The following is a 70,151-nucleotide window of genomic DNA, read 5'->3' as shown; positions in this document are numbered from 1 at the left end:
GTTCGGGACCAGGCCTAGAAGGTAAAGGCGGAGGGACCCAAACTGGAAGGACACGACTTCGTAGCCAGGTCTGGAAGGCAAAGGATGGTGGTCCAAACTGGAACAAAAAGGGTTCGGGGCAGGTCTGAAAGGCAATGGTGAAGGGGCCCACCCTGGAATGAGAAGTGTTCAGGGCCAGGCTTGGAACAAGAAGGGTTGGGTGCCAGGCCTACCAGACAAAAGAGGAGGACCCAAACTGGAAAGTGAAGGGTTCGGGGCCAGGTCTGGAAAGGGAAGTGTTGGGGGTCAGGCCTGCAAGGCAAGGGCTGGGAGCCTGAAACCTGAACGAGAAGGATTCGAGGCCAAGCCTGCAAGGCAAAGGCAGTCGGGGGTTAGGGGGACGGGCAAACAGGAATGATAAAGATTGGGGGGCCAGGCCTGCAAGGTGAAGTCTAGGGGGACAAAATTGGAAAGAAAAGCTTTGAGGGCCAGGCCTGCAAGGCAAAGACATGGGGGACACAAATTAAAATAAGTGTTTAGGGCCAGGCCTGGAACGAGAAGTGTTTGGGCCCAGGCCAGCAAGACAAAGCCTGTGGTTCCCAAACTGGAACGCGATGGGTTCGGGGTCTGCTCTGCAAGGCAAAGGGGCGGGGGGGGGCGCGCGAAACTGGAAGGGGAATTGTTTGGGGCCAGGCTTGCAAGCCATAGCCTAGGGGGACAAAACTGGAACAAGAGGATTCGGGGCCAGTCCTGGAATGAGAAATGTTGGGGGTCAGGCCTGCAAGGCAAAGGCCAGGTGGCCCAAACTAGAACGAGAAGTGTTCAGGCCCAGGGCTACAATGCAAAGGCGGAGCGGCCCAAACTGGAACGAGAAGAGTTGGAGGCCAGGCCTGCAAGGCAAAGGCCGGGGGGGCCCAAACTGGAACGAGATGTGTTCGGGTCCAGGCCTGGAAGACAAGGGCAGGGGGCCCAAGCTGGTACACAAAGAGTACAGGGCCAGGCCTGGAAGGCAAGATGGGGCACCCAACCTGAACGAGAAGGGTTCAGGGTCAGATCTGGAAGGCAAATGCGGGGGGGGGGTGTCCCAAAACGGAACAAGATGGGTTGTGACCAAGTTTGGAAGGCAATGGCAGGGGGCCCAAACTGGAATGAAAAGTGTTGGAAGCCAGGTCTTGAAAGCAGATGGGGGAGCCCAAACTGGAACGAGAAGAGTTCAGGGCCAGGCATGGAACGAGAAGTGTTGGAGGCCTAGCCTGCAAGTCTAAGGCATGGGGCCCCAAAGTTGAACAAGATGGGTTCGGGGCCAGGCCTGGAAGGTAAAGGCCGGGGGGCCCAAACTGGAACGAGTAGGGTTTGACTCGGGAGCTCTCCTCCCTTGCAGGGGATCTTTGGACTGCCCAGCCCCCATTCCCGGCTAGCTCTTTAGCAGCTTTTTGGCCGCCGACCGCCGACTCATCCACGCCAGGACCACCTCTCCCGGGAGCTGAGCCTTGTCACCGCCTGGACCCTTGGAACCATTACCACGTGGGGTCGGAATCTCTGCTCTCCTGAGGCACAGCCTTGGACCGCCCGGCCCCTATTTCCAACAAGCCCTTCCCCTGCTTATCGCCGACTCAACCGCGCCACCACCGCTTCCCCCGGGGAGCTGCTCCTTGGACCACCCGGACCCGCGCCGCCTCATCCTTTCGCAACCTGGACCTCCGCACCCCTGCTCAAGGACTCCAACACTAAGGATCTTCCCTCCCGCCCTCCGCCCCCACAAACCCCCAGCCACCAGCTCCCATTCTGTCCCTCTGCTTGGCCCTGGGGACATTGTGCTCTCCTGCTCGGGGCCGGGGACATTGTGCTCCCCTGCTCGACCCTGGGGACATTGTGTCCCCTGGGGACATTGTGTCCCCCTGCTCGGGCCCGGGGACATTGTGCTCCCCAACCGTTGCCCCCCACTCCGCCTGAAGCGGCTATTTTGGGAAGCCTTCACCCCCTCTTCCCCTGTGAGGTGATTCATCTCCTCCGCCCATGCCCCGGGCGACGATGTCTTTCTTCTCACTGTGCTATCTTACCTTAGCCGCCGCCTACGCCCGCAACCCACCCCTGACAACCTCAGGGCCCCCGCCGCCGCCTCAGAGACATTTGATCATGAGGTCCGGGACTCTCCTTGCCGCTAGCCCCTTGACTTTGAGTTTGATCAGGTCGACCCTTAGTCAGGTCGACCCCCGACGCTGGTCATCGCCCGTTTATTAACACTATTGTATTGTATTGTACTCTATCACGTTGCTATATTACCGATTTCGCTTGTTACTGTTTATTGTTGTCAGTGCTGCCACCTATCTCTCTGGCCTCACCATGTCCCTCCACCCCCCCTCCTCCCTCCTGCCCCTTCCTATCCTCCCCTTCGCCTCTCTCGCCCAGCTCTTTCCTGCTCTCTCCTCTGCCTCCTCCCCCCCTTCTCTCCCCCGCCCTAGAAGCCCGCTTTACCAGCGCCACCCCTCTTCCCCCTCCCTCTACTCTCCCCCCTACCAAACCCCCTCCTCACACCCTCCCCCCTTCCCTCTTCCCCACCCACGCCCCATCCCAGTCTTATCCCACCGCCACCCCCCCTCCCCGTCCAGGGCCCCGCCACCTCCTTCCCATCCAAACCCTGCCCTCCCCCTCGTTCTCCCCCCTCTTCCCCCTTGCACCCACAGCTACTTTCAAGTTTGGCCTCTGAAACCCCCTCTCCATTACAGGTAAACTACCTTTCATCTATGACCTTTTCCTTTCCCGCGCTCTCCTTCTTCTCGCCCTTTCGGAAACGTGGCTCACTCCCGAAGACACGGTCTCTGCCGCCGCTCTCTCCAGCGGTAACCTCTCCTTCCCCCACTCCCCCATACTCACCGGAAAGGGAGGAGGCATCGACTTCCTCCTCTCGTCCCGTTGCCGCTCTCGCACTATCCCTCTTCCCCCTTCCCTCTCCTTCCCCTCCTTCGAAGCCCATATCATTCGCCTCTACCACCCTCTCCAGATACTTGTTGCTCTCATCTACCGCCCTCCTGGTCCCACCTCCGACTTCTTCAACCACCTAGACCCCTTCTCACCTTCCTTCTCTCCTTCTCTCTGCCCACTCTGGTCCTTGGAGACTTCAGCATCCACATGGATGTACCCGATGACTCTGCCGCCCGCCTGCTATCCCTCCTCTACTCAGTCGATCTCCTCCTCCACCATACCGCGCCCACTCACCGACTCGGGCACACCCTCGATTTCGTCATCTCCTACCGCTGCACTATCTCCTCCCTCACCAACTCTGAAATCCCTCTCTCTGACCATAACCTTCTCACCTGCCTTATCTCTCACACTCCCTCCCCCTGCAAATCTTCGCTACTGCCCCACAGAGACCTCCGCTCTCTCGATCCCATCCGTCTTTCCAAAAGCTTCTCTCCCCACCTTGCCCCCCGTCCCCACTTCCCACTCTCGATGATCAGGTCACCGTCTCAACTCCACCCTCTCTACTCATCTCAACTCTCTCGTCCCCCTTTCCCTCCGCCGCTCTTGCTCCACTAACCCACAGCCCTGCATCACCTCCTCTGTCCGCCTCCTACGCTCCTATGTTCGAGCTGCCGAGCGCTGCTGGCGAAGGTCCAAGCACCAAGCCGACCTCATACATGTCAACTTTATCCTTTCCTGCTCTAACTCTGCCCTCTCCTCCGCCAGGCAAAACGTCTTCTCCTCCCTCATCGACACCCATGCCCGTCACCCCCGCCAATTGTTTCGGACCTTTAACTTTCTCCTTAGGCCCCCTGTCCTTCCCCTCCCTCTCCCCCATCTCTCACCCCCAATGATCTGGCCAACTACTTCATCACGAAAATCAATACGATCAGGTCTGAGCTCCCCAAAGTCACCCCACCCCTCTTGCCTCCCCCCCAACCCTGTCCCCTACTTTCCCATCCTTCCCTGCAGTATCCTCAGAGGAGATCTCCTCCCTCCTCGCAAGTGCCACCCCCTCCACCTATGCCTCGGATCCCATTCCCGCTCATCTTATAAAAACCATCGCCCCTGCCCTCCTCCCCTCCTTAACTTCTATTTTTAACCACTCACTCTCCAATGGCTTCTTCCCCTCTGCCTTCAAACATGCCCATGTTTCCCCCATCCTAAAAAACCGCTCTCTCAACCCCACTTCCCCTTCCAGTTATGGCCCTGTCTCCCTACTACCCTTCCTTTCCAAAATCCTAGAACGAGTCATCTACAATCGCTGCTTAGAATTCCTTAACTCCCATTCTCTCCTGGACCCCCTCCAGTCTGGCTTCCGTCCCCTCCACTCTACCGAGACTGCTCTCTCTAAGGTCACCCATGACCTCCTTCTTGCCAAATCCAATGGCTCCTACTCCATTCTAATCCTCCTTGATCTCTCAGCTGCCTTTGACACTGTCGACCATCCCTTTCTCCTCCACACCTTATCTCACCTTGGCTTCACGGACTCCATCCTCTCCTGGTTCTCCTCTTCTCTCTCTGGGCGGTCATTCTCGGTCTCCTTCGCGGGCTCCTCCTCCCCCTCCCATCCTCTAACTGTTGGAGTTCCTCAAGGGTCAGTTCTTGGCCCTCTTCTGTTCTCCATTTACACTCACTCCCTTGGTGAACTCATTCGCTCTCACGGCTTCAACTACCATCTCTATGCAGATGACACACAGATCTACATCTCTGCCCCTGCCCTCTCCCCCTCCCTTCAGGTTCGCCTCTCCTCCTGCCTCCAGGACGTCTCCACCTGGATGTCTGCCCACCACCTAAAACTCAACATGACCAAAACTGAGCTCTTCATCTTCCCTCTCAAGCCCAGTCCTCTCCCAGACTTCCCTTTCACCGTGGATGGTACGACCATCCTTCCTGTCTCTCAGGCCCGCAACCTCGGTGTCATCTTTGACTCGTCTCTCTCATTCACCCCACACATCCGATCCGTTACCAAGACCTGCCGATCTCACCTTTATAACATCGCCAAGATCCGCCCTTTCCTCTCCACACAAATGGCTACCTTACTCCTACAGGCTCTCGTAATATCCCGGCTAGACTACTATGTCAGCCTTCTCTCTGATCTCCCTTCCTCCTCTCTCGCCCTGCTCCAGTCTATTCTTCACTCCGCTGCCCGACTCATGTTCCTGAAGAAACGATCTGGGCATGTCACTCCCTTTCTTAAAAACCTCCAGTGGTTGCCTATCAACTTCTGCACAAAACAAAAACTTCTCACTCTAGGCTTCAAAGACTCTCCATCACCTTGCCCCTTCCTACCTCTCCTCCCTTCTCTCCTTCTACTCCCCATCCCTCACGCTCCGCTCCTCTGCCGCCCACCTCCTCACCGTCCCTCGGTCTCGCCTATCCCGCCGTCGACCCCTGGGCCACGTCCTCTTGCAGTCCTGGAATGCCCTCCCTCCTCACCTCCCACAATCTAATTATTTTCCTCTCTTCAAATCCCTACTTAAAGCTCACCTCCTCCAAGAGGCCTTCCCAGACTGAGCTTCCCCTTTTCCCTCTGCTCCCTCTTCCCCCCCTTCACCTCTTCGCAGCTAAACCCTCTTCTCCCCCCTTTCCCTCTGCTCCTCCCCCTCTCCCATCCCATCTCCTCAGCATTGTACTCGTCCGCTCAACTGTATATATCCTCATCACCCTATTTATTTTGTTTAATGAGATGTACGTCACCCTGATTCTATTTATTTGCCATTGTTTTAATGAGATGTTCTTCCCCTTGACTCTATTTATTGCCATTGTTCTTGTCTGCCTGTCTCCCCCGATTAGACTGTAAGCCCATCAAAGGGCAGGGACTGTATCTGTTGCCGATTTGTACATTCCAAGCGCTTAGTACAGTGCTCTGCACATAGTAAGTGCTCAATAAATACTATTTAATGAATGAATGAGGCAAAAGCGGGGGGCTCAAACTGGAACGATTTAGGTTCAGGTCCAGGTCTGCAAGGTAGAGGGGGAAGGGCCCCAACTGGAAAAAGACGAGTTCAGAGGCTGATCTGGAAGGCAAAGGCGGGGGGACCCAAACTGGAATGAGAACAGTTCGGGCCAGACCTGCAAGGCAAAGTTGGCGGAATCCACACTGGAAGAAGAAGAGTTCAGGGCCAGGCTTGGAACGAGAAGGGTTGAGGCCCAGGGCTGCAAGGAAAAGGCTGGGGGACCTAAACTGGAACAAGAAAGGTACAGACATGGAACGAGAAGGGTTTGGGACCAGGTCTGAAAGGCAAAGATGGGGCAGGGGTGGGTTCAAACTGGAAGGAGAAGAGTTTGGGGCCAGGCCTGGAATGAAAAGGTTTGGGGGCCAGGCCTGCAAGGCAAAGACGGGGGGCCCAAATTGAAATGAGAAGGGTTCAGGGCCAAGTCTGTAAGGCAAGGCTGGGGGCCCAAACTGTAAGGAGAAGGGTTCAGGGTCAGGCCTGAAAGGCAAAGGTCAGGGACCCAAACTGGAACTTCAAGGATTCAGGGCCAGGTCTGAAAATTTATGGTGGGGGGCCCAAACAGTAGGGATGTTTGGGAAGGGTTTGGGGCCAGGCTTGGAAGGCAAAGATGGGGGTTCCCAAACTTGAACAAGAAAGGTAAGGCCAGTCCTGATCTAGAAGAGTTGGGGGCCTGGCCTGCAAACCTAAGGCGGGAACCCCAAAGTTGATCAAGAAGGGTTCAGGGCCAGGTCTGGAAGGCAAAGGTTAGGTTCCCAAACTGGAACGAGAAGGGTTCGAGGTCAGGTCTGGAATGAGAAGAGTTGGGGTCCAGGACTGGAAGGTAAAGACTGGGTGGCCCAAACTGGAACAAGAAGTCCTGGGGTCCAGGCCTGCAAGGCAAAGACAAGGGGGCCCAAACTGGAAGGAGAAGAGTTGATTTCCAGGCCTGGAAAGCTAAGGTCGGGGGGCCCAAATTTGAACCAGGAGGGATGGGAGCCAGGCCTGCAAGGCAAAGTCGGGGATGCCCAAACTGGAACGAAAAGTGTTCAGGGCTTTGCATGGAAGGCAAAGGCGGGGGGCCCAAACTGGAACAAGAAGAGTAGGGGACCAGTTCTGGAAGGCAAAGGTGGGGGGCCCAAAGTTGAACAAGAAGGGTTCAGGACCAGGTCTGGAAGGCAAAGGGGGGGCCCAAACTGGAATGAGAAGGATTCCCAGCCAGGATTGGAACGAGAAGTGTTGGGGGTCAGGCCTGCAAGCCAAAGGCGGGGGGCCCAAACTGGAACGAGAAGGGTTCAGTGCCAGGCCTGGAATGAAAAGGGTTGGGGTTCATACCTGGAAGGCAAAGGTGGGGGAGAACAAACTGGAACAAAAAGTGTTCGGGTCAAGCCCGAAACAAGAATGTTTGGGACCCTGGCCTGCATGGAAAAATGCAACAAGAATCTTTCGGGGCCAGGTCTGGAAGACAAACGCGGGGGGACCCAACCTGGAACTAGAAGGATCTGGGTCCAGATGTGGAAGGCTCAGGCGGGGGGCCCCAAACTGCAATGAGATGGGTTTGGGGTCAGGTCTGGAAGGCAAAGGTGGGAGGCCCAAAACTGGAACGAGAAGAATTCGGGCCCTGGACTGCAAGGTAAAAGCAGGGGGGACCCAAACTGGAACGAGAATGGTTTGAGACCAGGCCTCTAAGGTAAAGGCGGGGGCCCAAACTGGAATGACAAGAGTTTGGGGCAAGGTCTGGAAGGCAAAGGAGAGTGGCCAAAACTGGAACGAAAAGGGTTGGGGGCCAGGTCTGGAAGGCAAAGACAGGGGGGCCCAAATTGGAATGAGAAGGGTTCGGGGCCAAGCAAGGAACGAGAAGGGTGGGAGCTAGGCCTGCAAAACAAAGGCAGGGGAAAGGGGCGGCAAACTGGAACAAGAACCAACGAGAAGGGTTCAAGGCCTGGCCTGGAAGGCAAAGGCCGGGGACCCTAAACTGGAACAAGAAGAGTTCCGGGCCAGGTCTGGAAGGCAGAGGCAGGGGGTCCCAAACTGGAACGAAAGGGGTTCAGGACCAGGCCTCGAGTGAGAAGGATCATCTTTCAGATCATCTTCCTACAGAAACGCTCTGGGCATGTCACTCCCCTCCTCAAAAACCTCCAGTGGCTGCCTATCAACCTTCGTATGAAACAAAAACTCCTCACTCTTGGCTTCAGAGCTCTCCATCACCTTCACCCTCTACCTCACCTCCCTTCTCTCTTTCTACTGCCCTCCCCATATAATCTGCTTCTCTGCCGCTCACCTCCTCACAGTCCCCCATTCAAGCCTGCCCCACCATTGACCCCTGGCCCACGTCCTATCACTGTCCTGGAATGCCCTCCCACCTCACATCTGCCAAACTATCTCTCTTCCCCTCTTCAAAACCCTACTGAGAACTCACCTCCTACAGGAGGCCTTCCCAAGCCGAGCCCCTCGCCCCATCCCCTCTGTTCCCCTCTGCCCCTGCTACCCCATGTTCTTCCCCCTTCCCCTCCCCTCAGCACTGTGCTCATTTGAGTGCATTATTTATTATCCCATTTATTTTGTTAATTAGATATATATCTCCTTGATTCTATTTATCTTGATGATGTCTTGTTTTGTTTTCCTCTGCTATCTCCCCCATTTAGATGGTGAGCCTGTTATTGGGCAGGAACTGTCTCTATCTGTTGCCTAATTGCACATTCCAAGCGCTTAGTACAGTGCCCTGCACATAGTAAGTGCTCAATAAATACTATTGAATGAATTAGAAGGGATGGGGGCCAGGCCTGGAAGGCAAAGGCAGTAGGTCCCAAACTGGAATGAGAAGCGTTCGGGGCCACTTCTGAAAGGCTAAAAGGAGGGGCACCCAAACTGGAACGGGAAGGGTACACAGCCAGGTCTGAAAGACAAAGGCGGAGGGCCCAAACCAAAATGAGAATTGTTCACTGCCAGGCCTTGAAAGGAAAAGTGATGGGACCAAAACTGCAACACGAAGGGTTCAAGGCCAATTCTGGAAGGAGAAGGGTTTGGGGCTAGGTCTGGAAAGCAGAGACAGAGGGAGGCAAACTGGAATGTTTAGTGTTCGAAGCCAGTTCTGGAAGGCTGTGGCCGGGCGAGGGCTGGGGGCTGGGGGGAGGGGGGGAGGGCGGCACACAAACTGGAATGAGAAGAGTTCGGGGCCAGTCCTGGAAGGCAGAGATGGGGGGAATTAAACTGGAATGAGAACGGTTCAAGGCCAGGTCCGGAACGAGAAAGGTTTGGGGCCTGGCCTGCAAAGCAAAGCCGAGGACTCCCAAACTGAAACGGGAAGGAATCAGGGCCAGGTCAGCAAGGCAAAGGCGGGGGGACCCAACCTGGAACGAGAAGGGTTCGGGGCCAGGTATGGACTGAGAAGAGTTTGGGGCCTGGCCTGAAAGACAAAGGCGGGTGGGTCCAAACTGGAATGAGAAGGGTTCGGGGCTAGGCCTGGGTTGAGGGCTGGACCTGCAAGGCAAAGGTGGGGGTGGGGCCAAACTAGAAATAGAATGGTTCTTGGCCAAGTCTGGAAGGCAAAGGCAGGGGGCCAAACTGGAACGAGAAGAGTTCAGGGCCAGGTCTAGAATGAGAAGGGTTTGGGACCTGGCCTGTAAGGCATAGGCTTCAGAACCATGCCTGGAATGAGAAGTGTTCAGGGCCAGGCTTGGAACGAGAAGGTGGGGGGACCAAACTGGAAACAACAGAGTTTGGGGACAGGGTGCAAAGCAAAAGCCGGCACAGGAGGGGAGGGGCGGGGCACAAACTGAAACAAGAAGGATTCGGGGCCAGGTCAGAAAGGCAAAGACTGGGGAACCCACACTGCAAACAGAAGGGTTCGAGGCCGTGCCTGGAAGGAGAAGCATTGGGGGTCAGGCCTGCAAGGCAAAGACAGGGAAGCCCAAAGTGGCACAAGAAGGATATGGGTCCAGGCCTTGAAGGCAAAGATCAGGGGGACCAAACTGGAACTAGAAAGGTTCGGGACAGGCCTGGAAAGAGAAGGGTTGTGGGCCAGGCCTGCAAGGCAAAGGCGAGGGATCCCAAACTGGAACGAGAAGGGTTCAGGGCCAGGTCCGGAACAAGAAGTGTTGGGAGCCAGGCCTGCAAGGCAATGGCAGGAGAACCCAAAAAGTAACGGGAAGGTTTCTGGGCCAGGTCTGGAAGGCATAGGTGGGCGGATACAAACTGGATCAAGAAAGGTTCTAGATCTGGCCAAGTAGGAAAACGCAGGGGGGCCCAAACTAGAATGAGAAGTGTTCAGGTCTGCAAGGCAAAGACGGGGGCTCAAACCGGAATGAGAAGGGTTTGGGGCCAGGTCTGAAAGACAAAGTCACGGAGGTCCAAACTGCAGTGAGATTGTTGTGCGGCCAGGCCTGGGGGGACCCAAATTGGAACTAGAATGGTTGAGGTCCAGGTCTGGAATGAGAAGTGTTAGGGCCATGCCTTCAAGGCAAAGTCAGGGGGGCGGCAAACTGGAACGAAAGGTGTTCAGGCCCTGGTCTAGCTGGCAAAGGCAGGGGGACCCAAACCGGAACGAGAAGTATTTGGGGCCAGGACTGGAAGGCAAATGCGGTTGGGGGGCGGGGACCCAAAATGGAACGAGTAGGGTTCGGGGCTAGGTTTGGAAGTAAAGGCTGGGGGACTCAAACTGGAAGAAGAATGGTTCATGGCCAGGTCTAGAACTTAAAGGTGTTGGGGGGCAGGCCTGCAAGGCAAAGGAAGTGGGGGCGGGGGTGGTGGCAAACTTGAACAAGAAGGGTTCGGGGCAAGGTCTGGAAGAGAAAGGCGGGGTCGCCCAAACCTGAACGAGAATTGTTCGGGGCCAGGTCTGGAAGGCAAAGGCGGGGGACCCAAACTGGAACAAGAAGGGCTCAGGGTCAGGTCTGGAATGAGAAGGGTTGATGTCCACGCCTGCAAGCCAAAGGCAGTGGACACAAAATGGAACGAATAGGGTTCAGGGCCAGGTCTGGAAGGCATATGGGGGGTGACCCAAAATGGAGTGAGAAGGGTTGGGGGCCAGGCCTGCAATGCATAGATGGGGGCACCCAAACTGGAACGAGAAGAATTCAGGCCAGACATGGAAGGAAAAGGTGGGGGGACCCGAGCTGGAACAAGAACGGTACATGGCTAGGTCTGGAACGAGAAGGATTGGGGGGCCAGTCCGGCAAGACAACGGCGGGGGGACCCAAACTGGAAGGAGAAGGGTTCAGGGCCATGCCTGGAATGGAAAGCGCTGGGGGCGAGGTCTGGAAGGGAAATATGGGGGGACACAAAATAGAACCAGATGGGCTCGGGGCCAGGCCTGCGAATCAAAGGCAGGGGCCCAAACTAGAACCATAAGGATTCAAAGCGGGGTCTGGAATGGAAGGGATGGGGGCCAGGTCTGCAAGGCAAAGGCGGGTGGACTCAAACTAGAAAGAGAAGGGTTCAAGGCCAGGTCTGGAAGGCAAAGGCTGGGAGACCAAAACTGGAATGAGAATAGTTCAGAGCCAGCAGGGTTAGGGGCCAGGTCTGTAAGGCAAAGGCAGGTGGCCCAAACTGGAACAAGAAGAGTTTGGGGTCAGGTCTGGAAGGCAAAGATGGGGGGCCCCAATTGGAACAATAAGGGTTCGTGGACAGGCCTGCAAGGCAAAGGCACAGAGACCCCAACTGGAAGGAGAAGGATTCGGAGCCAGGCCTGCAAGGCAAAAAGGGGTTGGGGGGCAAACTGGAAAGAGAAGGGTTTGGGAACAGACCTGGAGGGTAAAGACAGGGGAACCAAAAGTGGTACAAGAAGGGTTCAGGACCAGATCTGGCACAAGAAGGGTTGGGGGCCAAGCCTTCAAGGCATAGGCGGGACTACCAACACTGGAATGACATGGGTTCGAGGCCAGGTCTGGAAGGCAAAGGGGGTGGGGGTGAGGCCCAACCTAAAACGAGAAGGCTTCAGGGCCGGGTCTGGAAGGCAAAGGCAGGGGGCCCAAACTGGAGCTAGAAGGACTGGGGGCTAGGCCTGTAAGACAAATGTCGGGGGACCCAAACTGGATCGAGAAGGGCTCAGGGCCATGTCATTAAGGCAAAGGCGGGGAGCCCCATCCTTGAATGAAAAGGGTTTGGTTCTAGGCCTGAAAGGCAAAGAAGGTGGGGCCCAGAATGGAAAGAGAAGCATTCAGGGCCAGGTCTGGAAGGCTAAGGTGGGGAGCCCAAAATGGATAGAGAAAGGTTTGGGGCTAAGCAGGGAAGGCAAAGACAGAGGAGGGCAAACTGGAATGAGAAGGGTTCGGGGCCAGGTCTGGAAGACAAAGGCTCGTGACCCCAAATTGGAATGAGGAGTGTGTTCAGGGCCAGGTCAGGAAGGCAAAAGTGGAATACTCAAATTGGAAGGAGAAGGATTCGGATCCAGGCCTGGAATGAAAAGGGTTGGGAGCCACACCTGCAAGGCAAAGGCTGGGGGACCTAAACTGGAACGAAAATGGTTTGGGGCCAGGTCTGGAAGGAAAAGGCGGGGTGGCCCAAACTGGGACAAGCAGGGTTCGGGCCTGGTCTAGAAATAGAAGGGTTGGGGTCCAGGCTTTCAAGGAGAGGCGGGGGGCCCCAAACTGGAATGAGAAGGGTTAAGGGCCAGGTTTGGAAGGTAAAGGTGGGAGGACCCAAACTGGAACGAGAAGGGGTCATGTCAAGGCCTATAAGTCAAAGGCGGGGGGACCCAAACTGGAACAAGAATGGTCCAGGGCCAGGTCTGGTAAAGAGAATTGTTGGGAGCTAGGCTTGCAAGGCAAAGGCTTGAGGACCCAAACTGGAACGAGGACTCGAGGCCAGGTCTGGAAGGCTAAAGCAGTAGGGCCAAAGTGGAACAAGAAGGGTTCGAAGCCAGTTCTGGAAGGCTAAGATGTGGGGACCCAAACTGGAACAAGAAGAGTTCGGGGCTAGCTCTGGAAGGCAAAGGTGGTGGGGCCCAAACTGGAATGACATGGGTCTGGGCCAGGTCTGGAAGGCAAAGTCAGAGGGGCCCAAACTGGAACTATAAGGGGTAGGGGCTAGGTCTGGAAAGCAAAGGCAAGAGGAACCAAACTAGAACGAGAAGGGTTTGGGGCCAGGCCTGGAAGGAAAAGACATAGGGGCCAAAACTGGAATGAGAAAGATTTGGGGCCAGGCCTGGAAGGCAAATGTGGGGGACCCACACTGGAACAAGTAGGGTTCATAGCTAGGTCTGGAAAGAGAAGCTTGGGGGCCAGGCCTGAAAGGCATAGGCATGGGGAACCAAACTGGAATGAGTAGGGTTCAGAGCCAGGTCTAGAAGGCAAAGGTCGGGGGGCCCAAACTGTAATGAGAAGAGATTGGGGCGAGGACTGGAATGAGAAGAGATAGGGGCTAGACTTCCAAGGCATAGGCAGGTGGCCTAAACTGAAACGAGAAGTGTTCGAGGACTGACCTGGAAAGCAAATGCTGGGTGAAGCAAACTGGAACGAGAAGGATTCGGTGCCAGGTCTGGAAGGCTAAGGCGGTGGGACCCAAAATAGAAAGAGAAGGGTTCAAGGCCATGCCAAGAACGGAAAGGGTTGGGGACCAGGTCTGGAAGGCAAAGGCCAGGGGGCCCAAGCTGGAACGAACAGAGTTCGGGGCCAGGTCTGGAACGCTAAGGCGAGGGGACCCAAACTGGAACAAGAAGCATTGGGGGCCAGGTCTGGAATCCTAAGATGGTGGGGCTGGGGGGAGGCAAATGGGAACGAGAAGTGTTCAAGGCCATGTCGGAATGTAAGGGCATGGGACCCAAATTGGAACGAGAAGGGTTCAGGGCCAGGTCTGGAAGGCAGTGGTGATAGGGCCCAAACGGGAATGATAAGCTTTCAGTACTAGGTCTGGAAGGCAAAGGAGGGGGTCTGAAACTGGAATGAAGAGCACTTCGAGGCAATTGTGGGCAGCTCAGACTGGAACAAGAAGGGCTGGGGTCCAGGTCTGGAAGGCAAAGGCTGGGGGACCTAAACTGGAACGAGAAACGTCCGGGGTCTGGTCTGGAATGCAAAGGCAGGGGAACCCAAATAGGAACGAGAAGGATTCAGGGAAAAGACTAAAAGGCAAAGGCCGGGGAGCCCAAACTGGAACGAGAAGGGTCTGGGGACAGTCTTGGATGGCAAAATCACGGTAACCCAAACTGGAACAAGTAGGGTTCAGGCCCAGGTCCGGAACGAGAAGTGTTCAGGGCCAGGTCTGGAAGGCAGAGGTGGGGGGCCCAAACTCGAAAGAAAAGGGTTCAGGGCAGGTCTGGAAGGCTAAGGTGGGGCAATCCAAACTGGAACAAGATGGGTTCAGGGACAGTTCTGGAAGGCAAAGGTGGGGGCCCAAACTGGAAGGAGAAGGGTTGGGGGCCAGGCCTGCAAGGGAAAGGAGGGGGGAACGAGAAGGGGTCAGGGCCAGGTCTGGAAGGCTAAGGGGTGGGGACCCAAACTGTATCAAGAAGTGTCCAGGGCCATTTCTGGAAGGTCAAGGCGGGGGATTCCGGACTTGGCCCCAAACCAACTTGAACTAGTTTGGGTCCGCCAGAGAATGCCTTGCGTGCCTGGACCCCAATGCTTCTCGTTCCAGACCTGGCCATGAAGCCTACTTGTTCCAGTGTGGGTTCCCCCACCTTTGCCTTCCAAGCTGGCCCTGAAACTTTATCATTCCAGTTTGGGTCACCCTGCCGTTGCCATGCAGGATTGGGTCCCAACCCTTCTTGTTCCAGGCCTAGCCTAGAACCTTGCTCGTTCCAATTTGGACCGCCCTGCCTTTGCCTTCCAGGCCTGGCCTGGAACACTTCTCTTTTCAGTTTGGGTCTCCTCACCTTAGCTTTCCAAATCTAGCCCCGAACCTTCTTGTTCCAGTTGGGGATCAACTGCCTGTGTCTTCCAGGTCTGGTACCAAACACTTCTCGTTTCAGGCTTGGCCCCACCCCTTCTCGTTCCAGTTTAGGTCCCCCTGCCTTGGCCTTCCAGGCCTGGCCCCTAACGCTTCTCGTTCCAGTTGGGGCCCCCGCCTTTTCCTTCCACACCAGGCCTGAACCCTGCTCGTCCAGTTTTGAGACCCTCAGCCTTAGCCTTCACGACCTGGCTCTGAACCTTTCTCGTTCCAGTTAGGGCCCCCGCCTTTGCCTTGCAGGTCTAGCCCCCATCTATTCTCCTTCCAGTCCTGGCCACAAACCCTTCTTATTTCAATTTGGACTCCCCGCCTTTGCCTTCCAGACTTGGCCCAGAACTCTTCTTGTTCCAGTTTGGGTCCCCCTAATCTTTGCCTTGCAGACCTAGCTCCCAATTCCTCTTGTTTTGGACCTGGACCTGAACCATTCTTGTTCCAGTTTGGCTCCAAACCCTTTGACTTACAAGCTTGCCCAAACCCTAATCGTTCCAGTTTGGGTCTGCCGCCTTTACCATCCAGACCTGGCCCAAAACCTTTCTCATTCTAGTGTGGGTCATCCCTCCAATGGCCTTACAGGCCTGGCCCCCAACACTTCTCATTCCAGATCTAGCCCTGAACTCTTCTCATTCCAATTTGGGGCCCCCTGCCTTTGCCTTGCAGGCCTGGCCCTGAACGCTTCTCGTTCCAGTTTGGGTTCCCTCGCCTTTGCCTTCCAGATCTAGCTCCAAACACTTCTTGTTCCAGATCTGTCCCTGAACCCTTCTCGTTCTAGTTTAAGCGCCCCTACCTTTGCCTTTCTGACCTGGCCCGAAGCCTTCTCATTTCAGTTTGGGCTCCCCCAGCCTATGCCTTACAGGCCAGGTCCCAAACCCTTCTCATTCTAGACCTGGCCCTGAACTCTTCTCATTCCAGTTTGGGTCCCCCTGCCTTTGCCTTCCAGACTTGGCCCCGAACATTTCTCTTTCCAGTGTCAACCCCCCGGCTTTTGCCTTGCAAGCCTGCCCCCACCCCTTGTTGTTTCAGGCCAGGTCCCGAATCCTTCTTGTTCCAGTTTGGTCCCCCCTGCCTTTATTTTCCAGACCTGGTCCCTAAAACCTCTCATTCCAGGTTGGGCCCCCTGCCTTTGTCTTTCAGGCCTGGCCCCAAACCCTTCTTGTTCCAGTTTGGCCTCCCCGCCTTTGCCTTGTGGGTTTGGACCCGAACGTTTCTTGTTCCAGTTTGTGCCCCCTACTTGGCCTTGGAGGCCTAGCCTCCAACCTTTCTTGTTCTAGGCCTGGCCCCAAAAACTTCTTGTTCCAGGGAGGACCCCTCTTCTTTACCTTCCAAACCTGGCCCAAACCCTCCTCGTTCCTGTTTGGGGCCCCGACCTTTGCCTTGCAGGCCTCTTCTTCTGGACCTCTTCTCGTTCCAGACCTGTCATGCAGTCCTTCTCGTTCCAATTTAGCATCCCCAGCCTTTGCCTTCCATACCTCACCCTGAGCACTTCTCGTTCCATTTTCGCCACCCTCATCCTTGCCTTGCAGGCCTGGTCCCAAACCCTTATTTTTCCAGTTTGGACCCCTTCCTTTGCCTTCCACATCAGGACTGAACCCTTCTCATTACAGTTTGGGCCCCTGTGCCTTAGCCTTCCAGATCTGGCCCTGAGCCCTTCTTGTTCCAATTTGGGCCCCCCCAACTTTGTATTCCAGACCTGGCCCTGAATCCTTCTTGTTCCAGTTTGGGTCCCCCTGCCTTTGCTTTTCAGACTTGTCCTCCAACCCTTCTCCTTCCAGGCTTGGCCCCAAATCCTTCTCGTTCCAGTTTGGGTCCCACAGCCTTTGCCTTCCAGACCTTGCCCCGAACACTTCTCATTCCAGTTTGGGTCCATCCACCTTAGACCTTGCAGGCCTGTCCCCCAACACTTCTCATTCTAGACCTGGCCCTGAACCCTTCTTGTTTCAGTTTAGGTCCCCCCACTTTTGCCTTCCAGGCCTCACCCAGAACCATTTTCGTTCCAGTTTGGGCCTCCCTGCATTTGCCTTCTGGATGTGTCCCCCAGCCATTCTTGTTCCAGTTTGGTCTGCCTTTCCCCTGCCTTGCAGGCCTTGCCCCCAACCCTTATCATTCTAGTTCGGGCCCCCCGCCTTTGCCTTCCAGACCTGGTGCTGATCCCTTCTCATTCAAGTTTGCCCCCCCAGCCTATGCCTTGCAGACCTGGCCATGAACCCTTCTTGTTCCAGTTTGCGCCCTCCCCGCCCCCCCAACCATATCATTCCCGACCTGGCCCTGAACACTTTCGTTCCAGTTTGGACTACCCTCCCCGCCATTCCCTACCAGACTTGGACTCGAATCTTTCTTATTCCAATTTGGGTCTACCCCACCCTAGCCTTCCAGACCTGGTACTGAATCCTTCTCGTTCCAGTTTGGGCCCCACCAACTTTGCCTTCCAGGCCTGGCCCGAACACTTCTCGTTGCAGGTTGGGTCCTCCTGCCTTTGCCTTTCAGACCTGCTCCCAACTCTTCTCGTTCCAAGCCTGGCCCAAACCCTTCTCGATCCAGTTTGGCTCCCCTGGCCTTTCCCTTCCAGACCTGGCCCCGAACCCTTCTTGTTACAGTTTGGGTCACCCCGCCGTTGCCTAGCAGGCCTGGCCCCCAAAGCTTCTACTTCCAGACTTAGCACTGAAACCTTCTCGTTCTACTTTGGGCCCCCCGACTTTGCCTTCCAGACCTGGCCCCGAACCCTTCTTGTTCCAGTTTGGATCTTCTCACATTTGCCATCCAGACGTAGCCCCAAACTCTTCTCGTTCCACTTGGGGCCCCACTGCCTGTACCTTCCAGGTCTGGTCCGGAACTCTCCTCATTCATTCATGTACTAAGCACTTGGAACAGATAGAGACAATCCCGGCCCAATGACAGGCTCACAGTCTAAAGGAGGGAGACAGACAGCAAGGCAAAACAGAATGAAACAAAAAGAAGACAGCATCATCAAGAAAAATAAAATCAAGGGGATCTACACCTCATTAACAAAATAAATAGGGTAATGAAATATATATTCAAATGAGCACAGTGCTGAGGGGAGGGGAAGGGGAAAGGGGGAGGAGCAGAGGGCGAGGAGGAGGGAAGGGGGAGCAGAGGGAAAAGGGGAACTCAGTCTGGGAAGGCCTCTTGGAACAGGTGAGCCCTCAGTAGGGCTTTGAAGAGGGGACAAGAGTTAGTTTGGCAGACGTGAAGAGGAAAGGCATTCCAAGATAGCGGTAGGACGTGGGCCAGGGGTCGACGGTGGGATAGGGGTGAACGGGGGACATTGAACAGGTGAGCGGCAGAGGAGCAGAGTGTACGAGGTGGGCAGTAGAAAGAGAGAAGGGAGGAGAGGTAGGAGGGTGCAAGGTGATGGATAGCTTTGAAGCCAAGAGTGAGGAGTTTTTGTTTTGTGCGAAGATTGATAGGCAACCACTGGAGGTTTTTGAGGAGGGGAGTGATGCCCAGAGCGTTTCTGTAGGAAGATGATCCAGGCAGCGGAATGAAGAATAGACTGGAGTGGGAAAGTCAGGAGGAAGGGGAGATCAGAGAGGAGGTTGACACAATAATCTAGTTGGGATATTATGAGAGCTTGTACCAGCGCAATAGCCGTTTGGATGGAGAGGAAAGGGTGGATCTTGGCGATATTATTAAGGTGAGACTGGCAGGTGTTGGTGACAGATTGGATTTGTGGGATGAATGAGAGAGCTGAGTCAAGGATGACACCAAGGTTGCAGGGCTGTTAGAAGGAAGGATGGTTGTGCCGTTCACAGTGACAGCGAAGTCAGGGAGAGGACAGGGTTTGGGAGGGAAGATAATGAGCTCAGCTTTAGACATGTCGAGTTTTAGGTGGCGGGCAGACATCCAGGTGGAGACGTCCTGGAGGCAGGAGGAGATGCGAGCCTGGAAGAAGGAGGAGAGAACAGCGGAGGAGATGTAGATTTGGGTGTCATCTGCACAGAGATGATAGTTGAAGCCACGGGAGCAAGAGTTCACCAAAGGAGTGAGTTTAGATGGAGAACAGAAGAGGGCCAAGAGCTGACCCTTGAGGAACCCCTACAGTTAGTAGATTGGAGGGGGAGGAGGAGCCCGTGAAGGAGATTGAGAATGAGCAGCCAAAAAGAAAAGAGGAGAACCGGGAGAGGACGATGTCCGTGAAGCCAAGATGAGTTAAAGTGTGGAGGAGAAGGGGATGGTCGACATCCTCGATCCAGGCCTGGCCCCGAATCCTTATCGTTCCATTTGGGCCGCCCCCGACCTTGGCCTTCCTGACAGGGACTTGAACTCTTCTCGTTCCAGTTTGGTCTGCACCACCTTTGCCTTCCAGGTCTTGGCCCGAACCATTCTCATTCCAGTTTTGGGTCTCCACTTTAGCCTTCCAGACCTGGACCTGAACGCATTTCGTTTCAGTTTAGGCCCCCACTCCTTTGCCTTGCAGGTCTGATCCCAACCCATCTCGTTTCAGTTTGTACCCCCCGGTTTTGCCTTGCAGGCCTGGTCCTGAACCCTTTTTGTTCCAGTTTGGACAAAGCCTTAGCATTCCAGGCCTGGACCCGAACCCTTTTCATTCCAGTTTGGGCCACCCCACATTTGCCTTCCAGACCTGGCCCTGAGCTCATCTCCAACCAGTGTGAGTCCCAGTGCCTTAGCCATCAGACTTGGCTCTGAACGCTTTTCATTCCGGTTTGGGCACCCCCGCCTTTGTCTTGCATTCCTGGCCCCGACCCTTCTCTTTCCAGTTTGGGCCCGCCAGCCTTTGCCTTCCAAACCTGGCACTGAACCCTTCTCATTCCATTTTGAGCGCCCCCTGCCTTTGGCTTTCAGACTTGGTCCCCAACCCTTCTCATTCCTGGCATGGCCTAGAACACTTCTGGTTCCACTTTGCACCCCACCATCTTAGCCTTCAAGACCTGGCCCCGAATCCTTCTCCTTCCAGTTTGGGTCCCCTGCACATTTGCCTTCCAGATTGGCCCCTAAATAATCTCGTTTCAGTTTGGGCCCCCTGCCTTTGCCTTCCAGGCTTAGCCCCAAGCCTTTCTTGCTCCAGTTTGGGTGCCCTCGCTTTTGCCTTCCAAGCCTTGCCCCGAACCCTTCTCATTTCAACTTGGGGCCCCCAGCCTTTACCTTGCATGCCTGGCCCGAACACTTCTCGCTCCAGTTTGGGCCCCCCTACCTTGCCTTCCAAATCTAGTCCTGGACCTTTCTTGTTCCAGTTTGGGTTCCCCCAGCTTTTGCATTCTAGGCCTGACCCCATACCCTTCTCGTTTCATTTTCCCCCGTCCACCCCCTGCCGCGCTCACCTTTGCCATGCATGCCTGGCCCCAAACCCTTCTCATTCCAGTTTAGGCCCCTTGCCTTTGTCTTCCAGACCCGACCCCGATCCCGTCTCATTCCAGTTTGTACCCCCCCAACCACTGTTTTTTAGCAAGATTGACCCCCAAACCTTCTTGTAACAGCTCGGATCCCCATTCTTTTGCCTTCCAGACCTGGTTTCGAACGCTTCTGGTATCAGTTTGGGACTCCCCACCTTTGCCTTGCCGGCCTAGACACCAACCCTTCTCGTTCTTTTTTGGGTCCCCCGCCTTGGCCTTGCAGCCTGGCCACAACCCTTCTCATTCCAGTTTGAGCCCCATGACCTTTGCCTTTCAGACCTGGCCCTGAACACTTCTCATTTCTATTTGGGCACCCAGCCGTTTTTTGCAGGCTTGGCCTCCACACCTTCTTGTTACAGTTTGGTTCCCCTTGCTTTTGCTTTCCAAACCTGGCCCCGAACCCTGCTCGTTTCAACTTGGGGCCCCCTGCCTTTCCTTGCAGGCCTGGACTCCAACCCTTCTCTTTCCAGACCAGGCCACGAACTCTTTTTTTCCAGTTTGAGCACCCCCCCGCCCCCCGCCTTTTTCTTGCAGACTTTGACCCCAACCCATCTCGTTCCAGGCCTGGCCCCGAACCCTTCTTGTTCCAGTTTGGGGTCCCCCGCCTTTGCCTTCTATGCCTAGCCCAAAACCCTTCTTGTTCCAGTTTGGGTCCCCCTGCCTTAGCCTTCCAGACCTGGTCCTGCACCCTTCTCAATCTAGTTTGCTCCCTTCCCCCAAACTTTGCCTTCCAGACCTGGGCCCCAACCCTTCCCGTACCAGGTCTGGCCCCAAACTCTTCTTGTTCCAGGTTGGGTCCCCACGCGTTTGCTTTTCAGACCTGGCCCTGAACCCTTCTCATTACAGTTTAGGCCTCCCCGCCATTGTGTTTCAGACCTGGCCACCCACTCTTCTCATTCCATACCTGGGCATGAACCCTTCTCGTTCCATTTTGGGCCCCCCAGCCTTTGCCTTCCAGGCCTGACCCCGAACCTGTCTTGTTGCAGTTTGAGTCTTCCTGCATTTGCCTTCCTGGCCTGGCCTTGAACCCTTCTCATTCCAGTGTGGATCCCTTGGCTTTGCCTTACAGACTTTGCACTGAACCCTTCCCATTCCAGTTTTGGGCTTCCTGCCTTTGCCTTACAGGTCTGGTCCCGAACCTTTCTTGTTCCAGTTTGAGTCCCCCTCCCTGCTTTTGCTTTGCAGGCCTGGCCCTGAACCCTATAACTTCCAGTTTGGACTCCCCACTCTTTGTCTTCCAGACCTGGCCCCAAACCCTTCTCTTTCCAGTATGGGCCTCCCGCATTTGACTCTCAGGCCTGGCCCCTAACCCGTCTCATTTCAGGCCTGGCCCTGAACCCTTCTCCTTCCACTTTGCCCCCCTCCCACCCTCGCCCCTGCTTTGTCTTAGAGGCCTGGCCCCCAAACCATTCTCATGCCAGTTTGGGTTCTAGTGCTTTTACTTTGCAGGCCTGGGACCAAATCCTTCTCATTCCAGTTTGGGGCCTCCCGCCTTTGCCTTCCAGGCCTGGACTCAACCCCTTTTCGTTTGGGCCCCCCTACCTTTGGCCTGACTTGGCCCTGAACGCCTCTCGTTCCAGTGTGGGTCCCTATGCTTTAAACTTCCGGAACTGGCCTCGAACCTCGAACAGGCCTAGTCCCCAACAATTCTCTTGACCAGGCCTGGCAGGCCTGGCCCCCAATCCATTTCATTCCAGGCCTAGGCCCGAACCCTTCTCACTTCAGTTTGAGCCTCCCGACTTTTGCCTTCCTGACCTGGCCCTGAAACCTTCTCAGTCTAGGTTGGGCTCCCCCACCTTTGCCTTCCAGACCTGGCCTTAAACCATTCTCATTCCAGCTTGCCACCTCCCCCCCGGCTGCCTTTGCATTCCTGACCTGGCCCTGAACCCTTCTTGTTCCTCTTTGGGCACCCCTGCCTATGCCTTCGATGCCTGGCCTCAAACCCTTCTCATTCCAGTTTGGGCCGATCTGCCTTTTCCTTGCAGGCCTAGCCCCCAGCACTTCTCGTTCCAGTTTGGGTCCCCCGCCTTTTCCTTCCAGGACTGCCCCCAACGTCTCTCGTTCCAGTTTGTACCCCCCGCCTTTGCCTCCCAAGCCTGGCCCCGAGCCCTTCTCATTCCACTTTGGGTCCTCCCTCCTTAGCCTTCCATAACTGGCCCCGAAACCTTCTCATTCAACTTTGGGCCCCACTGCCTTTGCCATCCAGGCCTGGCCCAGAACCCATCACGTTCCAGTTTGGATCCCCCTGCCGTAGCCTTCCAGACCTGGCCCCAAACCCTTCTGGCTCCATTTTGGGTCCCCCCACCTTAGCATTGAATACCTGGCCGTAAACCCTTCTCGTTCCACTTTGGGTCGTGCTGCCTTTGAATTTCAGGCCTGGCCCCAAACTCTTCTCTTTCCAGTCTGGGGCCCCCCGCCCCGCCTGCCATAGACTTCTGGACCTGGCCCCGAACCCTTATCCTTCCAGGGTGGGTCCCCCCACCTCTGCCTTCCAGACCTGGTCACAAACCCTTCTCATTCCAGTGTGGGCCCCCCTGCCTTTGCCATCCAGGCCTGGCCTGGAACCCTTCTCCTTCCAGTTTGGGAACTCCCTCCATAGCCTTCCAGACCTGGCCCCAAACCCTTATCATTCCAGTTTGGGACCCCTGTCTTATCCTTTCAGACCTGGCTCCGAATCCTACTCGTCTCAGTTTGGGCACCCTGCCCTTTGCTTTCCAGGCCTGGCTCTGAACGCTTCTTGTTCCAGTTTGGGCACCCCTGCTTTTGCATTCCAGGCCTTGCCCTGGACGCTTTTCGTTGCAGTTTGAGTCCCCCTGCCTTTGCCTTCCAGACCTGACCCCAAACGTTTCTTGTTCCAGGCCTGGCCTCGAACCTTTCTCGTTGCTTTATGGGCCCCCCAGCCTTCCAGAACTTGCCCCAAACTCTTCTCGTTCCAGCTTGGATACCCCTGCCTTTGCCTTGCAGACCCAGACCCGAACCCTTTCCTTTCCAATTTTGTCCCCCTAGACTTGCCTTGCAGGCCTGGCCCTGAGTCATTCTCATTCCTGTTTGGGACCCCCGTCCTTTGCCTTGCAGGCCTGACTCCAAACCCTTCTTGTTCCAGTTTGGGTCCCCCTGTCTTTGCCTTGCAGGCCTGGCCCCCAATCCTTCTCATTCCAGACCTGGCCTCGAACCCTTCTCGTCCAAGTTTCAGCCCCACTGCCTTTGCCTTCCAGACCTGGACCTGAGCCCTTCTCGTTCCAGTTTGGGTCCCGCTCCTTTGCCTGGTAGGCCTAGCCCCCAACCCTTTTCGTTCCAGGCCTGGCCCCGAACCTTTTTCATTCCACTTTGGGCCCCCATGCTTCTGGCTTCCAGACATAGCCCAGAATCCTTCTCGTTCCAATTTGGGTCCTCCAGACTTTGCCTTCCAGACAAGGGCCCAAACCCTTCTCGTTCAAGTTTTCCCCCTCCCCGCCTTAGCCTTCCACACTTGGCCCTGAACCCTTCTTGCTCCAGTTTGCACCCACCCCCACCGGCATAGCCTTGCAGGCCAGGCCCCAAACGCTTCTCGCTCCAGACCTGGTCCTGAACCCTTCTCGTACCAGGTTGGGCCCCCTGCCATTGCCCTGCAGGCCTGGCTCCCATCCCTTCTCGTTCCAGGCCTGACCCTTAACCCTACTAGGTCCAGTTTGGGCCCCCCAGCCTATGCCTTCCAGGCCTGGCCCCAACACTTCTGGTTCCAGTTTGAGTTCCCCCACCTTTGCCTTCCAGGCCTGGCCCTGAACCCTTCTCATTCCAAGACTGGCCCTGTACCCTTGTCATTCTAATTTGTGCCCTCCTGCCTTTGCCTTTTCCTCCACACCTTATCTCACCTTGGCTTCACAGACTCCGTCCTTTCCTGGTTCTCCTCTTATCTTTCTGGCCGTTCATTCTCAGTCCCCTTCACAGGCTCCTCCTCCCCTTCCCATCTTCTGACTGTTGGGGTTCCTCAAGGGTCAGTTCTTGGCCCTCTTCTGTTCTCCATCTACAGTCACTCCCTTGGCGAACTCAATCACTCCCACAGCTTCAGCTATCATCTCTATGCAGATGACACATAGATCTGCATCTCTGCTCCTGTTCTTTCCCCCTCCCTTCAAGCTCATAAGTCCTCCTGCCTCCAGGACGTCTCCACCTGGATGTCTGCCCGCCACCTAAAACTCAACATGGCCAAAACTGAGCTCCTTATCTTCCCTCCCAAGCCCTGTCCTCTTCCTGCCTTCCCTATCACGGTGGATGGCACGACCATCCTTCCCGTCTCTCAAGCCCGCAACCTCGGTGTCATCTTTGACTCGGCTCTCTCATTCACCCCACACATCCAATCCGTCACCAAAACCTGCCGGTCTCACTTTTATAATATCGCCAAGATCCGCCCTTTCCTCTCCACCCAAACGGCTATCTTACTGGTACAGGCTCTCATAATATCCCAGCTGGATTATTGTGTCAGCCTTCTCTCTGATCTCCCTTTCTCCTGTCTCTCCTTGCTCCAGTCTATTCTTCATACCGCTGCCCGACTCATCGTCCTGCAGAAACGCTCTGGGCATGTCACTCCCCTTCTTTAAAGCCTCCAGTGGTTGCCTATCAACCTCCGCACGAAACAAAAACTTCTCACTCTAGGCTTCAAGGCTCTCCATCACCTTGCCCCTCCTACCTCTCCTCCCTTCTCTCTTTCTACTCCCCACCCCGCACGCTCCGCTCCTCTGCCGCCCACCTCCTCACCATCCCCCGTTCTTGCCTATCCCGCCGTTGACCCCTGGGCCACGTCCTCCCCCCTTCCTGAAATGCCCTCCCTCTTCACCTTCCCCAAACTAATTCTCTTCCCCTCTTCAAAGCCCTATTTAGAGCTCACCTCCTCCAAGAGGCCTTCCCAGACTGAGCTTCCCCTTTTCCCTCTGTTCCCTCTGCTCCCCCCCCGACCCCCCCTTCACCTCCCCTCAGCTAAGCCCTCTTTTCCCCCCTTTCCCTCTACTCCTCCCCCTCTCCCTTCCCCTCCCCTCAGCACTGTGCTCGTCCGCTCACTTGTATATATTTTTATTACCCTATTTATTTTGCTGATGAGATGTACAACATCACCTTGATTCTAAGCTATTGTTTTAATGAGATGTACATCCCCCTGGTTCTATTTATTGCTATTGTTTTTGCCTGTCTGTCTCCCCCGATTAGACTGTAAGCCCGTCGATGGGCAGGGACTGTCTCTATCTGTTGCCGATTTGTACATTCCAAGCGCTTAGTACAGTGCTGTGCACATAGTAAGCACTCAATGAATACTATTGAATGTTCCAGTTTCGCCAGCCCAGCCTTTGCCTAGCAATCCTGGCCCCCCTCCCCCTTCTCATTCCAGTTTCGGCCCCTCGCCTTTGCCTTGCAGGCCTGGCCCCCAACTCTTCTCATTCAGGACCTGGCTCTGAACCCTTCTTCTTCCAGTTTGGGCCCTCCTGCCTTTGCCTTGGAGGCCTGGCCTCCAACACTTTTCGTTCAAGTCCTGGCCTTGAACCCTTCTTGTTCAAGTTTGGGCAACCCCGCCTTTGCCTTCCAGGCTTGGCCCCGAACCCTTCTCATTCCATTTTTGTCCCCTCCACCTTTGCCTTTCCAGACCTGGTCACGAGCCCTTCTCATTCCAGTTTGGGTACCCCCTTCTTTGCCTTATGGAACTGTATCTGAACGTTTCTCGTTCCAGTTTGGGCCCCACCACCTTTGCCTTCCAGACCTGACCCCCAACCCTTCTCGTTCCAGGCCTGGACCCGAACCTTTCTTGTTCCAGTTTGGGCCCCCCAGCCTTTGCCTTCCAGAACTGGCCCCGAACTCTTCTCGTCCCAGTTTGGGTACCCCAACTTTTCCTTGCAGTCCAGGCTCCCAACCCTTTTCATTCCAGGCTTGGCCCTGTACCCTTCTTGTTCCAGGTTGTGTTCCCCCATGTTGGCCTTCCAGACCTGGTTCTGAACCATTCTTGTTCGAGTTTGGGTTCCCCCGCTTTTGCCTTCCAGGCCTGGCCCTGCACCCTTCCAGTTGCAGTTTGGATCACCACGTCGATGCCTTTCTGGCCTGTCCCCCAACCATTCTCGTTCCAGGCCTAGCCTGAACCCTTATTCCATTTTGGCCACCCCTGCCTTTGTCTTCCAGGCCTGGCTCCAAATGCTTCTCGTTCCAGTATGTTTCCCCCTCACCTTAGCATTCCAGACCTGGCCTAGAATCCTTCTAATTCCAGTTTGTGTACTCCAGCCTTTGCCTTGCAGGCTTGCCCCTGGACGCTTCTCGTCCCAGTTTGGCCCCACCCCACCCCGCCTTTTTCTTGCAGGCCAGGCCCCCAACTCTTTTCATTCCAGCCCTGGACTCGAACCCTTCTCTTTCCAGGTTGGGTCCCCTCACGTTAGCCTTCCAGACCTGTTCCAGTTTGAGTCCCCCAAGTCTTTGCCTTCCAGGCCTGGCCCCAAACCCTTCTCAATCCATTTTGGCCACCCCTCCCTTTCCCTTCCAGGCCTGGCCCGAACGATTCTCGTTCCAGTCTGGGTTCCTGCCCCCCTTTGCCTTCCAGATATGGCCCTGAATCCTTCTCAATCTGGTTTGGGCTCTCCCAATTTTGCCTTCCATACCTGGCCCCGAATCCTTCTCTTTCCAGTTTTGCCCTCCCTCCCCCCTCGCCTTTTATAGGCAGGCCTGGCCCCCAATATTTTTCATTCCAGTTTGGGCCCTCTCGCCTTTGCCTTGTAGGAATCACCCCCAACACTTATTGTTCCAGTTAGGGCCCCCTGCCATTGCCTTCCAGAGCTGGCCCTGAACACTTCTCGTTCCAATTAGGGCTCCCTGCCTTAGCCTTCCAGACCTGGCCCCAACCCTTCTTGTTCCTGTCCTGGGCCCAAACCCTTCTCGTTCCGGTTTGGTCCCCCCACCTTTGCCTTGCAGGCATGGCCCTGAGCAATTATCGTTCCAGTTTGGGGCCCCAGTCTTTGCCTTCCAGATCTGGCCCCGAGCCGTTCTCATTCCATATTGGCCACCTCCACCTTTGTCTTCCAGACCTCGCCCCAACACGTCTCATTCCAATTTGGACCCACCCACCTTTACCTTGCAGACCCAGCTCCAAACTCTTCTCATTCCAGACCTGGCCCCGAACCCTTCTCATTCCAGTTTGGGCCCCCCCCCCCCTTTATCCTTTCAGACCTGGCCCCAAACCCTTCTTCTACCGGTTTGGTTCCTCCCCACCTTTGCCTTGCAGGCCTGGCCCTGAACATTTATCATTCCAGTTTGGGCCCCACACCTTTGCCTTCCAGACCTGGCCCCGAACGCTTCTCATTCCATTTTGGTCACCTCCGCCTTTGCCTTCCAGACCTGGCCCCGAATACGTCTCGTTCCAGTTTGGGCCCACCCGCCTTTGCCTTCCTGACCTGGCCTCAAACACTTTTTGTTCCAGTTTGGGCTCCACCGCTTTTGCCTTCTTGGCCTGGCCCCAAACACTTCTCTTTCCAGTTTGGGTCCCCCCAGCTTATCCTTTCAGACCTGACCCTGAACCCTTCTCTTTCCAATTTGGGCCACCCGCTTTTGCCTTGCAGGCCTGCCCCCAGCACTTCTGAGGCCTGACCTCAAAACCTTTTCATTCTAGTTTGGGTCCCCCCGACTTTGCCTTCCAGACCTGGCCTGGAACCCTTCTCGTTCTAATTTGTGTCCCCCTGCCTTTGCCTTCCAGGCCTGGCCCTGAACCCTTCTCATACCAGTTTGGGTCCCCACTGCTTTTCCCTTTCCGACCTGGCCCTGAAACCTTCTCTTTCCAGTTTGGACCACTCCACCTTTGCCTTCCAGACCTTGAACCCAACCCTTCTCCAGTTTGGGCCCCGGCTCAGGCCTGGCCTCAAACCCTTCTCATTCCAGTTTGCCCCCGCCCCCCACCTTTGCCTTGCAGGCCTGGCTGCCAACCCTTCTCGTTCCAAGCCTGGCCCCGAACCCTTCTCATTCCAGTTTGGACACCCAGGTCTCTGCCTTTATGACCTGGCTCTGAGTCCTTCTTGTTCCAATGTGGGACCCATCACCTTTGCCTTCCAGAACTGGCTCTGACCCTTCTCGTTCCAGTTTGGGTCCCCCTGTCTTTGCCTCGCAGGCCTGGCCCCATCCTTCTAATTCCATACCTGGCACTGAACGCTTATTTTTCCAGTTCAGGCCCCCTGCTTTTGTCTTCCAAATCTGGCTGCAAATCTTTTCTTTCCATTTTGCATCCCCCTGGCTTTGCCTTGCAGGCCTGGGTCCCAACACTTCTCGTTCCATACCTGGCCCTGAACCATTCTTTTTCCAGTTTGGTTCCCCCTGCCACTGCCTTCCTGGCCTGGCCCACAACACTTCTCGTTCCAATTTAGGCCTCCCTGCCTTTGCCTTCAGGGCCTGGCCCTTCTCGTTTCAGTTTGGGACCCCTGCCTTTGCCTTGCAGGACTGGCCCACAACCCTTCTCGATCTAGGCCTGGCCCCGAACACTTCTTGCTCTAGTTTTGGCCTCTCTGCCTTTGCCTTTCTGACCTGGACCGAATCCTTCTCGTTTCACTTTGGCCCCCCACCCCCCTCGATTTTGCCTTGCTGGTCTGGCCCCCAACACTTCTCATTACAGGCATGGCCCGGAATCCTTCTCGTTCAAGTTTGAGCCCCTTCTCCTTTGCCTTCCAAGCCTGGCCCAGAACCCTTCTCTTACCAGTTTAGGCCCCCCCGGCATATGCCTTCCAGACTTGGCCCCAAATCCTTCTCATTCCAGTTTAGGGCCATCCACTTTTGCCTCGCAGGTGTCACCCACAACCTTCTTGTTGCAGGCCTGGTCTCGAACCCTTCTTGTTGCAGTTTTGGCTCCCCTGCCTTTGCCTTGCATGCCCAGCCCCGACCACTTTTCTTTCTAATTTGGGCCCCACAACTTCGCCTTTCAGACTTGGCCATGAATTATTCTCGTTCCAGTTTGCCCCTCCGCCCCCCCCCCCCGACCTTTGCCTTGCAGGACTGGCCCCCAACCCTTCTTGTTCCAGGCCTGGCCCTGAACCCTTCTCATACCAGTTTGTCCCCCTCCTGCCTTTGCCTTTCAGATCTGGCCCCAAAACCTTCTCGTTCCAGTATGCCCCCCCCCCGAATCTTTGCCTTCCAGACCTGGCTCCCAGGCCTTCTCATTTCAGGCCTGGTCCCAAACCGTTCTCATTCCAGTTTGGGCTCCAGCACCTTTGCCTTGCAGGCATGGTCCCGAACCTTACTCGTTCCAGTTTGGGTCCCCCCACCTTTGCCTGGTAGGCCTGGCCCACAACCCTTCTCGTTCCAGGCCTGGCACTTAACTCTTATTGTTCCAGTTTGGGAACCCCGACGTTGCCGTACAGACCAGGCCCTGAACCCTTCTTATTCAACTTTGGGACCCCTGCCTTTGCCTTGCAGGCCTGGCTCACAACTCTTCTCGTTCAAGGCCTGGCCCCGAACACTTCTCCTTCCAGTTTGGAACCCCCGTCTTTGCCTTCCAGACCTGGCCTCCAACCCTTCTAGTACTAGTTTGTGCCCCTCAGAATTTTCATAGCAGGCCTGGCCCCCCTCCCTTCTCATTCCAGGCCTGGTCCCGAACCCGTTTCGTTCCAGCTGGGCCCCCTCACCTTTGCCCTAATGACCAGGCCTCGAACCCTTCTCGTTCCAGTTTGGGCCCCCTTGCCTTTGCCTTCCAGGTTTGGCTCCGAACCCTTCTCATTCCGGTTTGGGCACCACCTAGGTCTTTCCTGGCAGGCTGGCCCTCATCTTTTCTCATTCCAGTTTGGGCCCCCCTGCTTTTGCCTTGCAGGCCCAGCCCCCAACCCTTCTCGTACCAGGCCTGGCCCCAAACCCTGTTCAATCCAGGCCTGCTCCAAACCTTTCTCTTTCCAGTTTGAGGCACCGCCCCCCCCCCCCCCAGCCATCTCTTCCTCTCAGACCCTGCTCCAAACCGTTCTCGTTCCAGTTTGGGCCCCCTCCACCTTGCCTTGCAGACCTGGACCCCAGCCCTTCTCGTTCTAGGCCTGGCCCTGAACACTTCTCTTTCCATTTTGGACTCCACCACCTTTGCCTTACAGGTCTGACCTCCAACCCTTGTCGTTCTAGTTTAGGGCCCCCGGCCTTTGCCTTGCACGCCTGTCCCCCAATGGTTCTCATTACAAATTGCTCCCTCTCCCACCCTCTGCCTTTGCCTTCCAGGCCTGGATCCCAACTCTTTTCATTCCAAACACTTCTCGTTCCAGTTTGGACCCCCCACTTTGCCTTCCAAAACTGGCCCCCAACACTTCTCGTTGCAGTTTGGGCCCCCTGTGCCTTTGCCTTGCAGGCCTGGACACCAACCCTCTCGTTCCAGACCTGGCCCCAAAAGCTTCTCGTTCCAGTTTGGGACTCTTGCCTTTGCCTTCCTGGCCTGGCCCTGAATCCTTCTCATTCAACTTTGGGCCCCCCTCCCTTAGCTTTGCAGGCCAGGTCCCCAACGCTTCTCATTCCAGGCCTGGGCCTGAACCCTTCTCGTTCAAGTTTGGGCCCCCCCGCATTTTGCCTTCCAGACCTGGACCCCAACCCTTCTCGTTCCAGTTTGGGCCCCCCACCTTTTCCTTTCACGAGTGGCCCCAAGCTCTTCTCATTACTGTTTGGGCCTTTGCCTTGCAGGCCTGGTCCTCAACCCTTCTCATTCCGGATATGGCCTTGAACCCTTCTTGTTCCATTGTGGGTTCCCCTGCCTATGACTTCCAGGCTTGGCCCTTAACCATTCTCTTTCCAGTTGGGATCCCCTTGCCTTTGCCTTCCACACCTGGCCCCAAGCCCTGCTTATTCTAGGCCTGGCTCTGAACCCTTCTTGTTCCAGTTTGGGCCCTGCCTTTGCCTTGTAGGCCTGGCCCCAAACACTTGTAGTTCCAGTTTGGGTTGCCCATCTTTGCCTTTCGCCCATCTTTGTCTTCCAGACCTGGCCCTGAGCTCTTATCGTTCCAATTCCCCGCCCCTGCCCTGCGCCTTAGCTTTCCAGACCTGGCTCTGAGCGCTTCTAGTTCTAGTTTGGATCCCACCGCCTTTGCCCTCTAGATCTGACCCCCAACCCTTCTAATAATGTTAATAATGTTGGTATTTGTTAAGCGCTTACTATGTGCCGAGCACTGTTCTAAGCGCTGGGGTAGACATAGGGGAATCAGGTTGTCCCACGTGGGGCTCACAGTCTTAATCCCCATTTTACAGATGAGGGAACTGAGGCCCAGAGAAGTTAAGTGACTTGCCCACAGTCACACAGCCGACAAGTGGCAGAGCTGGGGTTCGAACTCATGAGCCCTGACTCCAAAGCCCGTGCTCTTTCCACTGAGCCACGCTGCTTCTCTTTCCAGGCCGGGCCCCGAACCCTTGTCGTTCCAGTTTCGGTCCTGCTGCCTTTGCCTTTCAAACCTGGCCCCCAACCCTTTTCATTCCAGACCTGGTCCCGAGCCCTTCTTGTTCCAGTTTGGGTCCTCCCACCTTTGCCTTCCAGACCTGCCCTGAACTCTTCTTTTTCTAGTTGGGGCCCCCACACTTTTGCCTTGCAGGCTTGGCCCTGAACCCTTACTGTTCCAATTTGGCCCCTCAATTTGCCTTCCAGACGTGACCCTGGACTCTTGTTCAACTTTGGACCCCCACCCCGCCTTAGCTTTGCAGACTAGACACCCAACTCTTCTCGTCCCAGGCCTGGCCCCGAACCCCCGAACCCTTTGGGGCCTCCTGCCTTTGCCTTCCAGACCTGGCCCCCAACCCTTCGTATTCCAGTTTGGGCCCCCCTGCCTTTGCTGTACAGGCCTGAACCCCAACGCTTCTCGTTCCAGGCCTGGCCCCGAATCCTTCTCGTTCCAGGCCTGACCCTGAACCCTTCTCGTTCCAGTTTATGCCCCCCACATTTGTCTTCCAGGCCTGGCCCCCTACCCTTCTCGATCCAGTTTGGCCCCTGTAGCCTTTGCCTAGTAGTCCTGGCCCCCAACTGTTTTCATTCCAGGCCTGGCCCCAAACCCTTTTCATTCCAGTTTGGGCCCCCACGCTTCTCCCTTCCAAACCTGGCCCACGAACTCTTCTCATTCCAGTTTGGGTCCCACCACCTTGGTACTTCAGAACTGCCCTCCCCCCCCGCCCCCACTTTCCCATTCCAGGCCAGGCCCTGAAACCTATTGGTTCCAGTTTGGGTCCCCCCGCCTTTGCCTTCCAAAACTGGGCCGAACGCTTCTTATTCTAGTTTGCGTCCCCCCACATATTCCTTGCAGACCTGTCCCCCAACCCTTCTCGTTCCAGGGCTTGGCCTGAATCCTTCTCGTTCCAATTTGGGCCTTCACAGCCTTTGCCTTCCAGACCTGGCCTCGAACCATTCTCATGCCAGTTTTGCCCTCCCGCCTTTGCCTTCCATGCCTGGACCCAAACCCTTCTTATTCCAGTTTGGGTCCCTGCCTACACCTTTCAGACCCGGCCCTTTTTCCAGTTTGGGCCCCCCCGCCCCCCCGCCTTTGCCTTCCAGACCTGACCCCAAATGCTTCTCTTTCTTGACCAGGACCTGAACCCTTCTGATACCAGTTTGCGCCCCCAGTCTTTGCCTTCCAAACCTGGCCCTGAACCCCTCTTGTTCCAGTTTGGGGCCCCCTGACTATGCATTTCAGACCTGGCCCTGAACCTTTCTCATTACAGTTTGGGCCCACCAGCCTATTCCTTCTAGAGCTGGCACACAACCCTTTTCGTACCAGTTTGGGTTCTCCCGCCTTAGCTTTCCTGACCTGGCCCCGAACTCTTCTTGTTCTGGTTTGCATCCTCCCACTTTTGCATTCCTGAACTGGCCCCGAACCTGTCTTATTCCAATTTGGGTCCCCCACCTTAGCCTTGTAGGGCTGGTGCCTAACCCTTATTGTTCCATTTTGGCCCCCCTGGCCTTTGCCTTCCACACCTGGCCCTGAACCCTTCTTATTACAGTTTGGGCCTCCCTTGCACCTTAGCCTTCCACACCTGGCCCTGAACGCTTCTGGTTACAGTTTGGGCCTTCCCGCCTTAGCCTTCAAGACATGGCCCTGAACCCGTCCTCGTTTCAGTTTGGACACCCCCTCCTTTGCCTTGCAGTTCCTGGCCCTGAGCCCTTATTGTTCTGGTTTGGGGTACACCGTCTTTGCCTTCCAGAACTGGCCCCAAACACTTCTCGTTCCAGTATGGACCCCCTTCCAGACCTTCCAGACCTAGCCCTTAACCCTTCTGATTCCAGCTGAGGCCCCACCGCTTTTGTCTTCCGGGCCTGGTCCCGAACACTTCTCATTCCCAGGCTGGCCCTGACCCTTCTCTTTTCAGTTTGGGTCCCCCGCCTTTGCCTTGCAGGCCTGGCCCACAACCCTTCTTGTTCCAGATATGGCCCCAAACCCTTCCCGATCAAGTTGGGGCCACACCTCCTTTGCATTCCAGATGTGGTCCTGAACGCTTCTCATTCCCAGCCTGGCAACAACCTCTTCTTGTTCTAGTTTGGGCCCCCTTGCCTTATCCTTCCCGACCTGGCCCCGAACACTTCTCGTTAGAGTTTGGGCCTTCCAGTTTGGGCCCCACCACCTTTGCCTTCCTGGCTTGGCCCTGAACCCTTCTCGTTCCAGTTTGGGCCACCCAGAATTTGGCTTCCAGACCTGGCCCTCAACACTTCTCGTTCCAGGTTGCGACCCCACCTTTGCCTTGCAACCCTGACCCCAACCCTTCTCGTTCCAGACCTAGCCTCGAACCCTTTTTCTTTCCGGTTGGGTCCCCCCTCCTTTACCTTCCAGGCCTAGCCTCGAACCCTTCTCGTTCCAGTTTGGGCCCCCCGACCTTGGCCTTGCAGGCCTGGCCACCAGGCTTTCTCGTTCCAGGCGTGGCCGCCTTCTTTTCTCATTCTAGTTTGTGTCCTCCTGCCTTTGCCTTTGAGAAGCAGTGTGGCTCAGTGGAAAAAGCCAGGGCCTGGGATTCAGAGGTCATGGGTTCAAATCCCAGCTCAGTCTCTTGTCAGCTGTATGACTTTGGGCAAGTCACTTAACTTCTCTGTGCCTCAGTTACCTCATCTGTAAAATGGGGATTAAGACCGTGAGCCCCCTGTGGGACAACCTGATCACCTGTATCCTCTCTAGTGCTTAGAACAGTGCTTTGCACATAGTAAGTGCTTAACAAATGCCATCATTATTATCATTATTATTATTATTACATGCCTTGCAGGCCTGGCCCCAAACCACTCTCATTCCATTTTGCACAATCTTGTGCTTGCCTTCCAGACCTACCCTACAATCTTTCTCGATTCAGTTTGGGGCCCCCTGCCTTTGCCTTGCAGGCCTGGCCCCAACCCCTTCTCATTCCAGTTTGGACCCCCCCACCTTTGCCTTCCAGACCTGGCCCCAAACTCTTCTCTTTCCATTTTGGGCACCACTGCCCCCTCCCCACCCCGGCCTTTGCCTTGCAGGCCTGGCCCCCAACACTTCTCGTTATAGTTTTGGACCCCCCACTTTTGCCTTCTAGACCTTGCCCACAAACATTCCCATTCTAGGCCTGGTCCCGAACCTTTCTCGTTCCAGTTTGGCTCCCCCACCGTTGTCTTGCAGGCCTGGCCCCCAATGCTTCTATGTCTAGACCTAGCCCGGAGCCCTTTTTCTTCCAGTTTGGGTTCCCCCGCCTTATCCTTGCAGGCCTGGCCCCGAACGTTTCTCTTTCCATCTTTTGTCCCCCCCACCTTTGCCTTCCAGACCTAGGCCTGAACCCATCTCGTTCAAGTTTGGGCCCTCCTCCCCCGGCCCCCCGCCTTCACCTTCCAGACCTGGCTTGAATCCTTCTTGTTCCAGTTTGGGCCCATCCGCCTTTGCCTTGCAGGCCTGGCCACCAACCTTTCTCGTTCCAGGCCTGCCCGCCTACTCTTCTCGTTCTAGTTTGTGCCCTCCTGCCTTTGCCTTGCAGGTCTGGCCCCAAACCCTTCTCGTTCCACTTTGGGCCCACCACTATTGTCATCCAGGCCTAGACCCCATCCCATCTCATTCTGGTTTGGGTCCCCTGCCTTTGTCTTGCTGGCTTGGCCCCCAACCCTTCTTGGTCCAGACCTGGCCTCGAACCTTTCTTGTTCCAGGTTGGGCTCCCCTGCCTATGCCTCCCAGACCTGGCCCCAAACCCTACTCATTCAAGTTTGGGCCTTCCCACCTTTGCCTTGCAGGTCTGGCCCCCAACACTTTTCATTGCAGGTCTGGCCCCAAACCCTCTCACTCCAGTTGGGGCCCCTATGCTTTTTGCCTTCCAAACGTGGCCCAGAATCCTTCTCGTTCCTATTTGAGCCCCACCACGTTTGCCTTCCAGACCTGGCCCCCAATCCTTCTCGTTCCAGTTTGTGCCCCCCACCTTTGCTTTGCAGGCCTGGCCCCCAACCCTACTCCTTCCAGGCCTGGCCTCAAACCCTACTCGTTCCAGTTTAAGCCCACCCACCCATGTTTTCCAGACCGAGCCCCGAACCCATCTCATTCCAAATTGGATGCCCCTGTCTTTGACTTATAGGTCTGGACACTAACCCTACTCATTGTAGACCTGTCCCTCAACCCGTCTTATTCCAGTTTGTGCCCCTCAACCTTTGCCTTGCAGGCCTGCCCCGCAACCCTTCTCATTTCAGGCCTGGTTCTGAAATATTCTCGTTGCACTCTGGGCCCCCTCCCTTTGCCATCCAGACTGGGCCCCGAACCCTTTTCGTTCCAGTTTGGGCTCCCCCACCTTTGCCTTGCAGGCCTATCCCACAACACTTCTCGTTCCAGGCCTGGCCCAGAACACTGATCTTTCCAGTTTGGACCCCCGCCGCCTTAGCCTTCCAGACCTGGCTTTGAACGCCTCTCGTTCCAGTTTGGGCCCCCCTGCCTTTGCCTTCCAGAGCTGGCCCCGAATGCTTCTCGTTCCAATTTGGGCCCATCCACCTTTTCCTTGCAGGTCTGGCCCCAAACCTTTCTCTTCTCAGTTGGGGCCACACACCTTTGCCTTCCAGACTGGGCTCGAGCCCTTCTTGTTCCAATTTGGGCCCCCCGTCTTTGCATTCCAGACCTGGCCCCAAACCCTTCTCTTTCCAGTTAGGGGCCCCCTTGCCTTTGCCTGACAGGACAGATCCTCAGCCCTTCTCGTTCCAGACCTGGCCCTGAATCATTCTTCTACCAGTTTGGGCCCCCAAGCCTTGGCCTTCCATGCCAGGACCCGAATCATTCTCGTTCAAGTTTGGGGTCACCCACTTTTGCCTTCAAGAAATGGTCCTAACCCTTCTTGATGCCGTTTGGGTCCCCATCACTTAGCCTTCCAGACCTGGCCCTGAACTCTTCTCGTTCCAGTTTGGGCCCCATCGCCTTTACCTTCCAGGCCTGGTCTCCAACACTTCTTGTTCCAATTTGGCCCCCCCAGCTTTGCCTTCCAGACCTGGCCTTGAATGCTTCTCAAATCAGTGTGGGTCCCAATGCCTTAGACTTTTAGACCTGGGCCTGAATCCTTCTCATTCCAATTTGGGCCCACCCACCTTTGCCTTCCAGACCTGGCCTTGAACACTTCTCGTTCTACTTTGGGTCCCCCTGCCTTAGCATTCCAGACCAGGCCCCGAACTCCTCTCCTTCCAGTTTGGGCCCACGTCCTTTGCCTTTGAGACCTGGCCCTGAACCCTACTCATTCCATTTTGTTTCCCCCGCCTATGTTTTGCAAGCCTGGCTCTCAAGCTTCTCGTTCCAGACCTGGCGTGAACCGTACCTGTTCCAGTATGGGTGCCCTGCCTTTGCCTTTAAGACCTAGCCCCAAACCCTACTCATTCTAATTTGGGTCCCCCGCCTTTGCCTTCCAGACATGGCCTCGAACACTTCTTGTTCCAGTTTGGGCTCCTCCTCTTTTGTCTTTCAGGCCTGGCTGCGAACCCCTCTTGTTCCAGGCCTGGTCTCAAACCCTTCTCATTCCATTTTGGGCCACCCCACCTTTCCCTTCCAGACCTGGCCCCAAACCCTTCTCGTTCCGATCTGGGCCCCCCACCTTTGCCTTCCAAGACTAGCCCCCTGCCCTTCAGGTTCCTGTTTGGGCCCCCCAGCCTATGCCATCCAGGCATGGCCCCAACACTTCGCTTTCCAGTTTGCGGCCCCCCGCATTTGCCTTCCAGATCTCGTCCCCTACTCTTCTCGTTCCAGGCCTGTCTCCGAACACTTCTTGTTCCATTATGAGCCCCCTGCTTTTGCATTGTGGACATGACCCCTAACCTTTCTCATTCCAGTTTGGGCCCCCCGGCATTCGCCTTACATACCTGATCAGGAATACTTCTCGTTACAGGCCTGGATCCGAACCCTTCTCTTTCCAGTTTGGGCCCCCTGTCTTCGCTTTGTAGGCCTGGCCCACAACCCTTCTGGTTCCAGTGTGGGCACCCTGCCTTTGCCTTCCTGACCTGATCCCAAATCCTTCTCATTCCTATTTGCCCCCCTCACCCTCTTTGCCTTGCAGACCAGGCCCCAACCTTTCTCATTCCAGTCCTGGCCACGAATCTTCCTTGTTCCAGCTTGTGTCCCCTGATTTTTCCTTCCCGGACTTGCCCAAATCCCTTCTTGTTGCAGTTTGTGTCACCGCCACCCCCCCACCCGCCTTTGCCTCCCAGGCCTGGCCCGAGCCCTTCTCATTCCTCTTGGGGCTCCACCACCTTTGCCTTCCAGGCCTTGCCCGGAACACATCTGGTTCCAGTTTGCCTCCACCCCCCCAACATTAGCCTTGCATACCTGGCCCCAAATGCTTCTAGTTCCAGATTGGGTCCCCCTGCCTTTGACTTGCAGTTCTGGCCCGAACTCTTCTTGTTCCAGTTTGGGCCACCACTTTGCTTTGCAGGCCTGGCCCCCAAACCTTCTCCTTCCATGACTGTCCTAAAATGCTTCTCGTTTGGGCCTCCCAGCTTTTGCCTCACAGTCCTGACCCCCAATCCTTATCATTCCAGTTTGAGCCCCCAGCCTTTGCCTTTCAGACCTGACCCTGAAGCCTTTTCGTTCCAGGCCTAGCACCGAACCCTTCCCCTTCCAGTTTAGAACCCCCTGCCTTTGCCTTCCAGACCTATCCCCGAACCCTTCTCATTCCAGTTTGGGCTCCCCTGCCTTTGCCTTCTAGCCTGGCCCCCTACCCTTCTCGTTCCAGTTTGGGATCCCCCTCCTTTACCTTCCAGACCTGGTCCAGAATGCTTCTCGTTCTAGTTTGGGAACCCAACCCTTGCCTTCCAGACCTGTCCCTGAACGCTTCTTGTTCAACTTTGGGGCTCCCGCCTTAGCTTTGCAGGCCGGGCCCCCGAAGATTCTAGACCAGGCCTGGGCCTGAAGCCTTCTCGTTCAGGTTTGCCCCCCAGCTCCCCCGCCTCCACCTTTGCCTTCCAGACCTTGCCCCGAACTCTTCTTGTTACTCTTTGGGGCCCCCAGTCTTAGCCCTCCAGACCTGGCCCTGAATCCCTCAAGTTCCACTTTGGGTCTCCCCGCCTTTGCCTTGCAGGCCTGGCCCTGAACCCTTTTCATTCCAGTTTGGGCCCCCCTTCTTTGCCTTACAAACTAGGCCCTGAACTCTTCTCGTTCCAATTTGGGCCCCTTGTCTTTGCCTCGCGGGCCTCGCCCCCAAACATTTTCATTCCAGATCTGTCCCCGAACTCTTCTCCTTCCAGTATAAGCCCTCCCTGTCTTTGCCTTCCAGACCTGGTCCCAATCCCTTCTTGTTCCATGCCTGGTTCTGTACCCTTCTTATTCCAGTTTGGGTCCCCTAGCCTTTTCCTTGCAGCTCTGGACCCCAACCCTTCTTGTTCCAGACCTGGCCCTGAACTCTTCTTCTTCCAGTGCGGGTTCTGCCGGCTTTGCCTTCCAGGCCTGGCCCGAAGTGTTCTCGTTCCAGTTTGGGTCTCCCTGCCTTTACCTTCTGGGCCAGCCCCTGAACTCTTCTTTTTCCAGTTGGGCCCCTCCTGCCTCTGCCTTGCAGACCCGGACCTGAACCCATATCATTCCAGTTTGGGTCCCCCCGGCATTTGCCTCCCAGACCTGGCCCTGAACCCTTCATGGCTCAGTGGAAAGAGCACGGGCTTTGGAGTCAGAGTTCATGGGTTCGAATCCCGGCTTGGCCACTTGTCTGCTGTGTGACTTTGGGCAAGTCACTTAACTTCTCTGTGCCTCAGTTCCCTCATCTGTAAAATGGGGATTAAGACTGTGAGCCCCACGTGGGACAACCTGATTCCCCTGTGTCTACCCCAGCGCTTAGAACAGTGCTCGGCACATAGTAAGCGCTTAACAAATACCAACATTATTAGTTTTTGGGCCCCTCGGCCTCTCCCTTCCAGGCCTGACCCCTAACCCTTCTTGTTCAATTTTGGGCCCCCCTGTGTTAACCTTCCAGACCTGGACCTGAACACCTCTTGTTCAAGTTTGGGTACCCTTGCCTGTGCCTTCAAGACCTGGCCCCTAATACTTCTCATTCTAATTTGGACCCTCCTGCCTTTGCCTTGCAGTCCCGACCCTGATCCATTTTTGTTCCAGATTGGATGCCCCAACTTTGCCTTTGCAGGCCTGGCCCCGAGCCCTTTTCATTCCAGTTTGTGCCCCCCGCCTTTGCCTTCCAGACCTGGCCCCAGAGCCTTATCATTAGAGTTTGGGCCCCCTGCATTTGCCTTCCAGATCTGTCATCGAAAACTTCTTGCTGTTTGGGTCACCCCGCCATTGCTTTTCCGACCTGGTCCTCAACCCTTCTCGTTCCCGACCTAGTCTAGAACTCTTCTTGTTCCATTTTGGGCACCCCTGCCTTTGCCTTCCTGGCCTGGCCCCGAACACTTCTCATTCAAGTTTGGGTCCCCCCCACCCCCACACTGCCATTGACTCCCAGGCCTGGCCCCGAACCCTTCTCGTTCCACTTTGGGTCCCCCCGCATTTGCCTTCCAACCTGTCATCGAGCCCTTCCATTCCAGTTTGGGTCCCCTCCGCTTTGCCTTCCAGACCTGGCCCCAACCTATCTCATACCAGACTTGGCCCTGAACCATTTTTGTTCCAGTTTGGGTCCCTATGCCTTTGCCTTCCTGGCCTGGCGCCGAACGCTTCTCATTCAGGTTTGTTCCCTCCCATCCTTTGCCTTACAGATCTGGCCCCGAATCCTTCTTATTTCAGTTTAGACTCTCCTGCCTTTGCCTTGCAGGCCGGGTCCCCATACCTTCTCATTGCCAGTTTGGGCCACCCACCTCTAGCTTCCAGACTTGGCAACCAACTGTTCTCCTTCCAGGCCTGGGTCTGAACCATTCTCATTCCAGGTTGGGCGCCCCCGTCCCTGCCTTCCAGACCTGGTGACTTACTTTTCTCTTTTCACTTTGGGCACCCCCACCTTTGCCTTCCAGACCTGGCCCCCAACCCTTCTCATTCCAGGCCTGGCCTCGAAACCTTCTCGTTCCATTTTGGATAACTGCCTTTGCCTTCCAGACCTGGCCCACAACCCTTCTCCTTCCAGTATGGGTGCCCCCACCTTTGCCTTCCACGCATGGCCATGAACCCTTCTCATTCCAGTTAGGGCCCTCGTGGCTTTGCCTTGCAGGCCTGGCCCCCAACACTTTTTGTTCCATTTGGGGCCCCATTGCCTTTGCCTTCCAGGCCTGGACGCCAACCCTTCTCTTTTCAGTTTGGGTACCCCACCCCCATGCCTTGCAAGCTTGTTCCGGAACACTTCTCATTCTAGTATGGACCCCCCAACGTTTGCTTTTCAGGCTTGCCCCCTGAACCCTTCTCATTCCAGTTTGGGTACCCCTGTCTTTGCCTTCCAGACCTGTCCCCGAACAGTTCTCATTCCAATTTGGACCCCCCTGCCTTTACCTTGCAGTCCCAGCCCCAATCCATTCTAGTTCCAGATTGGACCCCCGCCTTTGCCTTGCAAGCCTTGCCCCCAAACCTTCTCAGTCCAGGACTGGCCCTGAACCCTTTTTGTTCCAGTTTGGTCCCCCCAGCCTTTGACTTCCAGACCTAGTCCCAAACCCTTCTCGATCTTGTCTGCCCCCCAACATTTCTCGTTCCAATTTGGGCCTACCAGCCTTTGCCTTCCAGGCCTGGCCTCAAAATGTTCTCATTCCAATTTGCGTCCCTCTACCTTTGCTTTCCAGACCTGGCCCCAAACTATTCTCATTCCAGTTTGCATCCCTCTGCCTTTTCTTTCCAGGCCTGGTCACAAACTGTTCTCATTCCAGGTTTGTGTCCCGCAGCCTTTGTTTTCCAGGTCTGGCCCCGAACCTTCTCATTCCAGTTTGCCCCACCCGCCTTTGCCTTTCACACCTAGTCCCGAAACCTTCTCGTTCCAGTTTGCCTCCCGCCCCTAGCCTTTGATTTCCACACCTGGCCCCGAACCCTTCTCTATTCCAGTTTGGGCGCCCCCACCTTTATTTTGCAAGCCTGGCCCTGAATTCTTCTTGTTCCAGTTTGGGTGCACCCGCCTTTGCCTTGAAGGTCTGGCCCCCAACCCTTTTGGTTCTAAGTCTGGCCCCGAACCCTTCTCGTTCCAGTTTGGTGCTCCCTGCACCTTTTGCTTTCCAGGCCTGACCCGATCCCTTCTCGGGCCCATTTGGGCCCCCATCCCACCCCACCCGCCTTTGCCTTCCAGACATGGCCCCTAATCCTTCTTGTTTCAGTTTTGGCCCCACAGTCTTTGCATCCAGACCTGACCCCCAAATCTTCTCGTTCAAATTTGGACACCCCCCCACCCACCTTTGCTTTCCAAGCCTGGACCCAACCCTCCTTATTCGAGGTCTGGCCCCAAACACCTTCTTGTTCCAGTTTGGCCCACCCCGCCTTTGCCTTGCAGACCTGGCGCCCAAAACCTCACATTCCAGGCCTGGCCTCAAGCTCTTCTCATTCCAGTTTGGGCCCCCGCATTTGCCTTCCAGACCTGGCCCTGAAACCTCTTCATTCCATTTTTGGAGCTCCTGACTTTACCATGCAGTCTGGGCTTCGAACCGTTTTCATTCCAGTTTGGGCTCCCCGCCTTTGTCCTCCAGACCTGGCCCGAATCTTTCTCGTTCCAGTTTTGTCCCCATGCCTTTGCATTCCAGACTTCGCCCCAAATTCTTTTCATTCCAGTTTGGCCCGCCGGCCTTTGCCTTGCAGGCTAGGCCCCCAACACTTCTTGTTCCAGACCTGGCGCTGAACACTACTCATTTCAGTTTGGGTCCCTCAACCTTTGCCTTCCAGACCTGGCCCCGAACCCATTCCGTTCCAATTTGGGCCCCTAGGCCTTTGCCCTCCAGACCTTGCCCCCAGCACTTCTCGTTCCAGTTTGGGCCCCCCCACCTTTGCCTTCCAGAACTGGGCCCAAACCCTTCTTGTTCCAGTTTGCCTCCTCCCACCCCCCACCTTTGCCTTGCAGTCTTAGTCTCCAACCCTTCTCTTTCCAGGCCTGGCCCCAAACCCTTCTCGTTCGAGTTTGGGCCCCTTAGCCTTTGCCTTCCAGACCTGGCCACCAGCCCTTCTAGTTCCAGACCTGGCCTGAACCCTTCTTGTTCCAGTTTGAGCCCCCCACCTACTTTCCCTTCCAAGCATGACCCCGAACCCTTCTCGTTCCAGTTTGGATCTTCTCGCCTTTGCCTTCCAGACCTAGCCCCGAACTCTTCTCGTTCCAGTTTGTGTCCCACCGCCTGTGCCATCCAGTTCTGGTCCCGAACTTTCCTCGATCCTGTTTGGGTCCCCCCGCCTTTGTCTTGCAGGTCTGCCCCAACCCTTCTCATTCCAAACTTGGCCCTGAACTCTTGTTGTTCCACTTTGGGCCCCACAGCCTTAGCCTTCCAGATCTGGCCCTGAACCTTTCTTGTTCCAGGGTGGGTTCCCCTGTCTTTGCCTTCCAGAACTGGCCCCGAACCCTTCTCATTCTTGTTTGGGCCACCCCGCCTTTTCCTCCCAAGCCTGGCCCCGAACCTTCTCATTCCAGTTGGGGTCCCCCCGCCTTTGCCTCACAGGCCTGGCCCTGAACTCCTATCGTTCAAGTTTGGGTCCCCCCGCCTTTTCCTTCCCGAACTGTCCTAAACCCTTCTCATTCCAGTTTGGGTGCCCCCACCTTTGCCTTCCAGACCTGGCTATGGACACTTCTCGTTCCAGTTTGGGTCCCCCCGCCTTTGACTTCCAGACCTGTTCCCGAACACTCCTTGTTCCAGCTTGTGTCCCCCTGCCTTTGCCTTGCAGGCCTGGCCCCCAACCCTTCTCCTTCCAGGCTTGGGCCCGAACACTTCTCCTTCCCCTTTGGGTCACCCCGCCTTTGCCTTCCTGACCTAGCCCCAAACTCTTCTCGTTCCAGTTTGCCCACCACTGCCACCCCCTCCCCAGCCTTTGCCTTCGAAACCTGACCACGAACCCTTCTTATTCCGGTTTGCATCCATCCCCCTACACCTGGCAGGCCTCGCCCCTAACCCTTCTCATTCCTGACCTTGCCCCGAACTCTTCTCATTCCAGTTTGGACCCAGCTGCATTTGCCTTCCAGAACTGTCTGCGAACCCTTCTCGTTCTTGTTTGGGTCCCCCCACCTACACCCTGAAAGCCTGGTCCCTAACACTTCTTGTTCCAGACCTGTCCCTGAACCCTTCTCTTCCCAGCTTGGGTCCCCCCCTCCCCCTTTGCCTTACCTGGCCTGGAACTCTTCTTGTTCCAGTTGGGGCACCACTGCCTGTGCCTTCTGGGTCTGGTACCAGGTCTGGTCCCAAACTCTCCTCGATCCAGTTTGAGGCCCCCGCCTTTGCCTTCCAGGCCTGGACCCAAACCCTTCTTGTTCCAGTTTGGGGCTCCCCACCTTTACCTTCCAGGCCTGGCTCCAAACGCTTCTCGTTCTGGACTTGGCTCTGAACACTCCTCGTTCCAGTTTGGGTCCTCTCCCCTTTACCTTCCAGGCCTGGCCTCGAACCCTTCCCATTACAGTTTCGGCTTCCCCGACTTGGCCTTCCAGAACTGGCCGTAAACACTTCTCGTTCCAGTTTGGGTCACCTCGCCTTTGCCTTTGAGACCTGCCCCGATCCCTTCACTTTCCAGTTTGTGTCCATCCGCCTATGCCTGACAGGCCTGGCCCCTAACACTTCTCGTTCCCGACCTTGCCCCAAACTCTTCTCGTTCCAGTTTGGCCCCCCTGCATTTGTCTTCCAGACCTGACTGCAAACCGTTCTCATTCCAGTTTGGGTCCCCCTACCTCTGCCTTCGAGACCTGGCCCAGAACCCTTCTTGTTCCAGTTTGGGCCCACCCGCCTTTGCCTGCAGGCCTGGCCCCAAACTCCTATCGTTCCAGTTTGGGTTTGCCTGCTATTGCCTTTCAGACATGGCCTGAACTCTTCTCGTTCCAGGTTGCCCCCACCCTGCCTTTGCTTTCCAGGCCTGGCCACAAACCCTTCTTATTCCAGGTTTGGTACCCTCACATTTTTCTTCCAGGCCTAGTCCCTAACTCTTCTCTTTCCTGGTTGGGCCCGCCAACCTTTGCCTTCCAGGCCTGGTCCCGAACCCTTCTCGTTCCAGGTTTGGCCCTCATGCCTTTGCCTTCCCAGACTGGCCCCAAAGCCTTCTCGTTCCAGGTTTGGCCCCCTAGCCTTTGCTTTCCCATCCTGGCCCCGAAGCCTTCGCCTTCCAGGTTTGCCCCCCAGCTTTGGCCTTCCAGGTCTGGCCCTGAAGCATTCGCGTTCCAGGTTGGGCTCCCTGCCACTTTGCCTTCCAGGCCTGGCTCTAAACCCATCTCATTCCAGGTTGGGCCGCCCAAACTTTGTCTTCCAGGCCTGGCCACGAACCCTTCTCTATCTTGATTGCCACCCCCCACCCCGCCAGGGTTTGCCTTCCAGGCATGGTCCTGAACCCTTCTCATTCCAGGTTGGGCTCCTCAACCTTTGCCTTCCAGTTCTGTTCCCGAGCCCTTCTTATTCCAGGTTGAGCCCCCCTGCCTATGCCATCCAGGATGGAATCCCCCACCTTTTCCATCCAGGCATGGTCCCTAACCCTTCTCGGTCCATGTTGGGCCCCTCCCGCCTTTGCCTTTCTGGCCTGGTCCCTAATCCTTCTTGTGGCAATATTTCCCCCAACTACTTTGCCTTCCCAGCCTGGCCCTGAAGGCTTCTCATTCCAGGTTTGGCTTGCCGGTCTTTGCCTTCCAGGCCTGTCCCCAAACACTTCTCCTTCCAGGTTTCCCCTGCCTAACCTTTTCTCCTACCCTATTGTTTGTGCTAGGCCTAACCTTGCCCCAGCCTAACGTTTTTGCCTAGCCTAACCTTTTCCCTTGGTTTAACCTTTTCTCCTGGCCTAACCTTTTCCCTTAGCCTAAACCTTTCCCTTAGCATACCCTTTTCCCCAGCATATCTTCTTCCCCTGTCCTAAGTTTTTCCCATCGCATAACCTGACCCCTATCCTAACCTTTACCCTAGTCTAACATTTTTGCCTCCACTAAACTTTACCTTAGCCTATCCTTTTCCTTGACCTAAGCTTTTCCCATTGCCTAACCTTTTCCCCTTGCCTAACCATTTTTCCTGGCCCAACCTTTTCCCTTAACCTAACGTTTCCCCTAGCCTAACTTTTATCCTAGCCTAACCTTTACCCCTAACCTAAGCTTTTCCCCTGACCTATCCATTCCCCTGACCTGACCTTTTCCTGTGGCCTAACTCTTCTCCCTGACCTAAACCTTTCCCCTAGCCTAACCTTTTCCCCTAGGCTAAGCTTTTTCCTTCCCTAAACCTTTCCCCTCCCCCGACATTCTCCCCTAGCCTAAAATTTTCCCCTAACCTCACGTTTCCCCTAGCCTATCCTTTTTCTCTCACCTAACTATTTTCATTAGCTTATCTATTCCCCACAGTCTAACCTTTTCTCCTGGCCTAAGCTTTTTCCCAGTCAAACCTTTTCCTTTAGCCTAAAGTTTGCCCCTAGTCTAACCCTTTCACTGGCCTAACCTTCTCCCTTGCATAACCTTTTCCCCTAGCCTAACCTTTTCCCCTAGCCCAAACTTTTCCCCTAGCTTAATCTTTTCCTGTAGCCTAACCTTTCTCTTGCCCAATCTTTCCGCCAACCTTTTCCCCTAGTTTATCCATTTCCCATAGTCTAACCTTTTCCCTGGCCTAAGCTTTTCCCCTAGCCTAAACATTTCCCCTAGCCTAATCTTTTCCCTTGGCCTAACCTTTTCACCTGAACTAACCTTTTCCCAAGGCCTAACCTTTTCCCTGAGCCTAACCTTTTCCCTCGGACTATCCCTTTCTCTGGCCTAAACCTTTCCTAAGGCCTAACATTTCCCCTGAGCCTTACCTTTTTTCAGGGCCTAACCTTTTCCCCTAGACTAATCTATACTCCTAGCCTAATGTTTTCCCCTATCCTAACCCCTTGACCTAGACTAAGCCTTTCCCCTTGCCTAATCTTTTCCCCAGCCTAACATTTTCCCCAAGACTAACGTTGTCCCCTATCCTAACCCTTCCCTTGCCTAATCTCTCCCCTGGCCTAACCTTTTCCCCTGGCCTTAACTTTTTCCCCTAGCCTAATCTTTTCCCGTAGCCTAACCTTTCTCTTGCCTAATCTTTCCCCTGGCCTAACCTTTTCCCCTAGCTTATTCATTTCCCATAGTTTAACCATTTCCCTGGCCTAACCTTTTCTCTTAGTCTAAACATTTCCCCTAGCCTAATCTTTTCCCCTGGCCTAACCTTTTCCCTTAGCCTAACCTTTTCGCCTGACCTAAACTTTTCCCTGAGCCTAACCTTTTCCCTTGGACTATCCCTTTCTCTGGCCTAAACTTTTCCCAAGGCCTAACCTTTTCCCTGAGCCTAAGCTTTTATCAGGGTCTAACCTTTTCCCCTAGACTAATACATACTCCTAGCCTAACATTTTCCCCTATCCTAACCACTTGACCTAGCCTAAGCCTTTCCCCTTGCCTAATGTTTTCCCCTAGCCTAACGTTGTCCCCTAGGCTAATGTTTTCCCCTAGCCTAATGTTTTCCCTTCCCTTGCCTAGTCTCTCCCCTGGCCTAACCCTTTCCCCGGCTTAACTTTTTCCCCTAACCTGACATTTTCCCCTAGCCTAATATTTTCCCCTGGCATAACTTTTTATCCCGCTTAAAACTTTCCTGGCCTATCCATTTCCCTTAGCCTTACCTTTTCCCTTATTCTAACTTTTTCCCCAAGCCCAACCCCTCCCTGAGCCCCTAACATAACCATTTCCCATAGGCTAACCTTTTACCATAGCCTAACCCTTTACCCTAGCCAAACCTTTTATCCTAACCTAAACTTTAGACCTTGCCTAAGCTTTTCCCCTAGCCTAACATTTTCCCTAGCCTAACCGTTTCCCCAGCCTAACCTTATCCCATTGCCTAACCTTTTCCCATGGCCTATCATTTTACCCTGGCCTAACCCTTTCCCCTATCCTAACCTTTTCTCATAGCCTAAACTTTTCTCTTTGCCTAACGTCTTTCCCTAGCCTAACCTTTTCCCCTCGCCTAACCTTTTCCTCTGGTCAAACCTTTTCCCAAAGCCAAACCTCTCCCCTGGCCAAACCTTCTCCCAAAGCCTGACCTTTCCCCTAGCCTAACCTTTTCCCTTGGCTTATTCTTTCCCCTGACCTAACCTTTGCCCATGGCCTACCCTTTTCCCCTGACCTAACTTTTTCCCTTAGGTTAACCATTTCCCATAATCTAACATCTTCACCTATTCTAACATTTTCCCCCGGCCTAGCCTTTTCCATAGCCTTAACATTTCTCCTAGTCTAACCTTTTCCCTGACCTAACCTTTGCCCCTGGACTAACCTTTTTCCCTAACCTAATGTTATCCTCTTGCCTAACCTGTTCCCCTTACTTAAACTTTTCAGTTGGCCTAACCCTTCCCCTTAGCTTATCCATTTTCCGTAGCCTAACCTCTTCTTTGGCCTAACCTTTTCCCCTAGCCTAAATATTTTCCCAAGACTAACCTTTTCCCCTAGCCTAACCTTTTCCCCTAGCCTAACCCTATTCCCTAGCCTAAGCATTTCCCCTAACCTAAACTTTACACCTAGCCTAAACTACTTTTCCCCAACCTAACCTTTACACCTAGCCTAACCTTTTCCCAAAGGCTTACCTTTCCCCTGGCCCAACCTTTCCCCCAGCCTAACTTTTTCCCCTAGCATAACCTATTCCCCAACTTAAACTTTTCCCATGACCTAACCTTTTTCCCTGGCCTAACCTTTTCCCCTGGCCTATCCCTTTCCCTAGCCTAACATATCCCCTAACCTAAATTTAATATTTTGCCTAACCTATGCCTTCCTGGCCTCGCCCTGAGGCCTTTGCATTCCAGGTTTGGCCCACCCACCTTTGCCTTACAGGTTGGACCCCCTCCCTGCCTTTGCCTTCCAGACCCAGGCCCCAAGCCCTTCTCGTACCAGGTTTGTCCCTCCTGCCTTCAACTTTTCATCCTGGCAGCGAAACCTTGATGTTCTAGGTTTGCCCGCCCCCCCGCCCCCAGCCTTTGCCTTCACAGCCTGGGCCTGAAGCCTTCGTGTACCAAGTTTTGCGCCCCAAACTTTGCCTTCCAGGTTGGACACCCCACTCCTTTTCCTTCCAGGCCTGGCCCCAAACCCTTATCATTCATTCATTCAATAGTATTTATTGAGCGCTTACTATGTGCAGAGCATCATACTAAGCGCTTGGAATGAACAAGTCGATAGAGACAGTCCCTGCCATTTGACGGGCTTACAGTCTAATCGGGGGAGACAGACAGACAAGAACAACGGCAATAAATAGAGTCAAGGGGAAGAACATCTCGTAAAAACAATGGCAACTAAATAGAATCAAGGTGATGTACATTTCATTAACAAAATAAATAGGGTAATGAAAATATATACAGTTGAGCAGGCGAATACAGTGCTGAGGGGATGGGAAGGGAGAGGGGGAGGAGCAGAGGGAAATGGGGGGAAAAGAGGGTTAAGCTGCGGAGAGGTGAAGGGGGGTGGTAGAGGGAGTAGAGGGAGAAGAGGAGTTCAGTCTGGGAAGGCCTCTTGGAGGAGGTGAGTTTTAAGTAGGGTTTTGAAGAGGGGAAGAGAATCAGTTTGGCGGAGGTGACGGGGGAGGGTGTTCCAGGACTGCGGGAGGACGTGGCCCAGGGGTCGATGGCGGGATAAGCGAGACCGAGGGACGGTGAGGAGGTGGGCAGTGGAGGAGCGGAGCGTGTGGGGTGGGCAGTAGAAAGAGAGAAGGGAGGAGAGGTAGGAAGGGGCAAGGTGTTGTAGAGCTTTGAAGCCTAGAGTGAGGAGTTTTTGTTTGGAGCGGATGTTGATAGGCAACCACTGGAGGTGTTTAAGAAGGGGAGTGACATGCCCAGATCGTTTCTGGTTGGGCCCCTTGGGTCCCCTGGCCTTTGCCTGCCCGACCTGGCCCCGAACACTTCTCGTCCCAGGTTGGGCCCCCCAACTTTGCCTTGCCTGCCTGGCCTAGAACCCTTCTCATTCTAGGTTTGGTCCCCCTGCCTATGCCTTCTAGGCCTGGTCCCGAACCCTTCTCATACTAAGTTGGACCCCGCTGCCTTTGCCTTCGAGGTTTGGCTCCCCCCCATCCCTTCCAGTTTGGACCCCCCCGCCTTTGCCTTCCAGTTTGGACCCCCCCCAACCTTTGAATTCCAGGCCTAGCCCCGAACCCTTCTCGTTCCAGGTTTGGCCCCCCTGCCTATGCCTTCCAGGTTTGGCCCCAAACCCTTCTTGCTCCAGATTGCCCCTCTACCACCACCACCTTTGATTCCAGGGCTGGGAGTGAACACGTCTCATTCCATTTTGGGACCCCCAGCCTTTGTCTTTCAAATTTGCCCTCCCATACTTTGCCTTGAAGGCCTGACCCTTAACGCTTTTCTTTCCAGTTTTGTCCCCACCTGCCTTTGCCCTGAAGATTTGGCCCGAAACTTTTTCATTTCAGGTTTGTCTTCTCAGCCTTTGCCTTGCAGGTTTGACCCCAAACGCTTTTCGGTTCATTATGGGACCCCTAGCCTTTTCCTTGCACATTTGGCCCCGAAACCCTTTTCGTTGCAGTTTGGGCCCCACAGCCTTTGCTTTGCAGGTTTGGCCCCAAATCATTTTGGTTCCAGTTTGGGCCCCACGGCCTTTTCCTTGCAGGTTTGACCCCCCAATCTTTGCCTTGTGTGTTTGGCCCCAGAACCTTTCCGTTCCAGTTTGGAACCCCCAGATTTTGCCTTTCAGATTGGGCCCCGAAAACTTCTCGTTCCAGTTTGGCCCCTGAAACGTTTGCCTTGCAGGTTTGGCCCCGAACCCTTTTGATTCCAGTTTGGGGCCCACAGTCTTTGCCTAGCAGGCTTGGCCCCGAACCCTGTTGGTTCAGTTTGGGTCCCACAGGCTCTGCCTTACAGTTTTGCCCCCCAATCTTTGCCTTGCAGGTTTGGTCCCAAACCCTTTTGGTACCAGTTTGGCACCCCCAGAGTTCACCTTTCAGGTTTGTCCCCGAACCCTTTTCGTTCAGGTTTGTCCCCCGCAGCATTTGGCTTGCAGGTTTGGCCCAGACACTTTTGGTACCAATTTGGCTACTCCAGAGTTTGCCTTGCAAGTTTGGCACTGAACCCTTTTGGTTCGAGTTTGAGGCCCCTAGAGTTTGCCTTGCAGGTTTGGCTCAGAACCCTTTTCGTTCCAGTTTGGACCCTGCAGCATTTGCTTTGCAGGTTTTACTCTGAACACTTCTCATTCCTGTTAGGGCCAGGCAGCCTATGCCTTGCAGGTTTGTCCCCAAACCCTTTTCCATATAGTTTGGGTCCCACAGCCTTTGCTTTGCAGGTTAAGCCAGGAACGCTTTGGGTTCCACTTTGGGCCCTGCAGCCTTTGCCTTGTAGGTTTGGCCCCAAACCCATTTTGTTCAGGTTTGGGCCCCATAGTCACTGCCTTGCATCTCTGGCCCTGAACTCTTTTGGTTCCAGTTTAGGCCCCGCAGCCTTTGCCTTGCAGGTTTGGACCGATCCCTTTTGGTACCAGTTTAGCCCCCCAGAGGTTGCCTTGCAGGTTTTGCCCTGAACCCTTTTCATTTCAGTATGTGCCCTGCAACCTTTGCCTTTCCGGTTTGGCCCTGAACCCTTTTGATTCCAGTTTGGGTTCCCAGCCTTTGCCTTGAAACTTTGTCCCCCCAGCTTTTGCCTTGCATGTTTGGCCCCAATCCTTTTTGTTAGGTTTTGGGGTCTGCTATCTTTGCCATGCAGCTTTGACCCTGAATCTTTTTGCTTCCATTTTGGGCCCCTTAGAGTTTCCCTTGTAGGTTTGGCCCCGAACGCTTTTCATTCATTTCATTCACGAGAAACAGCATAGCTCACTGGAAAGAGCCCGGGCTTGGGAGTCAGAGGTCATCGGTTCGAATCCCGGCTCTGCCACTTGTCAGCTGTGTGACTGTGGGCAAGTCACTTCACTTATCTGTGCTTCAGTTACCTCATCTGTAAAATGGGGATTAACTGTGAGCCTCATGTGGGACAACCTGATTACCCTGTATCTACCCCAGGGCTTAGAACAGTGCTCTGCACATAGTAAGCACTTAACAAATACCAACATTATTATTCAGGTTTGGGCCCTGCAGCCTTTGCCTTGCAGGTTTGGCCCCAAACCCTTTTCTTTCCAGTTTAGCACTCGCAGTCTTTGCCTGGCAGGTTGGGCCCAAAACCCTTCTCGTTCCAGTTTGGGCCAGGCAGGCTTTCCAGCAGGTTTGGCCCCACAGCCTTTGCCTTGCAGCTTTGACCCCAAACCCTTAAGGTTCGACTTTGGGTCCCACAGCCTTGGCCTTGCAGATTTGGCCCAGAACCCTTTTGGTTCCAGTTTGGACCCCACAGACTTTGCCTTGCAGGGTTGCCCGCCGCCCCCCACCCCCACCCCCTGCCGAATCTTTGCCTTGCGTGTTTTGCCCTGAACCTTTTTCTTTCCAGTTTGGGTCCCCCAGACTTATCCTTGCAGATTGGGCCCCAAATCCTTCTCGTTACAATTTGGGCCCCCCAGACTTTGCCTTGCAGGTTTGGCCCCGAACCATTTTGGTCCTAGTTTGGGACCTGCAGCCTTTACCTTGCAGCTTTGGCCCCCAATCCTATTGGTTCCACCTTGGCCCCGTAGCCTTTGCCTTGCAGGTTTGGCCCCTAACCCCTTTGGTTCCAGTTTGGACCCCAAGAGTTTGCCTAGCAGTTGCGGTCTTGTGGTCCCAAACACTTTTGTTTACAGTTTGGGCCCCACAGCCTTTTCCTTGCAAGTTTGTTTCCCCAGTCTTTGCCTTGCATGTTTGGCCCCGAACCTTTTTCATTTCAGTTTGGGTCCACCAGACTTTGCCTTGCAGACTGGACCCTGAACCCTTCTCATTCCAGTTTGGGCCTCCTAGAGTTTATCTTGCAGGTTTGGCCCCGAACGATTTTGGATTGCACCATGCAACCTTTGCCTTTACAGGTATGGCCCACAACCCTTTTTGTTCCAGTGTGCCCCCCCCACCAGAGTTTGCCTCTCAGTATTGATCCCAAACCCATTTCATTTCAGTTTGGGCCCCACAGCCTTTGCCTTGCAGGTTGGGCCCTGAACTGTTTGGTTCCAGTTTAGGCCCCGCAGCCTTTGTCTTGAGGTTTGCCCCTGAACTATTTGGTTTCCAGGTTCGGACCCCTAGAATTTGCCTTGCATGTTTGGTCTCGAACCCTTTTCGTTCATGTTTGGGCCCCACAGACTTTGCCTTGCAGGTTTGGCTCCCAACCCTTTTTGTCCCCTCCAGGGTTTGCTTTTCAGGTTTGTCTCCGAACACTTTTCATTTCAATTTGGGTCCCACTGTCTTTGCCTTACAGGTTTGGCCCCAAACACTTTTGGTATGAGTTTGCACCCCGTACAGTTTGCCTTGCAGGTTTGGCCCCAAACCCTTCTCATTCCAGTTTGGGCCAGGCAGCCTATGCCTTGCAGGTTTGGCCACAAAATATTTTCATTCCAGTTTGGGTCCCACAGCCTTTGCCTTGTGGGTTGGGCCCAGATTGGTTTTGGTTCTTATTTGGGTCCCACAGCGTTTGCCTTGCAGGTTTGTCCCCAAACCCTTTTGGTTCCAGTTTAGGCCCCATAGTCTTGCAGGTTTGGCCTTGAACCCATTTCATTCAGGTTTGGGTTCTGCAGCCTTTGCCTTGCGGGTTTGGCCCCAAACCCTCTTGGTTCCAGTTTGGGTCCCACAGCCTTTTCCTTGCAGGTTTGCCCACACCCCCTTATCCCCCCCAGCCTTTACCTTGCATGTTTGGCCCCAAACCCCTCTTGTTCTAGTTTGGGCCCTCTAGAGTTTGCCTTGCAGGTTGGCCCTGAACACTTTAGGTCTTAGTTTGGACCCCACAACCTTTGCCTTGCAGGTATGGCCCCCAAACCATTATGTTCCAGTGTGGCACCCCCCAGAGTTTGTCTTGCAAGATTGTCCCTGAACCCATTTGATTTCAGTTTGTGTCCCACAGAATTTGCTTGCAGGTTTGCCCCCAGACCCTTTTCATTCCAGTTTGGGCCCCATAGCATTTGCCTTGCAGGTTGGACCCTGAACGCTTCTCGTTCCAGTTTGGCCCAGGCAGCCTTTGCCTTGCAGATTTGGCCCTGAACGCTTTTCATTCCAGTTTGGGCCCCATAACCTTTGCCTTGCAAGTTTGCACCCCCAGCATTTGCTTTGCAGCTATGGTCCAAAACCTCTTTGTTCAGGTTGGGCCCCGCAGCACTTGACTTGCAGGTTTGGCCTGAACACTTTGCTAACCAGTTTGGCACCCCTAGAGTTTGCCTTACAGGTTTGGCCCCGAACCCTTTTTGTTCATGTTTGGGAACCACAGCCTTTGCCTTGAAGGTTAGTCCCAGAATACTTTTTGTTCCACTTTGGGTCCCACAGTCTTTGCCTTGCAGGTTTGGGTTTGAATCCTTTCTGTTACAGTTGGGCCCCCTGGAGTTTGTCTTTCAGGTTTGCTCCTCTATTCTTTGCCTTGCAGCTTTGGCCCCAAACTCTTTTGGTTCCAGTTTGCGCCCCGCAGGCTTTGTCTTGCAGGTTTGGCCCCGAACCCTTTTTGTTCAGGTTTGGGCTCCGCCGTCTTTGTCTTGCAGATTTGGCTCTGAACTCTGTTGGTTCCAGTTTAGGCCCCACAGCCTTTGTCTTGCAGATTTGGCCCCCAACACTTTTGTTTCCAGTTTAGCCGTCCTAGAGTTTGCCTTGCAGGTTTGTCACCGAGCTCTTTTCATTTCAGTTTGGGTCCCACAGCCTTTGCCGTGCAGGTTTAGCCCCCATCCTTTTTGGTACCAGTTTGGTCACATGAGAGTTAGCCTTGCATGTTTGGCCCTGAACCCTTTTTGTTTCAGTTTGACCCCTGCAGAGTTTGCCTTTCAGGTTTGGACCCAACCATTTTCATGTCAGTTTGAGCATCGCAGCCTTTGCCTTGCAGGTTTGGGCCCGAACCCTTTTTGTTCCAGTTTGGGACCCACAGTCTTTGCCTTGCAGATTGGGCCCTGAACACTTATTACAGTTTTGGCCAGGGAGCCTTTGCCTTGCAGGTTTGGACCCGAACACTTTTTGTTCCAGTTTGGGTCCTGCAGACTTTGCTTTGCAGGTTTGACCCCGAACTCTTTGATTCCACTTTAGGCTCCACAACGTTTGCCTTGCAGGTTTGTCCCCAAACTCTTTTGATTCCAGTTTGTACACCTTACAGTTTGTCCTGCAGGTTTGGCCCTGAACCCTTTTTGTTCAGGCTTGGACCCCGCAGCATTTGCCTTACAGGATTGGCCCCGAATCCTTTGGTTCCAGTTTGGGCCCCACAGGCTTTGCCTTGCAGGTTTGGCCCCCTGCCTTTGCCTTGCAACTTTGGCCACGAACGCTTTTGGTTCCAGTTTGTGCCCCGCAGCCCTGTGCCTTGCAGTTTTGCCCCCCACCCCCACCCCATATCTTTGCCTTACATGCTTGGCCCCAATCCTTTTTCATTCTAGTTTTGGTCCCCCAAACTTTGCTTTGCAGATTGGGTCCCGAACCCTTCTCATTCCAGTTTGGGTTCCCCCACCTCCCCACCAACCTTTTCCTTGCAGGTTTGTCCCCAAAATCTTTTGGTTCCAGTTTGGGCCCCCTAGAGCTTGTCTTGCAGATTTGTCCCTGAATGCCTCTGGTTCTAGTTTGGACCCCAGCGTGGCTCAATGGAAAGAGCACAAGTTTAGTAGTAAGAGGTCATGGGTTCTAATCCCGGCAACACCACCTGTCAGGTTTGTGACTTTGGGCAAGTCACTTCACTTCTCAGTGCCAGAGTTACCTCATCTGTAAAATGGTGATCAAGACTGTGAGCCTCACGTGGGGCAACCTGATAACACTGTATCTACTCTAGTGCTTAGAACAGTAAGTGCTTAACAAATACCAACATTATTAGTTTGGGCCCTGCAGCTTTTGCCTTGCATGTTTGGCCCCAAACTCTTTTCATTCAGGTTTGGGCCCCACAGCCTTTGCTTTGCATGTTTGGCCCCCAACCCTTTTGTTTCCAGTTTGGGCCCCCAGTCTTTGCCTTGCAGGTTTGGCCCCGAAACACTTGGTTCCAGTTTGGGCCCTGCTGTCTTTGCCTTGCAGTTTTGGCTCCCAGCCTTTGCCTTGAAACTTTGGCCCCAAACCCTTTTGGTTCCAGTTTGGGCCCCACAGCCTTTGCCTTACAAGTTTGGCCTTGAACTCTTTTCTTTTCAGTTTGGGCTCCGCAGCCTTTGCCTTACAGATTTGGCCCCGACCCCTTTTGGTTCCAGTTGGGGCCACCCCCCCAGCTTTTTCCTTACACATTTGGCCCCCAACTCTTTCATTTCCAGTTTGGGCCCCAGTCTCTACCTTGCAGGTTTGTCCCCAAAATGCTTGGCTCCAGTTGGGGGCCCCGCTGCCTTTGTCTTGCAGTTTTGGCCCCCAACCCTTTTGTTTTAGTTTGGGCCCCGCAGCCTTTGCCTTACAGATTTTGCTCTGACCCCCTTTGGTTCCAGTTGGGCCCCCCCCAGCCTTTGCCTTGCAGTCTGCTCCCCAAGTCTTTGCCTTGCAGCTTTGGTCCTGAATGCTTTTGGTTCCATTTTGGATCCCACAGCATTTGCCTTGCTGGTTTAGCCCTGAACGCTTTTGGTTCCAGTTTGGGCCCCGCAGCCTTTTCCTTTCAAGTTTGCCCCCCCCCAATCTTTGCCTTGCATGTTTGGCCCCAAACCTTTTTCTTTCCAGTTTGGGCCCCCCAGCCTCTTCCATGCACGTTTGCACCCTCTTTTTCTCCTTCCCTCCCCCCTACCCAGCCTCAGGGTCTCTGGAGGAATGTGGCTACCATGGCCTGGAGAGCCTCAGATTTCTTCCTGCCCCTATCGACCTTGGTGGGCAGTGCTAGGGCAGAAGGTAGGACCCTCTAGTCCCAAGAGTCAGGGAAGGAGCAGCTTGGGTTGGAGGGGCTCAGACTAGAGGTTGTCCCCTGGTTCCACTACCCAGTCAGTCTCGTGAATCAATCTGTCATATCAAAGTGACTAAAATGACTTAGTGGTGTGCCTCAATCTTTCTGGGTCTCTGCTTCCCCTCCCCATTTTCTAATAATAATAAGCACAATAATTTTGGTATTAAGGGCTTAAGTGCCAGGATGTCCATCATTTATTTATTTATATTCATGTCTGTCTCCTCCTCTAGTCTGTAAACTCCTTGTGGACAGGAAATTTGTCTACTAACTTAGTTTTTAATAGCAGTAGTAATAATAATAACTGTGGTATTTGTTAAGCGGTTAACATGTCAGGCACTGCAGCAAGAGCTTGGTTAAAGACACAGCAATTGAGATTGGACATAGTCCCTGTCCCAGGCAGGGCCCCCAGTCTCCATCCCCATTTTAAGATGAGACAAATGGGGCCCAAAAATGTTGTCATCTGCCCAAGATCACAGAGTAGACAAGTGGCAGAGTGCCACTTTAAGTGCCCATGATATGCCAGGCACTATACCAAGTGGTAGGGGAGTGAAGTCCAACACAAGCAATTCAGGTTGGACAGAGTCCCTGTCCCAGATGGGGTTCTGGGCTCTCTGTCTTAACTGCCATTTTATAGATGAGAAAGGACACAGTGAAGTGATTTGCCCAAGGTCACACAGCAGCCCAGGGTTAGAGCTGGGATTAGAACCCCTGACCTGATTCCCAGGCCCATGACAGGGAATTTTCACCAGGCGCACATGCACAGGTAACGGAGACACCATACGTGGGCATATGCATAGGCAAGCACCCCAAAACAGACAACTCAAAATACATAGGTACACACCCATGCAGAGATTACGCTTAAGGGCATACGTGTGGGAACACTTTCTCTCACACAAATGCACTTGTGCCCCAAATATCCTACTTACCTGTAATTTTCTTTTACTGTCTGCCATCCCACTAACATGTAAGATGCTCGAAGGCAGGGATCTTGTCTACCAGATCCGTTGAACTCTCCCAAGAGCTTGGTAAATTGGTAGGCATAAATTTCATTCGTCAAGTTTTATTGAGCACTTACTGTGAACAGAGCACTTTACTAACTGCTTAGGAGGTAGAATATAATACTAAAGAGAGAAAATTCCTGCCCACCACAGGCTCACAGTGAGTGTGTGTGTGTGTGTGTGTGTGTTTTAGGGGGGCGGGGTGTAGACATCAATACTAGTAAATAGACATCAATATATATAAATAAAATTATAGATATATTCATAAGGGCTGTGGGGTGGGGAGAGGGGGGAAAGAGCAAAGTTGCACCAGTCATGGTGACACAGAAGGGAGTGGGAGCTGAGGAATAGTGGGACTTATTCTGGGAAGGCCTCTTGGAGGAGGTACATCTTCAGTAGGGTTGTGAAGGGAGGAATAGCGATTTGCAGATTTGAGGAGGGAGGCCCAAATCAATCAAGTGAATCAATTGATCATAGTGAAGTGTTCCAGGTGGGAAGTAGGACGTGGGGCAGGGGATCGGCGGCGAGACAGGGGAGATGGAGGCACAGTAAGAAAGTTAGCACCGGAGGAGCAGAGTGTGAGGGCTGGGATATAGAAGGAGAGAAAGGAGGTGAGGTAGGAGGGGTCAAGGTGTTGGAGAGCTTTAAAGTCAATAGTGAGGAGTTTTTGTTTGATGTAGAGATGTATAGGCAACCACTGAAGATTTTTGAGGAGGGGTGTGACATGTCTAGAACGTTTTTGTAGACAAATAAACCTTATTGATTAATCTCCCATTCGACTTCTTTGGTCAGGTCCAGTTTGTGGATCCAAACCACTCTTTTCTAGTTAACAAGGCAGGGGAAGGAGAAAGAGGACAAAAAGCTGTTGAGAAACCAGCTGGCTCCAATCCCCACCTGCATAATGATAATTGTGGTGACATTTGTTAAATGCCCACTATGTGCCCAGCACTGTTCGAAGCCCTGGGTAGATTCAAGATGATCAGGTCAGGCTCAGTCCCTGTCCCACAAGGAACTCACAGTATAAAAAGAAGGGGGAAGAGGTATTGAATTACCATTGTATTATTATTATTATTTTCATTATTAATAATAAGGACATTAGTTAAGCACTTACTATGTGCCAGGCACTGTACCAGGAGGTGGGGTGGAAGTAAGCAAATCAAGTTGTACACAGGCCCTGTCCCATGTGGAGCTAATACCATGATTTACAATTAATTTTTTTTCTTCCAATTTTGAATGGCAAAATGTGCCTATTATAGTCACTTTTTTGGATGCTGGTATTTCTGGATGCTGCAGAGGGTCTATCCAAATCTTTGTGGAAGTGTATTAAATATCGTGTTATAAAATCACGATAAGCTCACAATCAAACAATGGTATCGAGGGCTTACTGTGTGCAGGGCAGTGTACAAAGCACTTGGGGGAGTCCAATACATCTTAGGTGGAAGACAGGTTCCCCACTCACAACGAGCTTACAGTCTAGATGGGGGAGACAGACATTAAAAAAAATTATAGAGAGGGGCAATAATAGAATGGAAGCATAATTGATGACTTGATGATACTGTTCAGAATGAAAAAGCTTTTCCTACTCTCATGCAGCAGATGGTTAGAGAGATGCAATTGTCAGTCATTCAAACTGACGTGGTAGCCGAAGCCATGTCATTATTTCTATTCTAATGGCACTCAAGTGCTAAGCAATGTGGCCTATTGGAGAGAGTCTGGGCCCGGGGGTCAGAAGGACCTGGCTTCCGATCCCAACTCTGCCGCTTGTCTGATGTGTGACCTCGAGCAAATCACTTCACTTCCCTCTACCTTGGTCACCTCATTTGTAAAATGGGGATAAGAACTGTCAGCCCCACGTGGGATATGGACTGTAGACAATCTGATTAGCTTGTATCTACATCCGTCCTTAAACCAGTGCATGGTACATGATAAGCACTTAACAAATACCATTAAACTACAAAACTAAATGCAGGAGTAGATACTGGTTAATCCAGTCCTGTATTCCCTGCCCTCAATGAGCTTAAAATAGGAATTAAGCCTGTGAGCCCCATGTGGGATGTGGACTTTGTCCAACCTGATCAGCTTATATCTGCCCCAGCACTTAAAACATGCCTGGAACATAATAAGGGGCTTAACAAATACCATTGGAAAAAAAGGAGCATTTAGAAAGGTGGAATGAGAGTCTTACTCCTCACTGAAGAGAACTTCCAAGTCATGTCTCATCCTCTTTTCTGCTACAAACATCTGGGTAAGCTCACTGTGGGCAGGGAACATGTCTACCGAATCTGTTGCATTGTTCTCTCCCATGCGCTCAGTCCGGTGCTCAGCACACAGTAAACACTCAATAACTACTGCTGATTGACTCTAGACCATCCCTCGGAGCTATAAGCTCATTGTGGGCAGGGAACATGTCTACCGACTCTGTTCTATTGTCCTCTCCTAAGATCTTAGTCCACTGCTCTGCATAGAGAAAGCGCCCAATGAATTCCATCGATTTAATTGATCAAGTAGTTAAAGCCTGAGGGAGTTGTGTATCTGTTGGACTCCCCGAGTTGGAGCTCATCACTGATTAATTCACGGGAAGAGTCTACGCATTATCACCTGGGGAGACCTCAGTGAAGAGCTTAAGTTTTTTGACTGATTGATTCATTCGCCTTTTCATTCTTATTTATTAAATATTCTCCTGGGTGCAAAACACTGTACTAGTCTCTGGGATAGCCCTGAATGAGAATTAGACCCCATCCTTGAGGAGTATGTGAATGGACTGCAGGTATCTATAATTAAGGATGTTTTTCCAAATCCTATTAATGATGAGCAGCTGCAAATTCCCTGCTCCTTAATAGCCTTCTGCCTCTTTTTCTTCCCTGCTCCACCAGTCCCACCCCCACACCTCCAAAGCCCAGTCTCTCCATTAGGTGCCTTACAATGGTGTAAGTGGCATTTCCCCTTTAAAGCCCCAGAGGGTTGGGGGTCTTTCTTTACTCTAGGTAAGGTCTAGGGGCTTTATTTGCTTTAGGCTGTGGAGACAAGGCAAAGTGTGTTCCTTTAGGGTTTTGATGAACAGGTCCTGAGATGCCCCCTTGGTTAGCATATCTTTTGTTCAGCTGTGGTAGTTGTTGGCTTGGTAGTTATGGAAGTTTAGCTGTGGGAGATGATGTATTGGATTAAGAACACCACCACCCAGCCACGCCCCGCCCCCCACCCCAAGTTGGTTTTCTCTACCTACTTTTTACACGAGTGGTATTGAGGCAAGTAGGACAAATGGTTTGATGTTGATGCTTTTGGGGACAACTTAAGACTGGGCTAATTGATGTTGTCTCCAATGGTGATGGAGTGGTTTGTGAGGGGAGTTGGTTTTAGATGGATGACTCCGTAATGACTTGGATGCTTAGGTTTGGGATATCAGTGATTTTATTGATTATGGTGATTGAAGGGACTGAAGAATGAGCTGGGCTCAGGGATTGAATTAAAGGAGTGGGGAAGAGAAACCCAAGAATGGGATAATTGACATAATGGTGGTGACTCTTTAGGAGAAGGAACTGTAGTTAAAAGTTAGATTGTACTCACTCAGGTGCTTCAGACAGTGCTCTGCCCTCAGTAATTATTCCATGAATGATTGACTTTGTGTATATTATTGATAAAAATAATGGTATTCATTCATTCATTCAATAGTATTTATTGAGCACTTACTATGTGCAGAGCACTGCACTAAGCGCTTGGAATGTGCAAATCGGCAACAGATAGAATCAGTCTCTGTCCATTGATGGGCTTACAGTCTAATTGGGGGAGACAGACAGGCAAAAACAATAGCAATAAATAGAATCAAGGGGATGAACATCTCATTAAAACAATAGCAATAAATAGAATCAAGGTGATAAAATATCACATTAACGAAATAAATAGGGTAATGAAAATATATACAATTGAACGAACGAGCACAGTACTGATGGGAGGGGAGGGGAGAGGGGGAGGAGCGGTGGGGAAGGGGGGAAAAGAGGGTTTAGCTGAGGGAAGGTAAAGGGGGGTAGAGGGGGAGCAGAGGGAACAGAGGGAAAAGGGGAAACTCAGTCTGGGAAGGCCTCTTGGAGGAGGTGAGCTCTAAGTAAGGTTTTGAAGAGGGGAAGAGAATTAGTTTGGCGAAGGTGAGGAGGGGGGGCATTCCAGTACAGCGAGAGGACATGGCCCAGGGGTAGACGGCGGGATAGGCGAGAACGGGGGACGGTGAGGAGGTGGGCGGCAGAGGAGCGGAGCGTGCGGGGTGGGGAGTAGAAAGAGAGAAGGGAGGAGAGGTAGGAAAGGGCAAGGTGATGGAGAGCCTTGAAGCTTAGAGTGAGAAGTTTTTGTTTTGCGCGGAGGTTGATAGGCAACCACTGGAGGTTTTTAAGAAGGGGAGTGACATGCCCAGAGCGTTTCCGCAGGAAGATGATCAGGGCAGCGGTATGAAGAATAGACTGGAGTGGGGAGAGTCAGGAAGAAGGGAGATCAGGGAGAAGGCTGACACAATAATCCAGCCTGGATATTATGAGAGCCTGTAACAGTAAGATAGCCGTTTGCGTGGAGAGGAAAGGGCGGATCTTGGCAATATTATAAAGGTGAGACCGGCAGGTTTCGGTGACGGATTGGATGTGTGGGGTGAATGAGAGAGCCGAGTCAAAGATGGCACCGAGGTTGCGGGCTTAAGAGACGGGAAGGATGGTCGTGCCATCCACTATGATAGGAAAGTCAGGAAGAGGACAGGGCTTGGAAGGGAAGATGAGGAGCTCAGTTTTGGCCATGTTGAGTTTTAGGTGGCGGGCAGACATCCAGGTAGAGACGTCTTGGAGGCAGGAGAAGATACGAACCTGAAGGGAGGGGGAAAGGACAGGGGCAGAGATGTAGATCTGTGTGTCATCTTCATAGAGATGATAGTTGAAGCCGTGAGAGTGCGTGAGTTCATCGAGGGAGTGAGTGTATATGCAGAACAGAAGAGGGCCAAGAACTGACCCTTGAGGAACCCCAACAGTTAGAAGATGGGAGGGGGAGGAGGAGCCTGCGAAGGAGACCGAGGATGAACGGCCAGAGAGATAAGAGGAGAACCAGGAGAGGACGGAGTCCGTGAAGCCAGGGTGAGATAAGGTGTGGAGGAGAAGGGGATAGTCAACAGTGTCAAAGGCAGCTGAGAGGTCAAGGAGGATTAAGATAGAGTAGGAACCATTGGATTTGGCAAGAAGGAGGTCATGGGTGACCTCAGAGAGAGCAGTCTCAGTAGAGTGGAGGGGATGGAAGCCAGACTGGAGGGGGTACAGGAGAGAATGGGAGTTAAGGAATTGTAGGCAGTGAGTGTAGATGACTCGTTCTAGGAGCTTGGAAAGGAAGGGTAGTAGGGAGATAGGGCGATAACTGGAAGGGGAAGTGGGGTCGAGAGAGGGTTTTTTTAGGATGGGGGAGACATGGGCATGTTTGAAGACAGAGGGGACTTGTTAAATGCTTCCTATATACCAAGCACTGTACTAAGTGCAGGAGTGGCTACAAGCTAAGTAGTCATAGCAATGACTGGAGTTATCTCCTGTACTGAATTATCCAAGAGGGGGTGAAGAAAGCTGGAGTTGTATGTGTGGTGGGGCAGGCAGGAGAGTAGGGCTGGAGAGTCAGTGTCATTTGGATTAATGATGTGTATGCAATGGAGAGGGCTGAGGGTGGTAGGAGAAGATTTGATACCATTTACTTGTTGATTATGGTGATGAGATGATGGCATTTGGTAGGTACTTAATATGTGTTCCATGTGCTGGGGTAGGTAGAAGATAATCATATCGGGCCCGTGTGTGGTTAATAGTGTTTATAGCCGAGCTTCTGATTTCGTTCTCTGGAGTGGAGGAAGTTGAGGGATTGTAACGAGAAGAAGTCTCACTTGGGGTGTGGGGGCGGGGAGAGGGATTGCAGCTCTGCATCTAGAGGTAAGGGTTTTGATGGGGCAGAAACTATAGGGTGCATGCGCACTATTTCTGTGTGTCTCCGTCTCTCTGTGTGTCTTGTATGTCCTTGTCATTGAGCCCTCTTCATGTGCTCTGGCCAGGCCCCATTTAGCTAGTACTGCCCACTCAGCCATAAAATCATCCAAGCCAGTAACCTTCCACAACCTCAACGCAGGACTTTGTGCCTAGAATGTGCTGAAAGGTGAGGAGCTGTTTCTGCAAGGCTCGTACACCGCCCCCCCCCCACACACAACCCATTATCCAAAAGGGAGTACACCTCCAGCCCCCTTCCACTGGAAACCTTCTCCCTCCCCCCAACCCAACTCTACACCCTCCTTAGTGAATTCAGCACCATTGGTCGGTCCTGGAAGCGTCAGTATTGGAGTATCAGAATGTGAGCCTCCCGGGGAAGGAAGCGAGACCTGCCGATGGGGAAGGGGTGGAGTGGCAGTACCGTCATGCGCCCTTCGAGGACAGGATTGCACCGACCTCAACTGATTGTTGGGGGACTCTTTTTGGGCTTCCCAATTCCTAAACCCCAAGATACAATCTCCTGTTCCGCTGCCATGGGACTCCATAACAGCCCCACAAAAGCCCAACAGTGGTTGGGGTTCAGTAGCTCCACCCGTGTGGAATAAACTGTAAATTCGTTGTGGGCAGGGAATGTCTGTTACATTGTGCTCTCCAAAGTGCTTGATACAGTAGTCTGTGCTCAATAAATACGCCGGCTAACTCAGAGCACCACCAACACAAGCGTGGTTGTAACAGCAGAAGCTGAGTCTCCACCAGTATTTATTGAGTACTTAATAGATGCACACCTGGGAGACTGAGTTTCCAAGTGCAGATTTCTCGTTGAGATGGAATCTAGTCTACAGAATATTTCCAGATGACTCCTCCACCCACTTGTTATGTCTCCTACTCCAAATGGACGTAATTTATGAATATGAATATGTCTTTCTCCCCCTTTAGACGGTAAGCTCATAGTGGGCAGGCAATCTGTTTGTTGATGGTAATATTGTGCTCTGCAGTAAGTACTGGATAAAAACGATTGACTGACTGAGGTCTCTCCCCACGTTGTGCTCTTAGTATAGTGCTCTGTCAAATGGCATTGGATAAACACTATGGTTGTTTTAATGCAACACTGCCACCCTTCACTCTATGTATTGAGGTATTTGTTTTTTATGCTGATTCAAGCTCATCATGGGTTCAGGGTGTACAACTTCATCTACTGACCTTGTATGTGCTATTCCACCTGTGTGTAACTCAATTTTAATGTCTGTCATATAGACTGGAAGCTTCTTGAGAACAGGAGCCATGCATTCTAGGTACTGCTAAACTCCTTGAAGCATTCCCACCATGTTGTTCTAAAGTCAGTGCTTCCCTCTCTAGGCTGTGAGCTTGTTGTGGCATGTTGCCTATCAACCTCCGCTTGGTTGCCTATCAGCCTCCACTGGTTGCCTATCAACCTCTGCTTGCTTGCCTATCAACCTCTGCTTGGTTGCCTATCAACCTCTGCTGGTTGCCTATCAACCTCCTCTTGGCTGCCTATCAACCTCCACTCAAAACAAAAACTCCTCACTCTAGGCTTCAAGGTTCTCCATCACCTTGCCCCTTCCTACCTCTCCTCCCTTCTCTCTACTGCCCACCCCGCAAGCTCCGCTCCTCTGCCGCCCACCTCCTCACCGTCCCTCGGTCTCGCGTATCCCGCCGTCAACCTCTGGGCCACGTCCTCCCGTGGTCCTGGAATGCCCTCCCTCCTCACCTCCGACAATCTAATTCTCTTCCCCTCTTCAAATCCCTACTTAAAGCTCACCTCCTCCAAGAGGCCTTCCCAGACTGAGCCCTCCCCTTTTTTTCCCTCTGCTCCCTCTACACCCCCCCACCTCTCCGCAGCTAAACCCTCTTCTCCCCCCTTTCCCTCTCCTCCTCCCCCTCTTCGTCCCACCCCCTCAGCACTGTACTCGTCTGCTCAACTGTATATATCTTCATCACCCTATTTATTTTGTTTAATGAGATGTACATCACCCTGATTCTGTTTATTTGCCATTGCTTTTATGAGATGTTCTTCCCCTGGACTCTATTTATTGCCATTGTTCTTGTCTGCCTGTCTCCCCCGATTAGACTGTAAGCCCGTCAAAGGACAGGGACTGTATGTGTTGCCGATTTGTACATTCCAAGCGCTTAGTACAGTGCTCTGCACATAGTAAGTGCTCAATAAATACTATTGAATGTTAGTTACATGGTTCTCTTGAACTGTGCCAAGGGGTTAGTACAGTGTTCTGCACATGAAAAGAGCCCCAGTGCAATGGACTGACAGACTGATTTAGACTGTAAACTCCCAATGGGCAGGGACTGTGTCTCCTACATCAAATTTGCCAAAGAGGGTGCTTAAGTGGGTGTGGTCTTGCTTCAGGCCAAACTTGGGGTCAGCTGCCCCATTCAGGTCTACTGTTGGTGAACTGGAAGAGGAGCAGGGGTGAAGGACCAGATTGGCACTAAGTGTTCAGGGACTTGGCTACCTGAGAGAAAGGGCAGCAGTGCCCTGAAGAAGTCTCCCAGACAATCCTGCTCACACGTTAGACTCTGGGGAATTGGGGGCTCGGGGTGGTGGGGTGGCAGTGGTGCATATGGCAGGGAGGAGGACTGCAGGGGCTCAGTTTGGGAAAACCCAGACTTCCTGGAGTGTACTGCCTTGGGGTGACAAAGCCAGTCAGGGCCTCCCCTGCAGGGTGTGTGAATGGCATTCGCTCTGTTATGTCTGAGGGGTTGCCCCTCATTTCTCACTCTCTTGCTCTCTTTCTCACTTTGGCTCTCTTTCACTCTCTTGCTCTCTCGCTTTCTTTTGCTCTTTGTCTCTCTTTTGCTCTCTCTCTCTTTCTCTCGCCCTCTTGCTCACTTGCTCTTTTTTTGCCAAGGAAGGAGGCTGAGCCCCAGATGCATCACGGGAGACCCCGCCCCCTGGTCCAACCCTGCCTCAAGGACATGTTGGTGCAGACAGGACTGGACAGGATGGTGAGCTTGGGGCTGTCTGAGTTCTGTTTCGGGCAAGTGGAAGGAATCAATGGTCTTTATTGAGCACTTAAGTCTAGAGCACTATGCGAAGCACTAGATTGGGCCAGCCCCACCGTCGGGGAATTGGTTGGAACTGAGCTGCTGTCCCTGGCCACCGCTGTTGCCCCTCCAGACACCCTCTCCCTCCCACCCCAAAGGCCGCAACCGTATCCCCTCCTTTCAGACAATGTCATTCCTTTGGGGGTCAAGGATCAAACACTGCATCATGGGTGCCAAACCAGTCCCTTGCAACTCCAGGAGGGGATGGAGGTATGTGCATGTGTGTGTGCCTCATATGTCAGAGTGAGGACCAGGACCAGAGCAGGGTGAGAGGGCTGCCCTTCTTTGGATGGATAGAAGGTTATGGAAACAGGGGTCGAGAGTTCTGGGCAGGTGCTCCATGGAAGGGCCTCAGAGTGGGTGTGAAGTCTCCCCGGGACCCTTAATTCTATAGTCAGTGTGACTTCCTCCTGGCCGGGCCCTTCCGTTGGGAGCTATTTGCCCAGCTCTGGCTTCAAGAGTACAGACTCAGTCTCCCGCCCGAGGGGGGTGGCCCTGGGGGAGGAGGCTACAGGGACAGGAGTAATCAGGGGTGTATGTGTTTTGTTTTTCCAATTCTGAATGGCAAAATCTCCCTCAATCACTTTTTGGGTGCTTGTATTTCTGGAAGCTGCAGTGAGTCTATCTAAATATTTGTGCAAGTGGTATAATTGTTATATAATCATGATGAGCTCAATCAATGGTATCGAACATTTACTGTGTGCAGAACATTGTACCAAGCACTTGGAGGAGTCCGGTACATCTTTGTTGGAAGACTCTTTCCCTGCCTGCAACGAGCCTACAATCTAGCTAGGGAGACAGACATTAATATAAATTGCAGAGAGGGGAAATAGTTGAGTGGGAGCAAAATTGATGACTCGATGACACTGTCCTGAAAGAAAAAGTTTTTCCCACTCTCACACAGCAGATGGTTGGAGAGATGGATTTAGGAGTCATTCTTATTGATGTGATAACTGAAGCCATGTCATTATTATTATTATTGTTGTTATTATTATTATTATTATAGCATTTAAATGCTAAACAATGTGGCTTAGTGGAGAGAGCCTGGGTCCGGAAGTCAGAAAGACCTGAGTTCTAATCTGTGCTCTACCCCTTGTCTGCTATGTGACCTTGGACAATTCACTTCACTTCCCTCTACTTCAATTTCCTCATTTGTAAAATGGGGATGAAGACTGTGAGCCCCACGTGGGACAAGGACTGTGTCCAACCTGATCAGTTTGTATCTGCCCCAGCGATTAGAACAGTGCCTGGCACATAGTAAAGGGGTTAACAAATACCATTTTAAAAAAAGAGCATTCAGAAAGGTGGAATGAGAATCTTACTCCTCACTGAAGAGAACTTCCAAATAATGTCTCATCCTCTTCTCCTCTACAAACGTCGGGGTAAGCTCGCTGTGGGCAGGGAACATGCTTACCAATTCTTTTGCATAGTAGTTTCCCAAGCACTCAGTACATTGCTCAGCAGCCAGTAATGTTGCATGTAAAAATTTATGCCTGTTCGTTGCTCTAAGTGGTCAATGAGACCATATATGGTTCATACGGTCTCCAAATTTTATTCTGCAGAATGATCAAACACCACACTTCAGGAGGTGATTAGTGTAAGACCCCAAGACTCTTTTTCTCGGTTACATTTATACCCCCACAATAGCCCTCTCTCCCCCTTACATGTGCATTTCAATCACTCTCATAGACATCTTGATTCCCAGACAAGGTCATCTTAGGGCCAGAGCTGGTTGACACATTCTCAAATGGTCGGTAGTAAAATTCGGCAAGTTACAAAGGATTTTCTAACCCAGAAGATACTTTTCACAATGGCATTATAAAAGTTCTTTTCCCTCTTGCTCAAAATGGTGTCACTTGTGCTAAGGCTTTGTTTCCACCAAAAGGTGGTGCCTCAGCTCAATTATGGCAATTTCATTACATCGCTTTCCATAGTAAGTATTCAATCAATACCAATGATTGATTGACTCTAGACAGTCCTTCTAAACTGTAAGCTCCTTCTGGGCGGAGAACATGTTCATTCATTCAATTACATTTATTGAGTGCTTACTGTGTACAAAGCGCTGTACTAAGCGCTTGGAAAGTACGATTCCACAATAAAGAAGCAGCTGGAGAAGCAGCGTGGCTCAGTGGAAAGAGCCTGGGCCTGGGAGTCAGAGGGCGTGGGTTCTAATCCTGGCTCTGCCACTTACCAGCTGTGTGACTTTGGGCAAGTCACTTAACTTCTCTGTGCCTCAATTACTCCATCTGTAAAAATGGGGATGAAGACTGTGAGCCCCACGAGGGACAACCTAATGGCCTTGTATCTACCCAGCGCTTAGAACAGTCCTTGGCACATAGGAAGCGCTTAACAAATACCAAGAAATACCAACATTATTAAAGAGAGACAATCCCTGCCCACACTGGGTTTACAGTCTAGAAGGGGGAGACATCAAAACAAGTAAACAGGCATCAACATAAATAAATAGAATTATAGAGGAGTAAACAGGCATCAAGGTAAATGAATAGAATTATAGATATGTACATATATACAAAAGTGCTATGGGGCGGGGAAAGAGAGGGGTTTAGCAAAGGGAGCGAGTCGGGATGACACGGAGGGGAGGGGGAACGGAGGAAAGGGGGGGCTTAGTCTGGGAAGGCCTCTTGGAGGAGGTGAATCTTCAGGAGGGCTTTGAAGGGGGAAGGTGTGATTGTCTATCATGTTTGTCTACATGCCTACCAACTCTGTTCTCTTGTCCTCTCCCAAGTACAGTCCACTGCTCTGCACACTGTAAGCACTCAATAAATTCCATCAATTAATTCAAGTGGTTAAATCCTGGGGGAACCATGACACCTTTGGACTCCCTAAGGGGAGTTCAACACCGATTAATTCACGGGAAGAGTCTCCGCATCATCACCTGGTCACCGGCTCCATGATCCTGATGCCAAAAGGCTTTTCCTGTTGGTCATGGCTTGTTCTCTGCAGGGTCAGGGCCTGTTTGACTTTAGAAAACTGACATTTCCCAACCCCAACCATCAGCAGGAGTGTCCAAAGCAGCAGAATCAAATTACCCAGTGACCTGCTAAGTTCACTGCAAGGGGAAATTAAGTGGCTTAACACATGAGCTGGGAGGATGGCTCCAGTGTCACCTCTCTCATGAGTCCAAAGATCCTCTTCCCATCTCCAGAGGAGACATTTATGGTGCATTCCAAGACTCCTAATTCTAGGTCAATTTGGCTCTAAGCTCTGGGAGGAGGGAAGCCCCACAGATCTTCTCCTCCAGAACTCTGCAGGTGGGGCTGGATGACCAACAGGAGAATGAATCCTACTGGCAACTGCTCTCTCTGCAGTTGTGGCTCATCACAACTCCCCATCTTTGAAGTTTATCCCCCTGCACTTGGGCAGTCAGGTCAATTTCCAAATGCATCCCACCTTGAAAGATGGAGCTCTGTAATGCAGTCCCACTCAAAGGGAAGGTGGGGTATGTGTGCTTGCATGCATGAAAGACGGGGTTAGCTTTGGGGAGAGTAATGAGAACGGGGCTGCCACTTTTAGCATGAAGGCTGGTTCTGGACTCAGAAAGTGGGGCTCGGGGCAGGGAGTTGACTTGGGCTTGACCAAATGAATAGATCTGGAGCCCTGCACATCCCTGTCCACAAGTCGGGATCCCTTCCATGTTTGATAATGG

The sequence above is a fragment of the Ornithorhynchus anatinus genome, chromosome 2 (genome assembly GCF_004115215.2).
Source record: "Ornithorhynchus anatinus isolate Pmale09 chromosome 2, mOrnAna1.pri.v4, whole genome shotgun sequence".
Classification (NCBI taxonomy): Eukaryota; Metazoa; Chordata; class Mammalia; order Monotremata; family Ornithorhynchidae; genus Ornithorhynchus; species Ornithorhynchus anatinus.
This window is presented reverse-complemented; position numbering follows the sequence as displayed.